At 40.1% G+C, this 72,089-nt stretch overlaps 2 protein-coding genes across 4 annotated transcripts; both read left to right on the forward strand.

Annotated features, from left to right (window-relative positions):
• The first annotated feature begins 7,172 nt into the window (after positions 1-7,172).
• Positions 7,173-44,551, forward strand: mctp1b (multiple C2 domains, transmembrane 1b). Of its 3 annotated transcripts, none has more exons than XM_080873703.1 (20): positions 7,173-7,826; positions 23,365-23,479; positions 23,573-23,715; positions 23,819-23,898; positions 25,727-25,850; positions 32,697-32,735; positions 34,106-34,273; positions 34,367-34,497; positions 36,080-36,266; positions 36,356-36,449; positions 36,562-36,664; positions 38,694-38,796; positions 40,207-40,308; positions 40,869-40,943; positions 42,098-42,217; positions 42,309-42,419; positions 42,502-42,555; positions 43,126-43,235; positions 43,383-43,492; positions 44,181-44,551. In XM_080873703.1, exons 1-20 carry the CDS (start codon positions 7,332-7,334, stop codon positions 44,312-44,314), a joined length of 2,598 nt encoding a protein of 865 aa, XP_080729829.1. In that variant the 5' UTR covers positions 7,173-7,331; the 3' UTR covers positions 44,315-44,551. The 3 variants fall into 3 exon arrangements, with proteins under 3 accessions (XP_080729829.1, XP_080729830.1, XP_080729831.1); XM_080873704.1 differs by having other exon boundaries at positions 34,109-34,273; XM_080873705.1 differs by lacking the exon at positions 32,697-32,735.
• A 5,187-nt stretch (positions 44,552-49,738) lies between these two features.
• On the forward strand, positions 49,739-58,813 carry arrdc3b (arrestin domain containing 3b). Its single transcript, XM_080874183.1, has 8 exons — positions 49,739-51,207; positions 54,119-54,200; positions 55,689-55,836; positions 56,157-56,259; positions 56,373-56,629; positions 57,108-57,261; positions 57,348-57,502; positions 58,002-58,813. Exons 1-8 carry the CDS (start codon positions 50,928-50,930, stop codon positions 58,077-58,079), a joined length of 1,257 nt encoding a protein of 418 aa, XP_080730309.1. The 5' UTR covers positions 49,739-50,927; the 3' UTR covers positions 58,080-58,813.
• Positions 58,814-72,089: the final 13,276 nt, after the last annotated feature.

Below are 72,089 nucleotides of genomic sequence, written 5' to 3' on the forward strand. Positions count from 1 at the left end.
TCAAATGAAGTTATTATCAGATAACAATCCTGTTAGTAAAGGCTTTAACACTTTGTGCTTCCATTGCAGACAGAAGAACGAGTTAGCTCATTTTCCTGTCTTGCTGACAAAAAAATCCAGTGTTACTGTGATGGATGACTGCGAAACAAATGGAAGCCGGCAGCCTGTTGTTCTCATCCCTCATGTTTATGTGTCCTGTTACAGTAAGATGAATGCAGATAAGCGTGTGGAGAGCCCCAACCCGATTCTGCCACTGTCTACACCAGATATTGAGGCTGAGAAGCTTATCAAGACGAAAGATGAAGAAGTGAGTGTCAAAAACACGACTCTGTGACTCTGTGATATACCTCAGATGCTCAATAATACATTACAGTGGGTGTTATATAAGCAAGACACTGATGTGAATTGATGACCCATATGTGTTATTATGTAAGCTGTCTTTCATGCTCCTCTTGCTCCCCTGTCTCTGTCTTGTGTTTATCTGGTGTGTCTGTAGCTGAGGAGGATGCAGCAGATGCTTCAGAAGATGCAGCAGCAGATGCATGAACAGGAACTGTGACTCCGCTCTCCCACAGCATCTCTGTCCCTTTATATCTTTATTTAGATGGCAGTGATCCCTCACCGATGCCATGTTTTTAGGGGTTGAGATGAAAAATTCTTCAGTGTCAATATTTCACCTAATTCTTTAAACTCTGGTCACAAAAAATATAGTAGATGAATGACAGCATGATGTTTTTGCCGTTTGATAAAGTACAGTCATTAGCCAAGTGAGTCATGTTAAACAATAGGGAGTAGCTTGCACTTTGTTATTTTTAGACCACAGGCTTAGGGATGGTTAGTTTACTTGAAATGCTCCATGTATGCCCTCAATGAATTAAGTAGTTTATTCACTGATTGTTTGTACTGTACTTGTGGACTGACAAACAGCTGGAACAGCTGCTGGTAATATAATAACAATACTAATAATACTTATTCTGAATGTGGGGTTTTCCTACAATGGTCAGATGATACAGTGAGTGGAACTGAAATGCTGACTGGAGAAACACACTGCTCTTTGAGGTTTAATATCTGCTTAATCAGGCTTAATATAATCAGTGTCCTGATCAGGACTCAGGATCAGGAGTAGTCTAATAACTTATTTCCCATAATACTGAAATTATAATATAAAGTACTTTGTATTTGAGTGGACATGCTGATGTTTTTAAATGGGTTTCTATTAAACCCAGAGATGGTTGGGTGGGGTATTACACATCAAGACTCTTCTGCATTGGCTGAACTTTTCTAACCTGGTGGTGCATCCATATTTTATATAATGTACAGTTAATAAGCACATTACAGTCTCCTACACATCTGTCTGCAGTTGTCTTGCATTGTGAATAATCTAGGCATTTATGAGTAGGAAGAGTAACGTGCAACCTAAAAAGATATCAATCCTAAAAAGTCAAAGGGAACCTATTTTGTTTCAGTGCTGTTATAGTGTTCGATGTTCACACAACTGATTTTATTTATTTAAACATGGCCAGAGGCTCACATGAGCTCTGGTTTTGGCTCTGCATGATGTCAGTGAGAGTGGGTCTTCATAATGTGGTCATCTGGCGCACACAGACGTGAGTACAGAACCACCTCCTACCTGGCCTAGCTGTAGAAAAATAAAAGTAAAGCTGGAAATGAGCAAAATAGGCTCTCTTTAAGGGTTGCCTGGTAAACAAGATAATGCCAAAATGCTTTTTAAATCCATGTATTTAAAGGGGGCATAACTTTTTATGTTGTTATTTTTTTTAAGAATATTTGGTATTTCTACAAACTCACACAAAGAAAAATAAAACCATCTTCATGACATTCACAATGAATGATCAGCGTTGGTCTGCAGCATCAAAACAGGTGAAGCAGTTCCACTGTTTGGCAAAAAGATATACCTGAATGAGCCAACAGAGCCACAAGCAGAGCATGCTGTTCATGCAGTCCTCGTAGTTTGTTGTATGTAACAAATGTTACAATTAGTTTAATCAAATACCAAGTGGCCACTACTATAGAGGGGTAGTCATAAATTGACTTTAAGACCAACTTGAATCCAGTAAGACAAAATCACTTGTGGGTTACCAGGTGTAGGGCTGCTCAATTAATCGAATTTTAATCACGATTACGATCTGGGCTTTCAACGATCATTAAAAATGACTGAGCCGATTATTAGCCCCTCCCTCATTTATCCGCGACACCTTAAAGGCCGGTGTTGTGCCAAAAAGTGATTGTCTGCCAAAAACTGATTTCCGGTATTTGCCAAAAAGCGATTGCTCATATTTAAAGTGCTATAAGTAACTTGTTGGGCTATAATATGTTAAACATATGTCAAATGCATCCCTTATGGATGACATAAAGTCATCTTGAGCCACAAACAACATTCGTGTAGCAAGATACAAGCCGCAATCAGTTTTTGGCAGCGACTTTTATATAACCTTTATTTATGCAGTAAAAAAAATCTCATTAACATTAAAAATGTATTTTGTAAGAGTAAGTTGCCCAACAGGACAGCAGAAATGGCAGCAAATATTACAATAGTTCTGTAAAAATATTTTAAGTGGGGATAAAGGACCGGATTGGTTATAATGTAAGTACAAGTTGTAAAGATACTTAAAAAACAGATAATTTTTTAATTCTTTATGTAACCCCTTTGTATCCCCTGTTCACCGAAGTCTATTTACGAACATACGTAAAGATATTACACATAAAAAATACACAGAAACACTGGAAATCACTTTTTGGCAGACAATCACTTTTTGGCACAACACCGGTCCGTGAAAATATTGTCGGGCATAAACCGGTCCGTGGCGCAAAAAAGGTTGGAGACCGCTGATTAAGAGGACCCGAGGGAAGCTCAGAAAGCTAAGCAGAAGTTATTTGGAGAGTGACTGCCGTTGGTTGAAAAGAGTTAAAAAAAAAAAAAAAACTTCAGTGGTGTTGCACACTATTTTATATTATTTTTTTAAAGTCATTGTTAACCCTTTAAAGCCGGTCAGAGCAGCACGCTCCGTTTTGCGTAACTATTTTTAAATCCCTGTAGAACCTGAACCGTGTAAGCTAGCACAATAATTTGTTTTGCATATGAAACCGGAGGAGTTGTACTTACATCTGATGCCATCAGCTTGTCCTCGGTCACGGTTTCGTTCCACATATAGCTTTGCAAAAACTGCATAAAAAGCGGTTGCAGGAACAAAAACATAATATTCCAGAAACACGCTTTGCCGTTCCTATCAGCTGTTCGTAACACTTCCCACAGTGAAATGATGCACATGCTGTTTTCTTTGCAAATTTGCATCATAGGATTGTTTTTTGTTTTTCCTGCAGTATATAAAAATTGCTGTATCTCCAAAATAAAACTATGAAGACACTCAAAATAAATTTCCTGTGGTGGGAAACTATTTTTTGCAACTTTATTGTATTTAAAGTTTTGAGGGATAAACCTCTTAAATTTCTCCAAGTAGAAATATATGTAAACAAAACAAAAGCGATTTTCAATTTTTTTTGTAGTTTATTGCACTTTTTTGCAATTTATGTAATTACTATGCACTTAATGCATACATATTATTAAAATATGGGCTATAACAGTTGTATTGATGTATAGCAACTTGAAATGCTCCCACAAATGGCACTACAGCATGTAAAAAAAATAAATAAAAATAATATAAGCTCTGGTGGACTTGGTTCTATAGTAGGTCTTAAAGGGTTAAATAAATATCGTCAAATAATCGTGATCTCAATTTCAGTGAAAATAATCGTGATTATCATTTTTGCCATAATCGAGCAGCCCTAACCAGGTGTATATTTCATGTTGCCTTTTTGCATTTCAGTGCAAGATAGTTTCTGTTTTATATACAACAGGACTGTTGCAATATCAGATTTCTATTTCATGATTGCTGTGGTAACAAAAAAGTTGCAATATCTATCATAATAATAACAGTAATGGTAATAATAATTACAGCAATAATACTATCAGTCAGATTCATCTGGAACTTTGTTTTATGTATGCATTTAAAGTCAAAATAAATATACATCGAGCTGATGAGACTTTTACTGAAACTGTACAAAAACAATAAAAAGCCATCATATCAGAGCTCTACACTCTTTTTGCAACATGTTCATCAGAGATTTTACATTATAAGGAAGATATATGGAACGAAAGTTTGGAATACTGAAATCTCCACACAAGATTAAAAATCAGCTTGTATATATTACCATAAATCATTAACATGTAACTCTAATTTATGACAGATGAACACTGTTTCAGTGTGTTTGGCTGTGTAAAAAGATGAAAACAATATGGGAAAAGGGTCAAAGAAATCCCAACAGAATCAACGCTTTGTTTCTCACCAACAGAATATAGTTATAATAAAAACATATATGTTGGTAAACATCAGTCTTTTCAATCCAAAAAGCTATTGTCGTTATTTAAAAAAATCACAGATCAAATGTTACCTGCAGGATAAGACAAGTGATGGCGAACCTTCCAGTGCGAGGAATAATATAAACATTAAAGGAAGAAGGCTCAGTCAGAGTACTTCTTTAAACCAAGCGTCTTTGGCTATAAGTCCTCAACTGAGGATTTAATTTTATGCAAATTGTTTTGGATTTAGAGGAACGCTGTGTTGTTTGGCTTTTTGTGTCTGTTGTTCATCAGTTACTTTTTCTGTTTATATGGATCTTTTGACAACTATTTACTACAACTATGATATTGTCATATGTGCAACAATGACACAGTATTTTAGTTTTAATTTCATGGTTAAATGGCGACATCCTCACTGTGTAAGAAACATTGATGCTTACCATATTACGGATGTTATTTTATGGACTGTCATGTCAGAGGTTTTGAAAATGCTTTAGAGAATATTTCCTGAATTAAAATTGTTCTACATCCCATATTTGTAACATACTAGCTTTATTATGTGGTGATGATACAGTTTTCTTTATAACATAGCCCTTTTCAGGAACAGCGTAACATAGTGATTTGCAGTATAACAAGGCCATAATAGGTACAAATAAAACAATTCTTTTGTGTAAAATTCTTTTGTGTCCGTCTTCTTATTTTACCATGTGTCTGTTATTGCAGACACATGAACTAACTGGCATGCAGTCTGTTTCTGTTTCTGTTGCTCTTTCTCCATACTTTAAACTTTTTCAGCTCAACCAACATCTGGACCCCCTTCGGTTCACTTACCAGCAGTGCTCTGGAGTTAAGGAAACCATCATCTACCTGCTCAATCATGTCTACCTCCATCTAGACCAGCTGGCAAGCACTGTGAGGGTTGTGTTTTTTTACTTTTCCAGTGCATTCAGTACCATCAGGCCTGAAAGCGATGGAGGTACATGCCTCTCACATGTCCTGGATTGTTGATTACCTGACAGGAAAATCACAACATGTGCGCTTTCAGCATTGTGTGTCTCACAAGGTGATCAGCAACATTGGGCGACCACAAGGGACTGTCCTCTCCCCTTTATTATTCTCCCTCTACACCGAGGACTACAGTCGCTGAACAGAGCCCTTCAATCTTCAGAAGTTTTCTGATGACTCTACAGTGGTTGGATGCATTGGTGACGGTGATGAGACAGAGTACTGGACTGTGGTTTACTGCTTTGTTACATGGTGCGAGCAGAATCATCTGCAGCGTGACAAAGACCAAGGAATCTATTGTGGACATTCGGAGGACCAGGAAACCTGTCACCCTGTTTCAATCCAGGTGGTCGATTTGGGCATTGTGGAGGACTATAACTACCTCGGAGTACACACTGATAATAACCTGGACTGAATTTAAAAAACCCTGGACACTGCAGGAAAGGCCAGAGTCCTCTCTATTTTGTGAAGCAGCTGAGGTCTTTTAACATCTGTCAGACAATGTTCAGGATTTTCTATGAGTCTGTTGTGGCCAGAGCCATCCTGCATGCTGTTGCATGCTGGGGAAGCCGGTTGAGGGTCGCAGATGCCAACAGATTCAATAAACTGACCTGCAAGGCCAGTAATGTTATGGGGACGGAGCTGGACTTCCTTACGGTGGTATCGGGGAGGTGAATGCTGTCCAAGATAAGGACAATGCTGGACAATACCTCACAACCAATTCCTGATGTGCTGGCCAGTCACAGGAGCATGCTCAGTGAGAGACTAAGATTAGTGCACCACTGGACGACATAGGAACCTATTTTGACAAATTGCTGCCCCTCCCTGAGCCTGGTTCTGCCAGAGGTTGGTTCCAGTTTAAATTGAGTTTTCCTTTCCCACTGTTGCCAAAGTGCTTGTCTGAGGGTCATTTGATTGTTTGGGTTTCTCTGTATTATTGTAGGGTCTCCTTACAGTATTAAGTGGCTTTAGGTAACTGTTGTTTGTGATCTGGTGATATATAAAAGGAAGTGAATTGAACTGAAATTGAAATCCATCAAACAAATTTAGATCCTGAAGATGTTTCTTTGCCATTTAAACTTTCATAACGACATGCACTAAAGTCAGGGTTCATGGATGCTTTTTCATCATTTGTTGCTTCATTGCCAACTTTCTTTTGGCACAAGACGAATGTCCCTTTTATCCAGCTGCTTTAGCAGCTTGTGTCTGGTGCTCATCCTGAGGACACCCACTGAGTAATACCCTGTCCATTTGGATTCAGGCTTAAGTTAGTCACTGATCTTGTCGTCTTATCCAAAAAGAGTAATAGGCGTCGTAAACCAGGCTGGTTATTATTTATACTATTACACTGACCCACTGTTTCTAAGGTCCCGTAAAATGAATTTTAATAATTTGATTTCTTTTAAAATAATGCAAATAATGTTCAAAGAAAAAGTTTAAGTTACTCCCAGACTGTGTACAAAGGTTTTTTTCAGTGCAGGAGAGTAAATAATGTAATTTCACTGTATAAAAAGCAAAGAGACTAAATAAAAATATATATTTCTGCTGGGGTTATATATTTTGAGGGTTACGTGTGAGAATATTGTAGCTCATCTCTTTGTTGATGAGGTCTAAACATTTATTTTTCATATACAGTTATATACTTTGTCAATGAAAGACTGGTGTGCAGTTAAACTTTCGTACTACAAATTATCTAAAGTTTAATGGTAAACTGATCTTATTGGTAGACTGTTTGATGGTGCAGGGTAAGGGGCACTACGTCATTAGTTTCAGGTCTTCAGATGAGCTACGCACAGCCCTGTTGGCTGGAGGAAGTATTTCCGTGCTTTTGGGTACAGGTTTCGGCGCGTTTGCAGCCGTCTGATGCGGCGAAATAGTACAAACGGGGTATTTCAGTGGTCCTGTCCACCGATGTGACAGCCTGCCGGAGCTCCGAGTAGAGGCGGGAATGGAGCGGAGCGAGGCGGACGAGAATGAGAGCAGTTCATCCCAACAAAACACGATGTGGAAACAGCTTCAAGCCAAAGCCAAGCCGCTGCTCAGCCCCAAGCTGGGCGCCAGAGAGCCAGAAGACAAGAAGGAGCGAGGCATGTGGATGTTCAAGAAGATGAAGCGGAAGGAAAATGTCGTCCTGGACCGGGTAATCTCCTCCTCGCAGCCCGACCTGCTCTTCTCCTCTCCGGATGATGTGGACATTAAGGAGGCACAGCTCTGCGGCAAAGCAGTCGGCCGGGACAAGCTGCAGTTTTCGATCAAGCACAAGTCCACCAGCCCAAACAAACCCACGGTGTCTCAGCTGGTGCAGTCCCACCACAAGAGCTCCTCTCTGGGGTCTGCGTGCCTGGAGAGGCTGGCCGAGCCTCCGGACGGCGATGGCGGGGGCGACGCAGCAACAGCTGCCGCAGCGGAGAAGACACATCTGGAGAGCAGTGAGGATCAGCTGGTGAGCTCCTGCCTCGATGATTTGGGTTTTCAAATGAATATATGTCTGAGAGAGCCAGTTCTGTAACTATTAGATTAGCCCTCATTCATACTGGCAGGTTAACTATCACAAGTTTTGAGTGTGTGAGCGGAAACAAGCAAGTACATGACAAGATTTGTAACGCGATAAGTGTCAAATGGCATATGCGTCAAAATCTGATAGGTTAACAGATAATGACAAAATAAAAAACTGTTCCGTGATCTCCATTTTACATCACATTACTGTGTTTTAAGTAGTTAAGAGTAGTCATTGTATAAAGTATTTAATTATTGTGTGGTATTCTTATCAGAGAGAGCCCTACCCAGCCAACGTGTGTATATGGGCCCCACCTGGTTTTTGCTTGGGCTGGATGGGTACCATGTGGGCATGGGCTCAAACTGGGCTTTTTGTATGGGGCCTACTTGGGTTTTTCACATTAAACCCATATGGGCAATCCCAAGTGGGCACTTTTAGTAGGTCCTAGCTGGGTCAAACATGGGAAACACTTAACTTGGTCCAAAATGGGAAACACACGTAGGACCCACTTGGGTTTTCCACCTGGGATAGACATGGGCAAACACAGTAATTTAAGGATAGGCTGTTGTTATGTGCCCCAGGTTGGGCAAAGTGAGGTAATCAATATATTTTTTAGCACTGATGACACAGGTGGGGCCCACCTAATCAAACTATATGGTTGTGGATGTGGATGGTTATAACCATCAGAGTACGAAGAAGCACCAAGCAATCACAGGGTACAAGAACTCCCCTTTAACAGGAAGAGATCTCAGGAGATTTAGTTGGTTGAGGGTGAGGGAAAAGACAGGAACAAAGATGAGTGTAGCAATCAATGTTGGTCAAGTTACTTGAAAAAAGTAATCAGTAACTAATTACTGATTACTTCCCCCAAAAGCAATCCCTGTCATGAACCGAAGTTCCGAGCGCAGGCAGGACCCAGTAGCAGAACACACACACTAGGGTAGGAGCGAATAAAGAAAGTAATTTTTATTGCAACTAAAGGTGTCCTGTGAGGGTAGCCTGAAAAACAACGTATGGAACCAGAAGAAACCGAGGGACCGCGCAGGGAACGCCGAGAGCGGGGCTGTGAGAGGCTGTAAAACAAAAAGAGAGACAGATTACTGGGGTGCGGAAAAAAGGCAGCATACGAGGGAAGGTGGAGTGTGCGTCTCACGGTGATAGCCGGGCCGAGTGAACCAGAGGGGGGTGGAGCTCCAAAAGGGGTCAAGACGGCGAAGCTGATGGTGAACCAAATCTCAGGCGGACAGGTGGACAGGCAGGTGGCTCGTAAACAAAAACACGCCGAGTTGTGATCGCTGAGAGGCGACTACGGACTGGCGTGGAGCAGCAGGTAGGGCAGGATTAAATAGTCCACCTGATGATCGCCTGGGATGGGATGCAGGTGTGGGGTTAGCAGCCACGCTCGTGGGCGTGGACATCCCAGCAGCACCCCGGACGCCGGGCCGCGGACCATGACAATCCCGTTACTTTACTGATTACTTATTGTCAAAAGTAATTAATTACTTAGATTTACAACCTGAATAGGTGATAAAGCGATAGATCTTTCAGCCCAATTCTACTTTTTCTGCATAATCCATCATACAAAATGTAATCAAATGGAAAAGTCTCTTTTTAAAACTTGTTTTATTAGTTTTAATCTTTTAAAAAAATTAATTATATGCAACATTCTCTGACTGGGAGAAATTTGTTTAACATTTAAACCTATTTTCTGCACATTCCAGCACATAAAATAAAATATTTTTTTGTGTTTACACTCACTCTTTAAAATAGATGCAAGTAAAACACAGCAGAAAATAAATAAAATCAAAGACTCAGCGATCCTGTTGCTCTATTTTCACCTGTAAAGCAGGAGTGGGGTAGGCGGAGGTTTGCCCTGGTGCAGGTGTGCCGCAGCCGCTTCGCTGACTGACATTGGAGGTATATAAAATGCAGCATGGGCTACTGATGCATAAATAACTTTAAAAAAAAAAAGACTCATGATGCAACATTTAGTTAGAATAAAGTGGGACCTCCTTTGTGCTTTTATTAAATAGTTAGACCTGTAAATATACATTGTCCACAGACAGTTAAATAGAATAGAATTAGCTTATATTAGTCTCCGCTTGTGGAAGTTAGCATTATTCGTCTTCTGTTGTGCATTTTTGTTGTGCAGATTTAAAAAATAAAATTATTTACATTGTAATAAATAAGTTAAAATATTTGAAAATAATATTAAATAATAGCCATAACCCATAAACTGTGATAATACTCCCAATAAGGGGCTCTGTTTTCATGTAGACTTCTTGTATTTTGAAGGCCTATGAGAGAAATAGATTTCTAGGTCACTTGACAAATACCCACCCATCAGCACGCCATAAGTGAGTGGCATCACTTTAGACTGAATTTACAAAAGTAATATCACATCTCTCATTTAGATCTCTCTCAAATCCTTGCTGGGATCCAGACAACTTTGGCTTCTCTGGGAAAATGATCCCTGTCTTCCCTCCTCTATGAGCTCTATAAACACACGGAAATGATGTTGAGTTTCATTTTGGTCCCTAATAAAGTGAAAAATATAAATAAAGCAGAACATCTTTAGGACTGACCTGCTTCTCATATTTCTGTCACCTTTTTGCTTCTCATACCTGATTTCAAAAACCAAGATGGCAAATCAGTCAGCTAATTGGAGATAAAGTATCTGAAATTCAGGAGCGGGGCCACGCCTCCAAACACGCTCCTTCCGGTTCTCATCTGTATATGTTCCCCCAGTTCTACAAGCTGTTTGTTCTCGTTTACGTGCCCCACCGTCCCTCCCTCCCCGTTTTACTTCTTTAACTTCTTCACTTCTCTAGCCGGACAGGGCCCACCCAGTCCCCTTTGAGGCCTTCCCTAAACCGCAGCTCAATTCATGTCCAAGTCATTCACCTTTATCTACTAAAACGCTATCAAACCTCAAATGAGGACGTGGGCCTAGCAAGTGAAATGCTTTAAATTGGGACGTCACTGTGGTCACATCACACTTTTAAATGAACTGACACTATCACACTAACATCTGCTAAGAACGCTGCTGTTATTTTTGAGAAAACATTTCATTTTGAATTTCACATTTCAAAGCTCACCCAGTTTGTTTCTTTCATGTCAGAAGCATTGCAAAATTTCTGTCTATAATTGTTCTGGTAATGTGTGTCTGCTGTAATGAATATAAGGGCATGTGTTTGACTCTGTGTTTTTATGTTTGAATGTGTGATTCAACAGTGAAGCACTTTGTAACTGTGTATTTTTAAAAAGTGCTATACAAATAATATTATTGCTATTGTTGTATGTGATGACTTGGGAGTGAGAATGGATTGGCTAGAGAGAGGTGCGCCTGGCAGCCTGGTAGCTAGTCAATAGTAACATGTCTAAGTGGACTAAATCAGTAACTCAATGAACCCCAATAAACACATTTGTGTGTCCTCCAAAGTCACACACAAATCATTTTAACATTTGTAAATCTTAGTTTACCATTTGGATCATATTACCCTGCCTACTGTGGTCTGTGTGGTTCCTTGTGCAAGATAGACTCCAAAGTCTCATTTACTTATCCATGTATGTTGAAATTAATATAGTCATTGCAGATAAGAAAAGATTATTGGTAAATCAGATGCTAATGGTTTTCCTTCCCTTTATATATACACTGTTCCACGGACAGATGCTCATTGGTCAAAGGTCAGAGCATGCACAGTTAATCCTTGTGAGCCAAAAGCTCAGGTTTCAAACTGTATTTTTTCTAATCTCATGATTAGTGGATGAATATCACACACACAAGCTCTACCACCTTCTGTTTGCAAGGGGGAGAAATTTTTCTCACGAGAAAGGTGTTCTTAAAGGGCAAGGAGCTAAAACAGGAGGGTTCCTTACTAGGAACTCAGAAATTCTTACTTCAAATGAAACTCACTATTAGTACAAGATTAATAATTAATAAAGCGCTGGATGGACCGAATCAAGGATGATATGAAGGCTGTGAATGTTACACCAGAAGACGCCCTCGATAGGAAGAAGTGGAGGAAGGCATGCAAGATAGCGGACCCTGCGTCGGGTGATATAAACCGCTAGGAAGAAGAAGAAGAGTACAAGATTAATAATTGCTTATTTTAAAATCTGAATTATGCAAATCTCCATTACTACAGTGCAAGAATTAAAAAAAGGGGGCCTGGTTAGATTTTGTGGAGCTGTGTGGGTGTATGTGTGTGTGGTGCTGCTCTCTCGAGGACCCTGCTGCCACTCCTTTTCTCCACCTGGGGTCACTCAACAAAAAGCCCTCCGACATTATAAAGGCGAGATGAGGTCCACGTGCGAGGGTTGTTGCTGGGTGTCTGTCCTGCTCCGTTCACACAGAGTTTTGTTTTTGGAGCACTGTGGATTCCTTTTGTGGATACATGTGAATAGTGTGATCCTGTGGGCAACAGAAGTGCCACTTACTGAGTTTGAGCTGTTTGAGCAACAACACTTGCATTAAGGTGCGTTATGTTGTTGTAAGGTACAAAGAGCAGCCGACTAAGGGAAACCAATCCCCTCAGTAAATGTACCAGCTTCTCAGAACAAGACTAGCTTATGTTGACTCTCCTGTGTGTGCAAGTGAACTGAAGCATGAGAGGACAAGAGTGAAACCGGACTGGCTCTCTATCAGCTAATGTGATACTCATTCTTGTCACACTGTTAGCAGAGGGACTTCAGGGTATTTGTTCAGTTGCTACTGTGCTACGATATATGTATCATTTATATCTGCCCTGGCTCAAGCTAAAAAAAGATCATAATGTCACTTTAGATTAAGGTTGGTCGATTTGATTAAAGGGTGAATACTGCAGGATATCTCTCTCACTGAGGAATTGTTTCTAGTTGAAAACCTTTCATTAATAACAAGTATGATTAGAATTGAATCATACTTTATTAATCTTATCTGTTATTAACCTCTGTCTCTGTTCCACAGCATGTTTTTTTTTCCTGTCTTCCTTCTCTCACTCCAGCTGGTTGTGGCAGATGGCCCCGCCCCTCCGAGAGCCTGGTTCTGTCAGAGGTTTCTTCCTGTTAAAAGGGAGTTTTTCCTTCCTACTGTTGCCAAAGTGCTTGCTCATAGGGGGTCATATGATTGTTGGGTTTCTCTCTGTATGTTTTATTGTAGGGTAATCTTACAATATAAAGCGTCTTAAGGCGACTGTTGTTGTGATTTCACGCTGTATAAATAAAATTGAATTGAATTAAATAAGACATAACAGCATCTGTTAGCAGAGTTCATAAATGTAGGATATATTTAACCTGTTGCAGCTGTGTGTTTGCAGGCTACAGACTGGTATTTTGTCAGTATTCGGTTCAAAGTATTCAACGTGCATGTTTTTACATGAGCATGTCTCCACCATGATTTCAGGGTAAATGCTGGTGCTTTCACTAAAGTTTTAAGGCTTAATTTTTGGCCTTGTCTTTTTAAATCCAGCACTATTGGAATTGACATTCAATATTATTACCAGCCTATTTGTGTAGTTTTATCTCTGAATAATGTTTGAGTGCTTGGCTGTGAGACTTTTTAGTCTTACGTATATTAGTTTAGAGCTGTGCTTTGTGGCCTTAATTTGGTCTGTGACCTTAAGACACCTCTTGTGGTGTTTTCCCTTAGTGTACCTCTTAGTACAGCCATCAGTCAGGCTTATCCACCAGGGAAGGATTACAGGCAAGCCAACCAGGATGATTCTTCACCTTGCTCCCTCCCACTCATGCACTGCTGCTTCTTTCATTCAGCCTCCTCACCTCCTCTACTGCACCTGCTCCTTTTCAGCTGCCACACTTTTCATGGGAGAAACATTTTTGGTTTTTGAAGTTTGTGCATCTGCCAGGGTAGAATTGCTTCAGAAGTATCCTCAGAGTCCCGGCCTTTGGAGCTTCTCTGTCAGAGTTGCCCTCCCCTCACTCCACCTTTTACCTCCTTTCCTGTATAATCTTCCCGTGACTGCTCGACCCTGGATCGCTTTCTTTGTGAGGCCTCAGTGGCAGAATCCCGTCTAGCGATCCTGGGGTTACTCCGCTGTGCCTCTAGGGATGACTTTTTCCCCCTCATCTCCTCATGTGGACGGCTGCTGTCGGTGAGCTGTTTGAATATGTGCTTCAGTATGTGCGCCATTGTGGATTCTAGTGATGGGATTTCCGGCTCTTTTTAGAGATCCGGCTCTTTCGGTTCGGCTCACTAAAAAGAGCCGGCTCTTTCGGCTCCGAACCAGCTCTTCGGGTTGTTTTTTTGCTTTAATTAATTTATTATTAACAATAATATAAAATTATGCACAAAAGGAATTACTAACGTAAAAAAAAAGTTGGTTTTATTTATATATGTGCGGTGGCCCCTAGAGACAAAACACGTACAAACTCCAAAACACATTTCTAGCATGAACTGAACTTCCAAAGCAGAGCTACTAGATCACTTAAATTACACAATTGAAAGCATGTGTGTATTGTTTGTGTATTTATACACAGGCACTCATATATATTCAAATAATTTAAAAAAAAGTTCATTTACCTGTTACTACCACACACCAAATCCGGTCGTTGGTACTTGCTGGCTTGTGTAGCCACTAGGTAACAAAAGCTCAACACTGCGCCCAGCATCCTGGAGCACTTCTGTTGTCTTTTGTACGTGTTTTGAGTTTTTATGTGCTTCAGAGTTCGTACGTGATTTGAAGTTTGTATGTGCTTTGTCTGTAGGGGCCACCGTAAATATACTTTTATTTATTCACTCCACATAAAATTTAATAAATAAATCATATAATACAAAAATCAACTATTCACATTTCAACTTTTAACTATTTAATTTTTCAGCTTTTTCCTTTTACAAATTTAAAGTGAAACAACACAAAACACTGCAAACCACAACACAATTAAACATAAATTAAAATATGAAAACAAAAAGAAGATGCACATTCTCTGTCAAATGGGCCTGCATGAATAAACTTTCAGAATCCTTTATCATCCGCAACTAAAAATAGTTGTGGATGATTACTATACCTTTCTAATGTGACGTTGTTGTCCCTGGCTCTTTCTCTCTCTCTCCCTCTGGCTCTGTTCCTGTGCTACTGAGTGTAACTACCGCCCCTCCCCCCTCTTCCCAGCGTAAAGCACAAGGCTCCGTGCAGAGTGAAGCGGAAAAAAGTGCGAGAGAGAGGCTGAGAGAAAGAAAGCAAAAACCCACGTGACGACTCGCGATAAGGAGCCGGCTCGGGTCGTTCACATCAAAGACCCGGCTCTAAGAGCCATTTCGTTCACGAACGACCCATCACTAGTGGATTCCAGCATTAATACCATCACTTGTTTTTATCCACCTTTCTTTCAGCTCTGTGATTGTGTTTTTTTCTGTGTTTTTGTGGGAATATTAATATTAGTAATAATTCTGACTAGCATTCATTATGTCAATTATTGACTATTTGGGGCAATTGACTTTGAAAAATGAAACAAATAAGGAGAAAGAAACTGGTTCTGAATAATATGATGAGATGAGCTGTGACTCAGGCAGAGACCCAGGCAGTTAGTATTAAGTAATTGTTGGAGAAGCTCGATAGGAACGATACCAGCCACCTGACCAGTGTTACAGACCACTCACCTAAAGAGAGCTCCCTGACAGCTGCAGTCGCTTAAAGCAGACATGAAGGGACTAGAAATACAACCAAACATTTGTCCTGGTCTCATACTCCCCAGATCCCAGTCAGGGCCAAGGATAAACACTGAGGCAACACAGGACAATCCCAGAAGTCCGGCGTCTATGCCCTGGTGTGAGAGATGCTTGATGATGGTTTTAATCTTGTGGGTAACTGGTTTACGCTCCACTAGATATGTCATTTCTCAAAAACAGGAGATAGTAATAATAGTAAGAATTCTGGCTAGCATTTTTAAACTTGAGATTAGCTGCACATTTTCTTGCGTTTAGATTTGCTTGACTGTGTTCCTGGGCATTCAGGTTATTGCAGCATTTATACTGCTGCAAATAGCACAACATTTGGTGGTTCTGCTACCCAGGAAGCAGCCTCATAATTCACAAATCTGCTGTGTGTGTTAGGGGTTACTGAGCGTACGTGAGAAACTGCGTTTGTATGCATTTCTGTGCACACACTCACAGGTGCAACCATTTACTTGGTCACTTTAACCACACAGCGTTGACAACCACGCGATGATGTTAGAGCTCACATATTGAACGCGGCTATAACTTTACTGAATATGAAAGAGTACAACTCACACATTTTCACACGTTTCCTCAGTCCAGCTACTTTGTAGGCGCCGTGAAAAAAAAGTGTAAAGTGAACTCCTTTAGCTCATCTGTGTTCTCTTTGTTGAATCGGGTTTGTTCTCAGCCTTTTAGTTACTGTATTGATCACACAGTCTGTATAAGCAGGGATATTTATGTTATCGGGGACATTAGGTTAAGCCAACATGTTATGGAGGGCTCTGCTGTGGACATGAAGGAGATATAGTGCTGAAGATATTTCCTACCTTGAGTTTTCTGTTGTTTTATTGGATTCATTTTCAGCTTCATGTGACGGTACCTGTAAGCACCATTTAAAAGGTGTCCTATAAACTTACAGTACACACAAAGATTAGATTATTAGCAGTGCCGGGGCATTACAAAGAAGTGTTATACTGTAATTCCATTATATTTTTCTGTAACTCTATGATGTGAAACGTTATTATTAGTAAAAAAAATTCATTAATCACATTACAGTTATTAAACAGTTGAACAGTAATAAGTTGTTCAATTATTTATATAATCCGCAGAGAGAGAAAAAAAATTAAATTAGCCTTTTGACAAACAAAACTGCGCAACAATGAAACTGTTATGGGGAAACAAAATTAGGAGGGCACCCTAGGGTAGACCCAGAACTTATTGGCTTTAACCCTATAACGCCCTTCGTTTCATATTTGATACATGAGTTTCAGAGACCTCTATCTCCTCAACATGATCAATACTTGTCATCATTTCAAAATGTTATGGACAAAACTCTTTCTTTTTTTAATCTAAAATTACCATTGTTGCTAACAAAAACTTGCCAAAAACCAATCCATCCATCCATCCATTCGCTTCCGCTTATCCTTTTCAGGGTCGCCGGGGGTGCTGGAGCCTAGACCAGCTGTCATAGGGCGAGAGGCGGGGTACACCCTGGACAGGTCCCCAGTCTGTCGCAGGGCTAACAAACAGAGACAGACAACCATTCGCGTTCACATTCACTCCTATGGGCAATTTAGACTAATCAATTAACCTATCCCCACAAACTGCATGTCTTTGGACACTATGATCGGACATGTCTTTGCCGATCATACACAACATGATATAGCAAAAAAAAATGTGGATTTTGTTTTAAGGGTTAATAAACATCTTAGCTCCAAAATAAATCCGAATTTTCTGGCTATTTTTTGATGGGTTGAGTTTTAAAGGGTTAAAATGACCTGGGGGCCTCCAGGGAGAAATTGGAAAATGTTGCTGTATTTTCCCATTTTCTTCGCATAAGTGCAAGAAGGTGAATGGGTGCATTGACGACGCCTCACAGGTTTATTAGTAGGACGATATTGCTGATCATAGCTGTTTGCCCGACAGACTGTATTAACATTCATAACAGTTGATAAATAAAAATGAAAAAGTAAAGAAACAATGTTAAAGAGTGTTTCTTTGACGTTGCATAGTTTGTCCACCAAAGGGCACTCCCTGTTGCCAATATGTTTGTAATGCTACAAACACAACAACCAGCTGAGCACAATTGGGTAAACAGAGCGTAAACAAGGACATAACTGCACACATCAAATGGTAGGGAACTTTGTTTATGGTTTTTGTGTCTGAAAGAAAAAAATTTAGATTTTTAAATGATCAGATATTTGTATTAATGTCAAAATATTGCCTATAGTGGTTGGGTTCTATATGGCAGTCGTTACCATATAACTTTACTGATGACAATCCAGAGTTTTGTCGAACAAACCTTCTTTTTTACACATTACAGATCAAACTCTTGTCTGCTTGACAATCAGTAACTGAAAGACTTTCAGATTCATTCAGAGTGAAAATGATGACGGATGTGGTCAGAACCAAAGTGTTATTAAGAACAAAGACAAGCAGTGCTGTTATTGTTATCTATGCGATGTTAATTCATTCTAATAGAAATATTACACGAGGTTCCTCCTGAGGTAGTTAGTTTAAATTTGGGGTGAAATCTCCTAAAACCAAGAAGTAGCCATTCTACTACTTTCAGTTAAAGTGAGTATACTCATGTCATCAGAGATGCATTACTACAGACCTTCATACTTGATTATAAAATTAAAATTAATTAGTGAGCTTATAAGTGTATAACAGTAGTGATATAGTAATATAATAGCAATTGTCATGATAGGCTTACTTTACACTAACATCTGCATTACTTTAGATAAAATACTGTATTACAAAAATATGATATCTGTCTGTAGATGTGATGTAGAGGTGAGTGTTTAAACATGGACGTCCAGTCCTAAAATAGGCATGTATCGGTGTAGCTGGGGGTGTTCCCAGCTTGGCGCTTTGCTTCCTGATTTAGTACCACAGGACATTTAAGCCTTTCTTAAGCTGCTTGTTAATTCTGGCAGAACGTGTTAGTCATATAATGTAAACATCCTGATTCAGCCTCGGACTGGGTTTGTGCACTTTTTGGCCTCCATACTCATCTGTTTTGTCTTTCATACCGGCCAAAGTGATAGGCTGCAGGGTGTGCAAAGACGTTTTAATGCTGGGTCACAATGAAGCAGTAAAACCTGTGAGCTGTTGCAATGAAAGCCAAAGTAACACCGCAATAGATGGTTGCTGTTGACTGCCAAGATGAGAGATAACAAACAGCTTCACACAAGAGATGTGACTGGTGCATTTTCTAAGAGTCTTCATACCACAGATTTTCTCCAGTCACGCTTTAAAAGCAAAAGTACAATCACCAATGCCACCAAGTGTAAAACTGGCATGAATTCTCACAACTCAAAGGAACAGACATTGGGAATACACTTAATTATTGTTTGTTTGTCTGGGTGTTTAGTAAGTAGCTGAGGCTAGAATCCACTTAGCTTAGCATAATAGTTGAAACAGGGGAAACTGTTGAGGCTTGCGAAAAGATTTCCATATCATTGCATATTCAGTACTGGTGTGGGCTTTGAGCTATGAGTGTGCTTGTTGCCAAATGCAGCGGTATGATTGGTCAGATCTGTTTATCTGAAAAATCAAGCATGACTCCAAAAAAATAAATGCTGCAAATTAATTCTGCAAGAGTTCATGGCCGGTGTAAATGGCTACATTTTATAATAACTACAATAACTGAGAAAAAATTTTATTACACAAAATATTTGCATGAGTTTCAAGTGTTTGGTGTGTAAAGGTCATTAGCTCTTCTGATGCCCAAGGTTTTAAAAGATGATAATAACATGCAAAAGGCTACATTACCAGTGATCCAGTACTTTGATCTGGATCACAGAAAGAATAAAAAATGGACATTTCAGTTTCTGGATCTGAACCCAAAGCCAACGTGGAAGTGCATTAAAGCTGGATTCTGGAAGACATACTGTCTTCCTGTATATTCCTCTAGGCTGTAAACAGACATCTGGTCCTACAGAAGTCAGTGGGAAAACGGCCCTTGGATTTAACCTCTCCAAACACTTTCCCGATGAGTTTATGTGCTCAGTGACTCATTTTGGGGCACACAGTCAATCACTTCCAGCATTGTGAGGTAATTTTAGAGAAAGCCAGGTGATAATAACCCAGAGCTACCTCTGTAGATTACATTTTACACAAGACTGTCCTTTGTACATGACCTGCACATGCTTGTGTTAACCCACACAAATAGTGGGCTCTCATAATGAGTTAAAAAAGAGGCACTCATTCCTAATGTAAACAGGACATGAAACATGGAGCCAAATCCAGACAAGAAAGGCTTAGTATGCAATGTAACCTTATCATGAACGCAACCACTGACAAATGAGCAAAAGGAGGTCTGCATTTCATTCGCTATTCAAAATATATACATAGAAAAACACATACAGTTTATAAGGTAACATAGACTTTGTTTTCTTCTTTGGATGTTCGCTGCCTTTTGGTCGATTCTCTGACAAAATGAACCCACACTGATCTGGGAATAGTTAGAAGGTCAGAGTTAAGTGGTTTGACAAACAACAAGAAAAAGCGATGTCCTGCGAAACTGGACTGAAAGCGAGTGAAAGAGCAGCCAGTGTCTAAAGAAAGACTTTGAAAGACGTTCAGAAAGCTCATGTAAAGATATGAGGAGTGGCTCAAGACTCAGGCACAGTAATTTTACAGTACGTAAAATTGACACAGGAAACTTTATACTCAGACGAGTTGCCTGCTGGTTGGATTTTATCTCTTCATATGTCTTACCCTACTTGTTACATGCAGCTATGGGTGGAGACTAGGCTACATAAGACTTTAACAGCCCTCCTCCAACAATCCAGCCTCCACACAGACAGCTTGACACACTCAGCCTCCTCATGTTACACAGGATAGTCTCACTCACTTTATTATCATGTTTTCTGTTTCCGCCAGTGGAATTTCCACAGCTTGCCAGAGCAGAACTTGGCACACTTCAGAAGTTTCACCCTCAGAAAGCAAGCCTGTGTTTCATAATTTGTCTACCGGATTTATAGCTGGGCAGGAAAGCTGTAAGACTTGATGCTGTAAAGCTTTAAAAGTGGTTTATAATTTATGTTGTTACATCACTGCATCAATATAAAATCACACTTTTACCACAGTTTTTTTTGTAAATGTATATTTACATAGTCTTGACTTAAGGTCTTAACTCAGTCACCTTATTTCACCCTCGCTAAAACACAATATGCGAAACCTTCCACCATTAAAAAACCCCCAAAAAACTCTAACCACAAAATCCTAATTTCAAACTATAGTCACAAAATCTCTGACTTATTTGACAAAATTCTTTCTATTCACAGTTTGCTGCAAAATTCAAAGCTGTATCTTACAGCTTTGAAACTCTGAAGCTGTGTGCTACTTCATAATTATGTTTGACAAGACTTCGACTAGCCAAACTAATAAAAAAAACTGATGGTTTGATTTTATTGTACTTTTACTGAATTTATTTTATCCCTTTGCTCTGTGTTAGAGATTTATCTTTAAAGAACAGAAACTCACTCAATCAAATTAAGTGGTCAAACGAGCTGATTGGTGAACCACAGCTCAACCTAGCATCCCTGTACAGCGCTGAGTTGCAGCGCTCTGCTGGTTCAGGTTTTTTTGATGACTCACTCTCTTTGCATAGTGATTTTCAGTTTCTTCCTCTTCTTTCTGGTCCCAAAGTGTAGAACAATAAGGTGTTGGCTTGATGTTCTCTTGTGGCCGCTGGGCTGCTCCCATGGTGGCCCTCTGTGGCCTGGACATCTCCCTTATCGGGGGGGAGGGCTCTGCCGGGTGGTCTGGGACCCTGGGACCCTGTTTTCAACTCGTATTAGAGGGGTGGTTTTGTCTCTAACAGGTACTGGAGTTGGCGATACATTGTGCATTTCTATTTGTTTCTATCTCCCCGTATCTCTCCTCTACCGCACCACCACCTCCTCTTTTTGCTCTCTTGCCTATAAATGTGATAACTGAAGTAACACAAATAGAAATAAATAAATATTGAAGATTCACAAAAGAAAGAGGAGGCTATAGAGATTCTATATAGCTGTTCTTGCAAAAGCAACATTTGTTTGGTACCACAATACATTCAGATCACAATTCTGATTACAAAAGCTGCCAGACTTGACAGGATATTTAAAAAAAAAGAAATCTAGCACCTGTTTACTGAATTAAATAAAACAGACAATTAGAAAACTTAGATCACAAACTTGTCTGTAGCCAATTTTCTTTCTGCAGTGTGCAGTTTTTTTCCATTTTATATCATAAATGTAGATATTTTGGTATTTTACAGTGTTTTTCACAGTGTTGTCAAACTGAACCATTAATGAAGACAAATCAAGAAGTTACTCAAAAATCAAAATTAGTTTCAGCTGTCACTACATTATTCAATATATTGCAATGCAAAAATTTATTGTAAGTAGTCTGTGAATATGTGTACAGTACAGTACACATGCTCAGTTTGTTTTCCAGTGAGTCCACTGTAAGGAGCTCATATATAATATCATATTGTAGAAATATTGATCAGAGCATCTCTCTGAGTGGAAGTGCTTGTGTTGACAGGATGCTGCTCTCCCAGCAGAGTAGTTGTGTTACATTTGCAGTGATGGATGCAGATTGATGTTTCATTGTCAGTGATTGCTTACATACATGTTTTCAATGAAGTGTCTTAGCTTTAATATTGCATGGAAATAATTCCAGCAATTAAAAATAAGATGAGTTATACCACCTGTATGGTGTTTTAAGAACACCTAAGAATTAAATGACTCACTGCACATTACATTACATTATCTAATGCGTAAAGTTTTACTGACAGTGGTGAACCCATGGTTGTATTGTGTGTCTCTGTAGTTGTTTTGTGCCTTTCAGTTGTGGATTAGTGACTGAACTCAATAAGCGAATCGTTGCAGGCAGATGCAAACTGGTGGAAGACACAAACATGAGACTGGGTCAGTCTTTAGCATCATTTTAATCATTTATCAGTGCAGGAGCTGGAAAGATGAGGCTTTCTGATGCTGAGAAACTCTTTAATCTTTTACTTCCTGTTTTGATCTTTTCAATGGCTTTACCAGCATTAAGGAAGGGTTTTGTTTTAGTGATGCATAGTGATACCATAACAAAACTGCAGCATGTCACGACACACAGCCAATGCAGGGACCACAAATGAGGTTTATATATCTGTCATTTAGTGTCTCTTTGTATGTAAGTTTTTATAGTCATTTATTGTCTCTAGTTGTGTCGTTCTTATATTAATCTCCCTGATCACAGACTCTGAAACATGTCCCACTGACCCATGGACTGAGCTCCATCTGTGGTCTTTGTAAATATCCATGTATAGTTGATTTTGGCGTGGCAGAGTGCAGATGTCTGTGACAGTTCCACTTTCAATATGTGTAGAAATGTTCAATGAAGTTAAACGGTCCTGTCTCGCAGAAACTGTATAACAGGTATTAAAGCAGCGTTAGGCCACTCGTGCCCATGCTGTTACTTATATTCTGTTTCTGCATTGCCACAGAGGTGATCATATTGCAACCGCAATGAAAGTTTTAGGAAATGGAAAAAAATTTGCACCTCAGCACTGTGATCAGATAGGAGGAAGGTTCTTTCATGTAATTTCCTGTTAGTAATCACCCCTGGGACAAGATACCAAGCTGAATTAGACACTTTGGTCAGAGGAAGTGTGTAAGCTTAGATGTAGATAGCTACCATGAGTTAGTGAAACTACACTTCAGTGACAGGCTGGAAGAGACTTCTCATAAAAAATGTTGGTGAGTTTAAAGTCAGGATGTGGCTGAGAGGGCTTTTGTAGAGAAGCAGTTTATTGCATGTATTTAATGCATTCATTTGTGCTAACAGGGAATGGGTACTTCATGTCCTTCGGGGTTTTCTTCTGACCAAGCTCGGTCGGGGATGTACAAGCTGGAGATCGAGCTGAAAAGAGGACACAACCTGGCTGTCCGAGACAGAGGAGGTGCAGTGACATCTGTAGTTAATTGCATTTTTCAGCTCTTGCTTTTATGCATGTGTGATAGCTTTATTTGTCTATTTTTATTCGTCGATGTAGGAACAAGTGATCCATATGTCAAGTTCAAGCTTGCTGGCAAAGAGGTTTTTAGGAGCAAAATCATCCATAAAAACCTCAACCCAGTGTGGGATGAGAAGACGACCTTAATCATTGACAGTCTGAATGAACCTCTGTATGTCAAGGTAAAGACTTAGAACTAACACACACACACACACATACACAGCTTTTCCATATAAATTCTTAATGAACATTGGTCAGTGGAGATTGTTTATTTCTCTTCTGCAGGTGTTTGACTATGACTTCGGCCTTCAGGATGACTTCATGGGTTCTGCTTTTCTTTACCTGGAGTCTCTAGAGCAGCAGAGGTATGTCAGATATTAGTGCCAACATTGTGTTCTGAAAAACAAGAACAAAATAATAAAGAAATATTTTAATAATTCTTTGCATGTTTCACGAAATGAAAAAAGACACAGAATAAACACAGATAAAATGTTGTTGTATGTATGTTTTTATTGGTGTGAAAAAATTTTTCTCCCTTCCTGATTTCCTTTTTTTGTATGTTTTCCACACTTAAATGTTTCAGATCATTGAAGAAATATTAGACAAAGATAGCAGAAGTAAACAAAAAATGCAGTTTCTAAATGGAGGTGCTTAATATTAAGGTGGAAAAAAGTACAAACGTACATGGCCCAGAGTGAAAAAGTGATTAACCCCTAAACCTAATAACTGGTTGTGCAGAGTTGTTGTGATTCAGCCACAGGGTTTTCAAGCATGAACCGCCTTTTTAAGGTCATGCTACAGCATCTCAACTGGATTCAGGTCAGTACTTTGATTAGGCCACCCAAAAATCTTCATTTTGTTTTTCTTAAGCGATTCAGACGTGGACTTGCTGATCTGTTTTAGATCATTGTCCTTCTGCAGAACCCAAGTGTGCTTCAGCTTGAGGTCACAAACAGATGGCCGGGTTCAAACTGTGGTCATAAATATTTTGTACTTGTAAATCAGACTGCGTAGTTGTGAACTGAGTTATATAACCTTGTAAACCAAAATATCTGAAAATGTTATGTTTGTGCATTCATAGATAACATTTTTTTTGTCTGTTTGTAAAAAATATTTACAGAAGTTACACATTTTTTTCAAGGTCTGGTTACAGATACAAAGCAAAAAACTACATATTTTGGTGACAACAATTTGAGCCCATGTGGATATTTTTCTTCAGGATGTTTTGGTAGACAGCAGACTTCGTGGTTCCATTTATCATGTACCATGCAAGTCTTCCAGGTTCTGAGGCAGGAAAGCGGCCCCAGACCATCACACTACCACCACCATATTTTACTGTTGGTACGATGTTCCTTTTCTGAAATGCTGTTACTTTTTACAATAGATGTAATGGGACACACACCTTCCAAAAAGTTCAGCTTTTATCTCGTCAGTCCACAGAGTATTTGTACAAAGGTCTTGGGGATCAAGGCTTTTGAAGATCTTTTTTTAGGCTTTGTCAGGCAGGTCCTATTCGAGCTGAACTTTCCAAAAGATGTGATACATCACAGTTAATTTATGTTATAATAGGAAGGGGCAATGACTTTTTCATGAAGGGGCATGTAGGATTGTTTTTCTTCCCTCTTAATAATAAACACCTTGATTTACAAACTGCATTTTGTGTTTGCTTGTGTTATCTTTGTCTAATATTTTAATTTGTTTGACGATCTAAAACATTTATGTGTCTTTTTTCCCCCTGAATTTATAAACAGGAAATTAGAGGTCATCCAGGTCTTTATGTCTTTACGCCATTCAAACAGTTTAACTAACCGGTGTGTGTTATCTGGCCTTAATGGAAAGATAAGGTTGGGTGTCATCTGCATAGCAATGAAAAAGTATGCCTTCTGATGATGCTGCGCAAGTGAAGCATGTATAATGTAAACAGAATTGGTCCTAGCACTGAACCCTGTGGAACTCCATAATTAACCTTGGTGTGTGTGAAGAGGACTCTCCATTTACATGAACAATTTGGAGTCTATTTGATAGGTATGATTTGTAGTTACATAGACAGGTACGTTTAATACCGAATGAATTAGGTTGCACCTAATTACTGAACCTAATCATCGTGTAGTGACACTGGCCTTATAAAAAAAAAGCATGCCAGAAAGCAGAGCAGAAAACACACCTGCACATATTCATGACTGTGTGTTCCAGGACGATACCTGTGACTTTAGTGCTGAAGGACCCTCAGTATCCTGATCAGGACCTCGGTACTCTGGAGCTGGCCGTCAACCTGACACCTAAAGACAGTCCCATCGAGGAACGCCGAGACTCAACAGTATGTATGAAGATTATGTCAGCTGATATTTCTCTCACTTGATCTTTTTTTTTAAATCTTATTTTAATTTGACCTGCTTTAGTTAAATAAATGTCAAAAACACCACAACTGATACACTGACATGAGTTAATGCAGTCAGAACTTAGGGGCAGGTTGAAAGGAAATCATTTTTACATGTCAGCTGTGAAATTTGGTTGACATGGTAAAGAGCTTAAACACTCCCGCGTGCACACAGACACACACACACATACACACACACACACACACACACACACACACACACACACACACAGAAAATGTTCTGTTAGAGGAAGTCTGTTAGTGTGAAAAAGTATTAAATGAAAAGTGTTTTATGTAGAAAAACATTCCACTGTTTCTCCTTCTTTCTTGCACTGATGGATAAGCTGAATTGTTGAGGTAGAGCAATTTTTTTTTATATAAAGCTGCATCTAATCATGATGTTATATGAAGATCAATTTAACTAATATTCTTCTAATATCTTTGGCTTATGAATGGCCTAAAGTAACATCCTTGTATTTCTTGTTTTTCAGTTATTCCATTTTCCCATTATGATATCAAATTGTATCACTTGCCTGCAACCCTGATTTTATTTTACTTGTATTGTTGATTTTGCATTCTTAGTTTATTTTTTAAAGTTAGTTTTAGTAAATTTTTAGTAAACATACCATTCTGTGGCATGTGCAGATGCTCTTCGGCTGTTGCTGCATCTTGCACAGAGGAAAACTTCTTATGCAAAAGACCAACTTTCAGAGCGTAGCATATGCTGCTTCCTATGCATGGAATTTCCAACTATGCATCCAACTACTTATCCCACCAACAGTAACTGTCTGTAATCACCTCACAGATGTAACATTATCTAGAGCTACTTTAAGTACCACTGATATTTATTTAGTCTTTTTCTCCATTTGGTCTTTCTCATTTAACTTAAGTAATTACTTCCTCCAAACCATCTAAGTGTCTTTTAGACCCCATTCCTACAAGACTGTTCAAAGAAGTCCCACAGTTAATTAATGCTTCAATCTTAAATATGATCAACTTATCTCTAATAATTGGCTATGTACCACAGGCCTTCAAGCTGGCAGTTGTTAAACCTTTACTTTAAAAGCCATCTCTAGACCCAGCAGTCTTAGCTTATTATAGGCCAGCCTTCATCTCCAACCTTCCTTTCATTTCAAAAATTCTTGAAAGAGTAGTTGTAAAACAGTTATCAGATCATCTGCAGAGGAATGGCTTATTTGAAGAGTATCAGTCAGTTTTCAGAGCTCATCACAGCACAGAAACAGCTTTAGTGAAGGTTATAAATGATCTTCTTATGGCGTCTGACAGTGAACTCATCTCTGTGCTTGTCCTGCTAGACCTTAGTGTTCTATACAGTTGGCCATAATATTTTATTATTTTATTAGCCCTGCAGTGGTTTGTATCATATCTGTCTAATAGACTCCAATTTGTTCATCTCCTTGGTGAGTCCACTTCACACACTAAGGTTATGGAGTTCCACAGGGTTCCATGTTAGGACCAGTTCTGTTTACATTTTACATGCTTCCCTTAGGCAGTATAATCAGAAGGCATAGCATACATTTTCATTGCTATGCAATGACACCCAACTTTATCTATCTATGAAGCCAGATAACGCACACCAATTTGAAACTGCAGGAATGTCTTAAAGACATAAAGACCTGGAAGCAAGATTGAAGTAGAAAATTAGAGGTCTAATTTCCAGCTTCTAAATTCAGATAAAACTGAGGTCATTGTACTCGGCTCTGAAAATCTTAGAAATATGGTATCTAACCAGATTCTTACTCTGGTTGGCATCACCTTGACCTCCAGTAACGCTGTGAGGAACCTTGAAGTTATTATTGACCAGAATATGTCCTTCAATGCACATATTAAACAAATATGTAGAACTGCTTTCTGCCATTTGCACAATCTCTAAAATTAGAAATATGCTGTCTCAGAGTAACGCTTTCTTTCACAGCAAGTCTTTTGTCCTGTCTTCCTTCTCTCACCCCAACTGTTTGCGGCAAATGGTCGCCCCTCACTGAGCCTGGTTCTGCTGGAGATCTCTTCCTGTTAAAAGGGAGTTCTTCCTTCCCACTGTTGCCAAAGTGCTTGCTCATAGGAGGCCATATGATTGTTGGGTTTTTCTCTGTATGTTGTTGTAGGGTCTACCTTACAATATAAGCACCTTTAGGCGACTGTTATTGTGATTTTGCATTGTATAAATAAAATTGAATTGAAAAATTGGCATACAGTAGCTTACTAATAATTATGTTATTATTAATAAACCCAAAACATTTAGTTACTTTCCAGGTTTGCACATGTATAGGAAAAAAATCAACTTTGAAGTTGATTTTAGTTTTGTTGTCCTTCAGTAAAGATGGGTCTCTATGTTTCCTGCTGCAGATGGAGGTTAAGAAGTATGGACTAAAACATTATGTGCATAAAGTAAGTGTAGTGGTGATCAGGCTCTTAGTGCTTTTCCATAGTTTCACCTTGATTGACCCTTTCCTAGGTCACCTCTAGTTGAGTAGCTGCTTTGAGTCACGATAGAGAGCACAAGGCAGTAGAGTCATCTGTCAGACTTGTATAGGCTAGTAATAACTTTTGTGCAGTCAGTTTGTCTTTGTAGCTTTCGATGTTTACTTTCAGGTTTCTCAAAGCATTTTCTCAATTTTTTTATCTTCATCTTTTGGCTTCATGTTTTCTCAGCACCCCTTATGAATAAAATAAAATCAGCATGAATTATAAACACTGTTACTATATTTTCCTGCAGCAGTGATCAAAAGGCTAAGATGAAATTCTTCCTGGGTCTTTACATAAACGTTATTTTGAAGCAAACTTTTAATCTCAAATTGCAAACGGGTAGCATCTTTTCTGATATATCTGCTGGCTGTTAAATTTCAACATTTTTAACACCACAAACATATGGTTGTTTCACTTGGGATTATAGAGAACAAATATCTTAGTTCCTAATCCGACTTTATGGATGAGTCTTTGCAGGCTGATTGGCTCTCGCAATAATCAGAAAACTGACTATAGTAAGGCAAATATGTGGAGCCTCATCAAAGTAGGCTTGATTTTCTGACATATAAATACTGTCACAGTTGTTGTTTCGATGAGACACCAAAAACTCCACTGAAAGACAAAAACTCTCGAAATGAATGAAACACCACTGAAACACAATTTTTTGTGTTTTTTCTAGTCATATGGAGTTCTGTGATTTATTTCCACATAATCACTCAATATTTACAGTGCTCTGATTTTAGAGCCTACCAATCCCTGAGGGCGATAATGATCTCCTTAGCTACATGCTGCTCCACTACTTTTTTTGGACTGCAGACACTTTCTACATACAGTCAGGAAAAAAAGATTAAAACCTCAAATAGCCATACCTTTGAATGGTAGGTTTATTTGAACAGTGAGAGACAAAACAATATATATTAAAAAAAATCCAGAAAAATGCATTTCAAAAAAGTTATAAATTAATTAGCATTTTCATGAAGGAAATAAGTATTTGATCCCTTTGCAAATTTCTGCTTTAAAGCTTTAGTACTTGGTGGCAAAACCTTTGATGGCAATCACAGATGTCAGACATATCTTGTAGGTCAAGTTTTGCACACATTTTGTCCCATTCCTCTTTGCAGATCCTCTCCAAGTCATTAATGTTTCATGGCTGATGTTTGGCAACTCAAACCTTCAGCTCTCTCCACAGATTTTCTATGGGATTAAGGCCTGGAGACTGACTAGGCCACTCCAAGACCTTAATATGCTTCTTCTTGAGCCAATCCATGTTGGCTTGCCCATGTGTTTTGGATCATTGTCATGCTGGAATACCCACCCATGACACATTTTTAATACCCTGGCTGAGGGAAGAAGGTTGTCACCCAACATGTGACGGAACATGGGCCCATCCATACTCCCTTTGATGCAGTGCACTTGTCCTCTCCCCTTGGCAGAAAAACTCCCGAAGCATGATGTTTTCAACTTCATGTTTGACGGTGACGACGGTGTTCTTGGAGTCGTAGGCAGCAATTCATCCTCCTTCAAACACGGCAAGTTGAGCTGATGCTAAATAGCTCAATTTTGGTCTCATCTGACCACAACACTTTCACGGGTGGCTGTAGCTCAGGTGGCAGAGCAGGTCAGCCACTAATCACTGGATTACTGGATGTAGTGTAAAGCGCTTTGGGGTCCTTAGGGATTGAGTAAAGTGCTATACAAATGCAGGCCATTTACCATTTACCCAGTCCTCCTCTGAATCATTGAGATGTTCAGTAGCAGCTTCAAATGGTGCCCTTGCGGGCTGTGCAGGATTTCAGTCCTTCACAGCATACTGTGTTACCAACTGTTGGTAACTATGGTCCCAGCTGCTTTGAGATCATTGACAAGTTCCTCCTGAGTAGTTCTGGGCTGGTTCCACACCGTTCTCATTATCATTGAAACTCCAGACCGAGGGAGATTGGCAGTTATTTTATGATTCTTCCATTTGTGAATAATCACACCAATTGTTTTCACCTTCTCACCCAGCTGCTTGGCGATGGTCTTGTAGCCCATTCCAGCCTTGTGTAGGTCCACTATCTTGACCCTAACATCCTTGGAAAACTCTTTGGTCTTGGCCGTGGTGCAGAGTTTGGAATCTGGATAGATTGATTGCTTCTATGGACAGCTGTCTTTTATACAGGTAACAAGTTGAGGCTCCCAATATCAGCTCATTACCTCTATAAAATACACCTGGGAGCCAGAAATCTTGCTGATTGATAGGGAGGCCTTAAATACTTATTTCCTTCATGAAAATGCAAATTAATTTATAACTTTTTGGAAATGAATTTTTCTGGATTTTTTTGTTATTGTTCTGTCTCTCACTGTTCAAATAAACCTACCATTGAAATTATAGACTGACCTTTCATTGTTAGTGGGGAAACATATTAGATTAAAATTAATACTAATAATTAAGAAATAAGAATAAGAATAATATTAAGAAAATGTATTTTATTAATAAAATTAATAAAATAAAATAAAAGCACAGCATAAACTCTGAGGCAGCTTTCTTCAGAAAGGAGCCTTCAGAAAGCCATAGTTTTCCAGGCTTCTTGAAGGACATTTAAGGCGTTTCTTTTTTATATATTTCTGCCTTTTCTTCTGTTTTCTATATGGATCATTCCATACTACTTCAATACTGCTTAGGTTCAGACTCTGGGGAGACCAGTGCATGAGTAATAGTGTACCACTGTGTGTCTTTTTTTCCCCATCCAGGTAAACTCTCACTGTGTTGGCAGTGTGTTTTAGTTAATTACTGTGCTGAAAAAAAAAGTGTTGCTGATTAGATGCTTTCCAGGTAGTATTGTGTCTGATGGATCAAAATTCATCAATATTTACAAGATCCCCAAAATCTGGGTGAAGTTCAACCCCAAACCCCAACATCTAGCATTTCCATAGATTCAATTAAAGAACAAAGAAGAAAGTTTGTGAAAATGTAGCCAAAATCAGTGAAAAACTTTGAAAGACCTCCAGAAAGCTGTAGAACAGAGATCATTGCAAACAAAATGTAACAAATTAAAGGGAGGTATTTTTGCACAGTTCGGTTGCTAGAGTTACATATCAGCATCCCCATCTAGGCTTGTCTTTCCGCTCAGCAGCCAGCTCAGTTTTTATTCATGAAAATTCCCTAAATGTTTCAAAAATGTGGTGACATTACCCCTCAATGTTTCACAATGAATGGATTCCGTATTATGTAAAAAGCAAAAGTTTAACTTTGTGAAACGTTGTCCACAGCACTAGTTGACTCTTGCTGCAATCGGGTCGGCCGTGTGAGATGCGAGTGCCCATTTCTGTATTACATTAGGTGGAGCTGTCTTGACATTCATCTTTATATATTACTTGTGTTTCAGAAAAGCAGTGTATAATATGATTATAACACGATAATAACATATTGTTTTCTCTTTCTGTACTGACTTCCTAACATTGCTATACTGTCCAACTCTGCAAACAAAACCTTGCCCTATAATACTTGATATGAAATGAATCAAGTTGCTCAACTTGACAGGGCTAACCTTTAACATAATCCAATACAAAGAAGTGTAGTAGGATGGTTTTGGAGAGAACTCTTTAAACAGCTGCATACAGCAGACATAGACTGCACTGTATTGAATAAACTCAGTAATTCTATTTATTTTGGTCTGCTTAGCTGTGATTATAGTTTCTGCTCAGTTAAATGGAGCTGCATGAAGAGATGGTTTCCAACTGTATCCTCAGCTCTGAGATATTAAAAACAGCACATCTTGTTCATGTTTAATTCAACACATAAATTCATAATAGGCCAAGTCTGAATTTGTTCTCCAGCTGCAGCCAGAGATACAGATACAGAGAAACAGCAGTAAAAAGAGAGTTGGAGGGAGACGGAGAGAAAGGAAGACAACAAACAACAACAGACAGAAAACCATGACACTCAAATCAAAGCTTGGACAGATCAAAGTCTCATTGGCTCTAATTGGCACACTGCTGAGGCTGAGATAATGAATGCTCAGTTCTGGTGAAGATCTTTTTTTTGGTAGACTCTTTTTTTGGTGCCTTATTTATAAAGCTTAATTGAAGCAGGACACCTCCCCTTAGTTTTATTTCCCATTTAGTTAACAGAACCCCATCCTACAGCTTCCCCTAGTGGCTTAAACACAATGGTACCCTATTTAAATGAAAGAGGTTTTGGCTGTTTTCATATTATTTAATAAAAATGCAGACACACTTTGCAGCCCTTTAGTTACAGCTATCCATTCAACTTTTCCACCCTGCATAAGTCAGTAGAAATAATCCATTTTTATGTATATTCAGACTATGCTGCTCAGGAGGTCCTGGAAACGATCCACTAAGGTAAATAATCACCATGCCCATCATCATCATCATCATCATCATCATCTGTGCATGCAGTAACAGCTTTCCTTAAACTGTCCTTACAGCTTTATGCTTATCACTCTGCTCTTCACTTTATTGTGTCTTTACCTTGACAGCCTTGTTACCATCTTGTGTCAGAGATTTTTTTTCCCTACTGAGTTCATATTTTTATCACGAGAGATATTTTGCTCTTGCTGCTGTCATTTCCACCCACTATCTGCCACCAGGGCTCTGTTCTTCATCCATGTTAACATGGTGTTATCAGGCCAAGCTAATTCTCTTCCTTACTTCTTCAAATAAAAGTTGGATGATTTACTAATCTTTAATCATGTCCCCAATAAATGCTCTGTCTCCTGTTTGAATAAACTTTACTAATCAAAGATGCCCATAAAAGGAGCAAACAAAGAAAAGTTGAAGAATGTGAAGAGACTTGTGAGCAGGAAGAGTGGAAAGGCAGTTTGTACAGATGGCATACCGGCGTAGGCAATGTCTAGACATTGTACAGTAACTGCCTCCTATGAGGTTTATGAGAGGAATCGAATAACTTTCAGTTCAAATGATCGTATTATTTTACATTATTTAGCCATATTTCTATATTATATATAGAAATAAGGTGGACAATATTATTTTCCCAAGATCAAGGAAATGCAAACCCCTTTGGCATCATCTACCATTTAAAAGGTTGGTGGATTTTGTGTGAAAGCAATACAAAGTGCTTATGTAGATAAAAGGCCTGTATGAATGTGTGTTCTTGATTGGTGGAATGGGATTTGTAATAGAAAGTGCTTTAACTGCTCAAATTCAGTAGAAAGGTGTTACTAGAAGTACCTGACATGAGTATGTCCAGCAGTTTGTCCTCCTGACATAAACAAAAGGATCTGCTCAGAGAAAACATTTCTGCATTTCTCTATTGGGTTTGAACTCAGCTGAGTAAACTTGTGTAGTAAAGACATAAAAAGCACATGTGCTGAACACAAAATTTTATTTTGCTACTCCAGCACTAAAATATTCTAATTGTGCAATAAAATGTTCATAAAGTGAATTAAAAAACAGAGTCAGTTTTCAAGAAATTCACTTTATGGATCCTTTATGTATGGCCTGATAACATACAAAAATCTTAAATAAATATCTATTTTTCTCCAATCCCAAGGCTGTTGGACTTTATCGACTTATCTACTTTACCTCTATTCTGGCAGTTTTTTTAATTTTTGCATTTACCTTAGAGCAACATGATTCGAGGTTTGATTGATCATCATCTTTTAGAGCAGGAACAACAGAGCCCTGCATTGTGTTCTTGTTGTTACTATGTGGCAAATAAAGTTGTGTATGTGTGTGTGTGTGTGGCCCAGCAGCAGCAGTCTATACGTCTGTCAGAGCTACATCGAAAAGCCCAGCTCTGGCGAGGGATAGTCAGCATCGCACTAATCGAGGGTCGAAACCTCATGCCCATGGATCCCAACGGTCTGAGTGACCCATATGTCAAGTTCAGACTCGGGCCCCAGAAATACAAGAGCAAGGTACAGCATGTGCAACTAAGGTCATACTTTCATGTTTGAAGCCCAGCTCTTTCAAATGAGGAGATGTGTCAGTATTTGTGTGTGTGTGTCTAGACAGTGCCAAAGACCCTGAGCCCACAGTGGAGGGAGCAGTTTGACCTGCATCTGTATGAAGAGACAGGTGGGGTGCTAGAGATCACGGTGTGGGACAAAGACACTGGAAGAAGGGACGATTTCATTGGGCGGTCAGTCTCTACTTATGTTTGGGTGATTTCTGTGTGAATTCAACTTTATTTATATAGCGTTATCAAAGTAAATACCCTATATTATTGCAGACAGAAACCTAACAAGCCAACAGTCCCCTAGGAGAAAACAGATGGCAAAAGTGATGGAGAAAAAACTGTCTTTTAATAGGTGTTAGTGAGGTGGCATTAGTTAGGTGGTGTTTAATGTTCTGTCTGTGTTCTCATTCTTGGACACAAGCTTCAGAAATGTGTGCTATTATTTTATTGGGAGAAAGGATTTTGATTTCTAATTCATGTTGAACAGTTGACATTTCACAAATGCTAGTGTTTAAGTGTAATGTAATTTCTCTCAGTTTGAAAGTGGATTTTATTTTACCCATGTGTCAGTGCTTAACACATGGATCCTGGAATGCCTAGAACTATTCAAGATCAACAGGACCCTAAGAGCATTCAATGAGGATGTGGTGAACAATACTAGAGTTCAACTTCAAACCAAACCAAGTCACCATCAAGTGTGGGATTTACCAAGAAGATGCTCTGTCCCCACTGCTGTTCTGCATAGGCCTAAACCCTCTCAGCCAGAACATCAGCAAGCCTAACTATGGATACTGCTACAGAAAAGAGGAGTCATTAGTCACCTCCTCTACATGGATGACATCAAGCTGTATCACAGGAACGAACGAGATACTGATACTGGAAGCTCAAAGGCAAATGGGAACCATGAAGAGACTGCTAGGAAAAACTCAACCACCAAACACCTCCAGAGAGTAAGGCAAGTCCTGAGGAGTCAGCTGAATCGGTAGGACAAGATCCAGACAATCAGCACTTACGCCCGCCAGTCATCAGATACCCTGCTGGGTTAATAAGGCCGCCAAAGGAGGAGAGGGAAACCACTGACATCAAGACAAGGAAGCTCCTTACCATGCATGAAGGGTTTCACCCCAAGTCCAGCAGATAAAACAGCAAAAATCCATGAATACATCAGGATGATGGCCACAAATGATCATGTGCTTAGTGAATACCTCAGGTATCAGAAACCTGAGAAAGAACAGGAAAAGAGAAAGAACCATCATGAAAGGATAGGCCCCTGCCTGCATGTACCACTGACAGACAGAAGAAGAGGCTGATATCAAGAAATCCTACCAGAGGTCAAAGCAGGACACGCCTCCTAGGGTGGTTGAGAATGTCCGAGCTTTCAGATGCAGATGGTGATGGCTAACCAACTGGACATGTTTGTGGTGGAGAATCAGATAAGGAAGATACATGTAACTATACCAAGTGAGAGCAACATCAGGCATAGGAACATTACAATGTTGAGAAATACCAAGGGGTGAAGGAAGTGGTCAGTGACAGTGGTACCTGTGCTGATCGGAGCACTCGGGGGCAATGCCCCCCAATCTGTCTGTTTGTCTGTCTGTGTGTTGATAGATAGATAGATAGATAGATAGATAGATAGATAGATAGATAGATAGATAGATAGATAGATAGATAGATAGATAGCAACAGTTTTTGGTTCAAACTTCATTTTTACTTAAATGTTCAGCTCATTAGCTCGGTGTGTTTTGTTTTGAATGTGGTTCAGCTGCCAGTTGGACCTCTCCACTCTTGCTAAGGAGCAGACGCATCACCTGGAGCTGCCACTAGAGGAGTCTCAAGGCTTTGTTGTGCTGCTGGTCACACTAACCGCTTCGGCTGCTGTCTCTATCGCCGACCTCTCTGTGACCCCGCTAGATGACCCACAGGAGCGTAGAGAGATACTCCAACGATATGTAAGCAGCACGCTGAGGGCAACTCAGATGAAATAACTACACCATCTTAACACACATATTACACTGTTGTGCTCAATTTTCTTGTGCAGGGTGTGACGAAGTCATTCTTTAACTTAAAAGATGTGGGCATAGTACAGGTGAAGGTGATGAGAGCAGAAGGTCTCATGGTTGCAGATGTAACCGGTAAATGAAAAAATGACTCTGATTTCTTGCCTTTGCTTGCTCATAATACTTTGCATTATTCTTCATTCTTACTGTGATTCATCCATTATCATTATCTTGATTGGTCGCTCAGGTAAAAGTGACCCTTTCTGTGTGCTGGAGCTGAACAATGACAGGCTGCAGACACACACCGTTTACAAGAACCTCAATCCAGAGTGGAACAAAGTCTTCACCTTGTGAGTTGACATTTATCAGTGAAAACCAGGAAAAAAGCAAACCATTTCCTTTGTTTCAACTCCTTGTATTAAAAATATATATGCATGAAAATTGCCACTTTGCTGTATTTTATTGGTTATGGTTTTCTAGTAACTGTTCTGTGTGTTGCTACTAAATTAGGTAGTAGAAGAACCTGGACCTTTAGCTGTTACTGAAGCCTTAGTGACTTCACGGCAATTTTGTGACTTCATGAATCTTTGCTCAGTGCAGATAAGCTGTTAACAAATCAAGCTCATTAAAAAGCAGGTGACACAGATGATGATTATTGAGTTGGATGCTTTTTGTGATACATATATAGCCTTCTTGGCTGTCAGAGGAAAAAGTTTATGGATGAGTAGAATGAGGAGGGGTGGGTTTAAAAAATCGACTCAAATCGATTTTAATTTGAAGAATGTGATTTTTAAATATGAATGTAATTTTGCCAGTAAAGCCAGAATCTCAGGTTAAAGCTCAGGAAATCATTTCAACAACCACCAAACAGCTAAAACAGCAAATGATTAAAGAGCCAGTAAGCAGATTCAGCACAAAGATGGAAACACAAAGTGTGAATCCCCATGTTAATATGGTGGCACGTACACAGACACACCATAGCGTGCTGAAAGAGGCATCTCACAGATTCTGATGCTGCAGGTTTCGTCACTCCCACCCAATTCACTGAACCAGCAGCAAAAGAAGGTCAAAACTGCGCTTCACAAAAAAACATTGTCGTGAATTTACCAGTTTACCATAAAAAATCTCTATTTTCTGCATTATTCGCTTGTTTATTACGCACCAGTTTCCCGTTGTGTTCAGTGCTGTCGGCCCCTGTTTTGTTTTTTTCCCTTTTTTAAAAAAATGACCTCCAATAAGAAAGCCTAATTTCTGCTGTTTAATACCAAAGAAATGTAAACTTTTACAAATCATGCCAAACTACAAAATGCTAGGCTGTGTCTCTAATAAAACCTCTGTAACTTGTAACCAGCATCAGGTAATGCTCATATATTGATTCATGGTTTTTCTCTGTTTTTGATCTACTGCAGAATATTTTTAACGGGGTTATCTGCTATAACAAGCCAGGCCAGGAAAATCTCCTTTATGTTTTTGTGTTTTATCCTCAGTTACTTCGACACAAAGGCATCTACTGTGATGCTTACGCCTCTGTGGAAGTCTCATAAGTGTCAGCTTTGTTTTTATACATAGATATAAAATATGGATATGTGCTGATAAATAATCAAATTATAATATTTTTGACTGTCTGAGTCAAAACTGAATCTAACTGAATTGAATCGCATTGGCCATCAGTTATAGAAATCAGAGCCGATACCCAGCCCTAAGAATGAGTATCTCTGTATGAGCTTCTCCACGAGCGATGTATGAAGTAGAGCCAAACCGACTGGTGATTTCTGAGGTGGATGCCAATAGAAGTGGAACTAGCGCTGCTTTTGAAAGCCTCCTGTAGCCAATCAGAAACAAAACAAAATCTGATTTTCAGTCAGACACATCAATCAACAGGACGTCAGCCATTTCCTCTGGCCTTGTTGTCTTTCATTCTGACAGAGCTCTTAGATAACTTTTTGTTTTAGCGTACTCACAGTTGACATCAGGATCAAAGCTGTGGTACACAGCATTATATTAAGGGTGAAGGATGGGTTTATTAATTTCAAGAAAAGTTATAGTGTTCATAGATAGTTTTTCTTAAGCTGCAGGGGATGCCACTTCCCAAATATTGAATACATTTCCACATATGAACTGTTCCGTCTTTCTCTTCCCCATCTACATGCCAAATATCCTTGGGCAAGATACTAACCCCAAGATGCTGTCTGATGCATCTGTCTCTATATGAATGTGTGTGAATGTTAGATAGAAAGCACTTACATAGTAAGAGCATAGAAAAAAGTGCGTGTATGAATGGGTGAATGAGCCAAGTTGTATAAAGGGCTTTGAGTGCTGAGTAGAAAAGCACTATATAAGAACCAGTCCATTTACCATACTTTTCCCCTTTTTCCTCAGTAATGTCAAAGACATTCACTCTGTGTTGGAGGTGACAGTGTTTGATGAAGACAGAGACAGGAGTGCAGACTTCCTGGGAAAAGTGGCAATTCCATTATTGAATGTGAGTGTAATAAAAGTATATGAAAGACACACGATGTGTATGTGTGTAAAGTGCTAACATGTTTGGTTGTTGAGTTGCATCCAGCTGTATGGGTGTAATGAACAGACACTAGGCAAATTGTGCAAACGATTCAGACAAAGAAAATATTGGAATTGTCAAGGCTCGGCTGTGTGGCAGGCAGGAGGAGGACCCAAAATGCAAAACTCACACACACGGGGGTGAACTCAAAAAGCAGCTTTATTGCTGACCAAAGATAATAGGAGATACAAAACTAAACTGGGAAAAACTAACATAAAGCTCACCAGGAAACACGGGGGAATCACACACAGCATGAGGGACGACATCACGCTGAACAGAGGGAGACGCAGACAGAAATACACAGAGGGTTAACGAGGAAAGTGGGAACACACGGGGAACACAGGTGACACTGATAATCATAACGAGACAGGGCAGGGTGAACTGAACATGACATGTACGGGCGTGAGAGTCACAAAGTAAACAGGAAGTGCACAGAGGTTCAGACAGGAGGAGAGAGAGAGCACGGGGAAAACACAGACATAACGGGCTGGGAAAACATGGAATAAAACATAAGGAGAGATGAGGGCTCACAGATACACAGAGGGGCACACAGGGGGTAAAAGCCATGAAGGGAAAACACTTAGGGAACAACACAACAGGGCAACTCAGAAAACATGGCCTAAGCAAGGAACAAAATACAAACATACAAGGAAACTAAGAACACTGGGCCAACATGGCCCAGGACCATGACAGGAATTTCTCCAAATCTATAGCACACAGTTCTTAGAGTGGTAGCACCACATAGCAAGCCATATTATGTGTTTGATCATTTCATTAAAGGGGTTAAGAAGCCATCAACACAGAAACTCTGAGACTTAGAGAACAGCAATAAGCTACAGCTGGCTGAGTTGGCACAAGTACCAACGTTACGATGCTCCTATCTTTAAGATATAAAACAAACCCAGACAGGCTTTGAAAAGAAAAAGAGTTCATTCTTGTAGTAGCTATTTTGCGGATGTTTAGTATACTAAACTTATTCAGAAACTCAAATGATCAAAATGTCATGTGTGTAGCTGGACTGTTATTATTGCTTGTAGTACCTTGAATAGCAGCATGAAAACTGAAAGCTTACAAGGTGCTTAAAAAAACAGAGAATGCCCATTAGATTGGTCTTACATGCATCCACTGAGCATGTAAAAGTCTTTTTGAATCACAGAGAATCAGTTCAGTTTCAATTCACTTTTATTTATATAGCACCAAATCACAACAAAAGTCGCTTTAAGGCGCTTTGTATTGTAAGGTAAAGCGACTACATTAATACAGACAAACCCCCACAATCGATAACCAGTTAAAGTAACTAAAGCCAAACCCAATTATGTTTTTGTGTTTTAGGTTCGTAATGGCGAGCAGAAGGGATACCTGTTGAAAAATAAGGAGCTGACAGCACCGACCAAAGGGTGCATCTACCTAGAGATTGATGTCATCTACAACGCTGTGAGAGTCACGCTGTGCTGTGAATGCTCATTTTAGAACTAAGCAAAGCAAGACTTTAGGCTGGCTTTTGTTGTGGTTTTACAGGGCGATCGTGGCTCAAGAGTTGGGAGTTCGCCTTGTAATCGGAAGGTTACCGATTCGAACCCCAGCTTGGACAGTCTCGGTCGTTGTGTCCTTGGGCAAGACACTTCACCCGTTGCCTACTGGTGGTGGTCAGAGGGCCCGGTGGCGCCAGTGTCCGGCAGCCTCACCTCTGTCAGTGCGCCCCAGGGTGGCTGTGGTTACAACGTAGCTTGCCATCACCAGTGTGTGAATGGGTGGATGACTGATTGTGTAAAGCGCTTTGGGGTCCTTAGGGACTAGTAAAAGCGCTATACAAATACAGGCCATTTACCATTTACATAGTTCTTCAGGACATTTATGTCAACAAGGTTTTTGGCTTCTAAATGTAATCAATAAAAATGTAAAACCTCTACAATACGTACATCCACTTTTTACAAACTCCTGGACCAGATAGAAAATGTTATGCCAGACCGTATTGTGTGTTTCTCTTTTTTAAGGTTAAAGCTGCTTTGAGGACTGTGGTTCCTGCAGAACAGAAATATATTGAAGAAGAACCAAAAGTCTCCAAGCAAGTATGTATCAGTATTTCCTGCTGATGTTTTTTCAAACCGGTGACAAAACTTATCATTCTTCTATAACTTGAGACTAAAAAACAACCAGCCAGTACAATACAAATATGAGTAAAGGTTCTGAAAAGGGTCATAGATTTCAAGATTTCTGGTGTTAAGAGGAAAACTTTCCAAAGTGCCAAGGGATCTGTCATTTTCCCAATGTTTAGGTTAGTTTGGGTTGGGGGGGAAGGATGTAGAAATGAACAAGGTTCAAGAGATGTTGAGTGAGGAGGAGAGAGACTTTGTTGTGATCTTGTGTCTTTGTGATACTTTAGTGGGAGCCAGTCTAGATACAGGACTTCATATGTGAGTGTTTGTGAACCATGACTGCAGAGTCACTGGGACTGTCAGGACTTCCAGTAGAAAGGACAATGTGAAAGGAAAGTGAAGGCCAACTATGTGCTAAAAGTATATATTTGTATCTATATCAGAATCAGAATACTTTAATAATCCCTAAGGAAATTGTGTAATATATAATATATTTGTACATTTTTTTAATTATCCTAATCAGCTGCATATTTCTTTGAATCTGAATATGCTATTTTTAATAGCTGTACAGTATTTTTTTTATGTTGTAAATTTGCTCCGTACAGTCTCTTGTTTCTTGTTTTTTTTTTTAAATTAATCTTTGTGTGATTTTGCGTGCTCCGTCTGCCTGTCTCTTTGCTGAATTTCTGAATTTCCCCAATGAGGGACAATAACGCATATTTCTTTTCTATTCTATATTGTTATGTTGGTCACAAGAGCACTCCAGGATGATGCTCAGAGTGTGGACCATTGTTGGTAACCATAGACGTAGCCTTTAACTAGACGAACTAGAAGAGGTAAATCTAATTCTGAAGCATTGCCACAACCAGGAGCTCTATATTGTTGGTGTTTACATCCTAAGGACATTTAATAAGTGAAGAGGGATCAAGGGGGTTGCTAGGCAGAGCGTTTGGTAGTTATATAGAGCTGCTAATCGTCTGCACAGAAGAGGAAGTTAAGCCATGGTTGAGGATTATCTGTGACAGTATGTAAATGATGAACACGAGTGGTCCAAGCATACATCCTCGGGGGAACAGCTTAGGTCATGTAACAACTGAAATGTTTAGAAACATCTTTGTGTCTTTCAGTTGCTCCAGCAGAACTTCAACAGAGTCAAGCGCTGCATTATGGTGCTGATTAGCTGGGGAAGTTTCATCAACAGCTGCTTTGAATGGGAGTCTGCACAGAGAAGCATTGTCTCCTTTGTGGTATGAAAGGCACTAATGCACACACACACATCCCTGTACACATGACCGATGAATGATCTACTGAGTGTCATGTTGTTTTGCTTTCTATTAGCTGTTTGTGGTGGTGGTGTGGAATTTTGAGCTCTACATGCTGCCACTAGCCTTGCTGCTTCTACTTGTGTGGAACTACTTCTTCTGCTCCAGCAGGGATGGAGCTGATGTGGTGAGAAAACAAGTAAAACGCAGGCCTTCTATAAGCGCTCCTCTTTCAGACAACGTTATAATCGCTTCATTTTCTGTTGTAGTCCATGGATGGCATGTTTGAATGGGAAGTTGATGAAGATGATAAAGAGGAAAAGGTAATGATGTTTTAAAACTATAAACATTAATATGTAATATTAACCAAGAGACTTCTTAATAGAGGAACACAGGTGTTTGGCTTATCCCAGATTGCCTTTTAGGCCTTCAAAGATAAAAATGTGTTTCTGCCTATCTGCATGCTCAGTATTACATTATATAATATTAGTTTCCTAAAAAATATGAAGGCAAATATGCAAAAGTAGCATCTGGCATTCTTGTGACCATTAACCTCGTAATAATAATAATAGCTCTTTGTTAGAAATTTATGTAGTACAAGTGTTTCAAACATTTAAGAAAAAGTTTTTTTGTGTACAGTCTTACAAAGTTCAAGTCCTTAAAGAGTTTAAGGTCTTTAGGGCTTTTATTTTGAAGGTTTAGATGCTGCTGGCTGACATTTTAGAAAGAACAACTAGCTAGCTGTCTCAGGTTCCTCAAAACCAAGATAAGGCTTCCAAAGTCAAGATGTGTTTTCCTACACAAACACACGGAAAGATTACTTCACAATCACCATCTGGACAGTCATGCCTATGATGCCTATGTATTCATGATGTTTCTCCTGTCCCTGTCAGGACTCAGAGCCCAAAGGCTTTATGGATAAACTGTACGCCATTCAGGACGTGTTTATCAGTGTTCAGAATGCTCTGGATGAGGTGGCGTCCTTTGGAGAGAGAGTGAAGAAGTATGTTTTCTGGGTTAACAAGTTTCCTCTCTGATTCCTTTTTGCAGCTGTTTGTTGTGAAGCTGTTAGGTGTGACTTGTGATTTTTCACATACATCCAGTTGAATGTTTTTTTTTAATGAGCTCTTTTGTCCTTTTCTACCCGCAGCACTTTTAACTGGACCGTGCCTTTTCTAAGCTGGTTGGCAATCACTGCCTTGTGTTTGGCCACATTTCTTCTCTACCTCATACCTTTACGATACCTCGTGCTTGCATGGGGTGAGTCTTGATTTCACAACACACAGACGACTACACACACAGACAAAAAAATGTTACGCTATGTTGGTGTAGAGCTGGTGCACGAGAAAGGGAGTTTCAGTTACATTTTTGTGAGGCTCCAGATCGTTTACCTCAAAATTATGAAATATGGTCCTGGCTTTAGGGGGATGAGGTCTCTGCCCTTCTAGATGTTTAATGAAATACTTAGTGCTCATATTTTATTTTTATTTTTTAAGGTTGTGGGTAAACTTGTAACTAATCTAATGGGAATCCAATTAGATAAACATCCACCTGTTTCTATCTTCTGGGCTCTATGTTCTAAATGATTTATGCTCACCATGTTGGTTTTTGGACCATATTTGTGAGAGTAGAGTTAGCTTTTAAAGCAAGCAGTTTCCTGGAAGAGAAACCTGCTACTTATTGCCAGGTAACACAGTAATAGAATAAAAACTATATTAGTTATGGCATTCTTTAAAATACCAGGCTGCAACCATCTTAATTCATAGTGCAAATGAGCATTTTTACATGGGACTTTATCAAAGCAACTTGATTTGATGGTTACCAAAAAGATCTTGTAGATCTTGCCTTAGTGTTGTTGTATTTATATCATGTAATGAACCATGGTGACTCAGTCTCAGCTTGGACTGCTTGGTCTCTGCTAGTCCTCAAACAGTTGTTTTTTCTGCAGGTGTGAATAAGTTCACCAAGAAACTTCGTGATCCATACATGATCGACAACAACGAGCTTCTTGACTTCCTTTCCAGAGTCCCCTCTGATGTTCAAGTGGTGGGTAATTTTGTAATCCATGAAGAAAGCATGTAAATAGAGGTACATCGTATGTAGGAGAACTTCAGAACAGGATGTTTCACAAAACGAATCCTCAGGCTACAGCGGCTGTCATTCACGAGGCATTCACGCCTCAGTCCCTGAGTTCTCAGTCAGTGTACTGCATGGACACAGTTAATACTGGAAATGTTTCCTTTTCAACATATTGGAAGAACAGTATTTAAGTGAATCACACAGCTGTCATTTACTGTGTTTGCATTTTCATTAAAGTCATAGAAAAGCATTTTAAAGTCACATTTATATGATAGATGAAGCACATAGTCCTGTTTGCTGTCGACAGCTGCCTGAGCATTAGTGTTGTGTGTGGCTTTAATGTGTGGCTCTAGGTAGATTCTATACTGTATGAACCAGAGCTGGAGTCTGTCTGTTGTCACAGTATTATCTGTTTGTGTTGATGGACAGATGCAGTATCACGAGCTGAAAGTTGACCCCGGGCAGAGCCCCAGCAAACGCCGGAGGACAAACCTGAGCTAGCTGTAAACAATGTAAACTATCTTGTTTATATGTTTCTTGTAAATTTTAATTATTATGAGAAGTTGTAACTGTTAAGTGTTTTCTTTTTGTTACTGAGGAAGGACACTGATTTTCTAAATCTTTTAAAAGACAAGACAAAGCTGTTCATGTTTTTTAATCTCTCTCATTTCTCATAAGAACTCTGCACACAAACTAAGTAACTGTGGTAATAATAATGATTGTCATGAGTATACATGTATAGTGTGTCCCAGAGTCTGCATGTAATGAAGATGTGCTTCTGTTTGCATGTAAGCATTGCATCTCCAGCTTTTTGATTTCTCTCAACATGTTTGTGCCATTTCAAACGGGATGCCAGCGTCCCATGCTATGTTGAAGATAGAGCTGCATGCATTTATACACCTACAGTAAATAAAATCTCCTATTTGGAAATATTATCTTTTTCAGGAAACATTTCTTTCTAAAGATGAAATACTAACATCTCAGCTCAGTGGGGTTTTTTTTCTTTTTGTCTGCTTCTCACTTCTTCCAGTTTGCTTTCTCTGTTTCTTTTTGTTTTTTGCCTTTTTGGACCACATCTTAGTGTTACTCGACTTACTCGTCATCTGTTCTTTTTAATCACTCGTGTTTTCATGATGTGATCTGCATGTCTGCGTAAGCTGCTGGTTGTATGTGTTTTGCATGACTGAAATTATATGCAAGGTGCTGAATGTGTTTATCTCTGCAAACTGCACTGACCTGATACTGTTTACTCTTACCACCAGATCATTACGTCTGTCGTGCTGCACATTATCTCTCTCTGTTTCCTGTTGCACTGTCTGTAATTACTGTGGTTGGAATGAAGCCAAAAGTAGGACAGACTGTATCAAGTGTGTAGCATTCCTCTGGCAAAATATATTTCTACACAGACCCACATGGCTTTCTGTGTCTGATATGCAGTTTACAAAGTGAGCTTGAGCAGATCCCTTAGAAAGATTCATTATATTTCCAAAGGTGGTAAGTAGTGTCTACATAGAGGGACTCATGAATAGGGCTTAATGGGAACAGGCCTGGGGGAGCTGGATTCTCTCTGGTCAAATTAAAACAGCCTAAACCATGAAGCCGACAGATTTACACCCTTCCTGTTCACTTCTTGTGAAACAGTGACTGCCTGCAGTGTGTCAGTGATGATAATGTTTGACAGACTAAATAAATCCATTGAGTTCTTTTAACTTTAAGTAAATTAGCACAAGGGAAAAAAAGTGTTAATGAGAAAAGTGAATTTTAAATTCAGAGTAAAGTAGAAGATTTGAATTTCAAAGATTTGTGTTGCATGTAAAATTTTTGTTTTTAAGCTGTAGTCTTCTGACTTTTTATTGCAAATTTTTGCTTATGAAATTAATTCAGCGATTTCTTTTTATTAAGTAGTTCACTGTAGCACAAAGAAACACTGGGGTAGGATTGTAACTCAAACATCCAACTAAAAGATTACTTTCAAAATTTACTTTCACTGATAAATGGATGGCGGCAGTTAGCACTACCATCTCAATACTCCAGCAACAAGGTTCTGAGTTTTAACTCCCTTTGCCAGTAACGGCTTTGTATTTATCTACCAGCAGGGGGACCCCTTAAGTCATGGTGGATGGTAGAAGATGCCTTGGGGTCAATTTAACAAGAAGTATCAGTTGACTTCTAGTTGACTAAAACTGAACTAAATGTGCTAACATTTTAAATTCACTAGCATAACAAAAGCTACATTTTTAGAATAAAGTGGGAGCTAACTGAAACATCATTATATACTCTCAACTTCACCTGAAAGAAAATCAATGTATACAGGAAATGTTTTTAGTTCAGTTTGTCAGTCTGATCAAATCTTCTCACAGCCTGTCTGATGAGATTTTAGTGCAAAATTTGAGACATGGGATGTGAGCATGATTGCCTTCGCAAGGTGTTGTGTGCCTTGTGTTTAAAGTTTGAAAAGGAGGAAAAAAGGAGACTTGAAATGACTGAAAACTGCTGAAAGACTTAAAATGGCCAGGAATTTAATTATTTGGCCTTCACTTTGTGTGCCATGTCTGGAGAAAACCGTGGCACTGCACTTCTGAGAAAGCTGAAGGTCAGAGATTATTATATTTCAGTTTTACGTTTTTAAGAAAATCTTGTTGTTATAATTCAGGGTGTGAAATGTGAAAAAACAGTGGATTTAAGCTGTTTCAACAGAAGCCTGCACCATACCAATATGCAAGAAAGTTATGTGAATATCGCTTCCATGCAAACTAGTTTAGAAAGCATACAGACACATGCTGAATGAGGAAGTACCAAAACAGGCAAAACTGTGCAAAGCCAGATTTTAACTGATGTCTTTTCTTTGCTCTCTGCCCATCTATTTGAGCTCAGTTTTATATAGCACCAAAATATTGAATGTCAGGCCACTTTGAACTGTGAGATCAAGACTGGATTAGACAGAAACCCCAACAATCCCCTATGAGGATGGTGAGAAGAGAGAGGGAGACCGTGGTGAGAAGGAAATCTCTTTTCATGAACAGAAGATCCCAGAAGTGACCAGTTTGGGGGTGAGGAGGAAGAGAAAACAAACAGAGAATGGGATGTTTTTTATTTTTTTTATTTTTTATCTTACCATTATGAAAGAAGTAAAACTTTTATTTCTTGTGCTTTTGAATTGACAGACTTAGTTTTATCTTCATGTCAAGCATTTAGAAGACTTTTACATGGCAAGAAAGGCCCTGTGATGAATCTTTCCAGCGTGACAGATTGGGAGCGTCCTTTCATGTCTTTGACCCGCTATTGATCTTCTGATTAATCACATGAGTTAAGGTGTGAAAACAGGTGTGGGTCACTCGAAGAGGAGTGAAAGAAGCCATCTATGTAATAATGTAATAGTTGATATACTTCATATGAGTCCTTTGATACTCTTTTCAAAGTAATGTCTGAATTGGAGATATAAGAAGAAATCTTGATGAGGAACTTCACATCTGTCTGAGATGATTTTAGTATCGATAATATATAAAGTCTGTCTTTATTAGAAAGGCCACTGTGTGAACATCTGCAGTGGCCTGCCTAATAAAGACAGCTCTATGAGTTTCCTGTTTTCTGACTCCATCAAAGTATAACAGTTTTATGTGTGCTGATAAATAATAGTCTTTGGTAAGCCCATCCCTCCCTCATTGTGTCATACTGGAGAGCTTATAATTCACGCCAGGAAATTTACCTTTCCAAATAAATCTATTTATCACTTTGTCTCATTCTCTAAACTGGTAATCACGGATGTGGATAAGCAAAACTAGAACAAACAGAGCAGTCTGGGCAAGATATTAGTTTTTCCCACCATTATTCTGCTCAAGTTCTAATGGCAGGAGAGCCCATCTATCAAGAGCCTTGTTTCTCTTTTTATTGATATGTGCATAATTTTCAATAGAAATTTACTACATTCATAATCTTATACCCAAATAACATATAGAAGTAGCTCCCAAGGTCTCCTAGTATTTCATAGCTTGAGAGACTAGGGGAAGTTTAAACATTAATATTAAGAGTATACCCTGCATCTGCAACAAGTTAATTAATCTAGAAACTCCTCGTTCTGAATTCTGATCATGGTATTGTCTGCCTGAAGAAAAATGTTATACTCCGTTTCCCTTATTGTAATAACATTGAGCTCTAAATGCGGATTGATCCTCATCAATTAAAAAGGGCATCACTTCCTCCAATCTTTTTGTTAGAATGGTATATTTGTGTATATTTTTTTAAATCCTGGCTCGTTACACTGACTGGTCAATATGCGGCACACATCGGTATGCTATAGGATCCCTGCCAGTTGGTCCCACAGACTTTGGTCTGTGGGACCAACTGGCAGGGATCCTCACCAGGTTGTTCAACCTCTCCCTGACTCACGCCACCATTCCCACCTGTCTGAAGGCCTCCAGCATCACTCCCAACAACAAAAAGACTAGAATAGATAGCCTCAATGACTACACAACTATAGCCTCACAAACAGCTTCTTCTCCTGGGCCACTTGGACAGTTAACAAACATTAGCACCCCACACCCAAACCCTGCCTACAAATCTGGGCCATGGTCTGAATAACTCCCATCACTCAGGGTACTCACACACAGACTCTGTTTAGACCAGCTCTTGGGAATAACCAAAATGACTGCCTCACTCTGGGGGTATGGACTCTTTGTTTTGAAGTATAATTAAAAATCTTTTGCAATAATGGTACCAATTCTTCCCTCACTACTTATAACACTCTCCTGGGAATCTGTCATTCCCCGTCAATTAGAGTAAAAGAAGAAGACATAAGCCTGTTAATTCATGAGCTGCTCTTTCTTTTGTAAATTTATCATTGTGCAATCTCCCAGCGGAGGGCAGGTCTCGCTTAACAAGAAAGTGTTCTACTACTTACTTTCTTAAAAGTAATGGATTATGTTACTTAAGTACTCCCAGGAGAAAGTAATTCATTAATTCTTGTTACATTACTTTCTGGTTTCTCTGTAAAATGACCTGTTGTTGTGAAAAAGCAACTGTTGCTGTGACTTTGCACACTTAATTCAGCTGATTGTAGTGCATGTGCAAGTGGAATCAATAAGCAGGATAGATAGGCAGGCAGGCTAACACTTCCAACGAATAGAACTACTGGGAACTGGCTCTCTACAAGCACCGGTTCTTGATTCCCATCCCTAGATACATCTGAACAAACCACAAGATTTCTGGAATAACGAGACCAAAGTGGAGATGTTTGTCGAGAGTGCACAGCAGCACCTTTGGAGAAAACCAAAAAGCACAAACACCTCAGACCAACTGTCAGCTTGCTGGTGAAGGGATGATGATTTGGGCACCTTGCAGTCACTGAGTGGAGCATAAACTCCTCTGCATACAAAAGTGTTCTAGAGTCAAATGTGAGGCCATCTGTTTGACAGCTAAAGCCTGGATAAAACTGGGTCATCAACAGGACAATAGTTTATTTATTTAAAAGGGACAGTGGATAAATGTAAATATTCTAGAATTAGCTAAAAGTCTACTTTGCATCTGCAGTCCCTGGCAGGTCAGACAAACACAATAAATAAGGAATTTAGCACGCCATCAGGCAATGTACAACAATCTAATCCAGACAACAAATACATAAAATTACAACAAAGAATGTTATAATACAATGAAACAGAAAACAACAAATAAATAAAAACATACAACATTAAAGATAACACATATTAATATCAAGCTAGTGATCATGAATCTGATTCCTCTTTAGCCATCGTTTGAGATTAGTTTTAAATGTGTTGAAGGCAGCACATTCTCTTATTACAGCTCAAATATTGTTCCAAATCTCACTACCTTTCACTGATAACACCTGTTTACTGAATGTCGTTTGTCTAAAAGGTATTGCACAATCCCCTCTGGATACTCTTCCATTGATATTGCATTTAAACACAAACTCCACCTTATAAACAGAAAAAGCTAACTTAAATATTTTACAGTTTTTAACACTTTTTTTAGGTATTTTTTTAGATAAAGTAAAACTATAGCTTTTAAATCGCCATTTGATACCTCAGTAAATATGGCCTATGCCTGTTGCAGCAGTCACTTAATCGTCTAAGTAACAATACGTCACATTAATAAGGAACTGGGAGCATTAAAACAGTTTATTCAATTCTTTATTGCACACTGTGCCTGTGTGTTTCCACAAACCGTCTTATCGTTCCAAGATTATTTTTTAAAAACTCTCATTTTGTGACAAACCCTGTGGGGACAAGTTGGCAAACGTCTTGTCTGTAAGTCGTATTATGTCAGCGGCGGAGGCTGAGCCGTGCTCCTTTCTGTGTAAGCAGGCTGGCCAGTTCGTGCGCACATGCGCACGAACTGGCCAGCTTTAAGCTTTAAGAGCGCAGCGCTGGAAGCAGACGCCAGCAAAGATCGGTAGAGAAGCACAGGCGCACTCGGAGGAGGAGGGCGCAGATCTCCTGCGGACCATCAGCTACCAGATGAGCCATCACTGACAGCCGCAGACCCGGCTCTGCGCTGGGCACCCGGAGCGAGGCGCATGCATTTGTGCCACACGGCTCTACTCACAACTTGTTCTCCATAGACACTTTTCCTCATCCTGTTTACTTGTCCATTCGTTGTCATCATGGTACTGGGCAAAGTGAGGGCCTTGGCGATCTACTTTGACAGTCTGAATGAGAACAACCTGCCGGTGTTCTCCGGAGGAGACCTGGTGTCGGGGAGGGTTGTTGTGGAGGTCACTGGGGATGTGCGGGTCAAGAGCTTGGACATAACCGCGAGAGGAGTCGCCAAGGTCCGGTGGACAGAGTCGAGAAACGCCGGAGCAAACACGGCTTATACTCAGAACTACACAGAGGAGGTGGAATACCTGCATCATTACGACACCTTGATAGGAGAGGAGAGAGGTAAGGAGTTGCTCCTTTTTCTTCTGCTGTTTCGTGATCTGTGTGAAGTGGTGCGGCGCAACTGATCACTGCAAACTTTTGACAGAAGCTCGTCCCCAAACTTTCTTACCGCGGAGTGCGTAATCGTGTGCCAGAGCCACAGAACACCGGGACCCTCCGCGCAGTGGTACTGATGCAGCAGCTGTAGGCGCGATCCATCCTCACTTAAAACCAATTATTAAAGCAAACGTTTGATACGCGAAGGGATGAGGGAGTCTGCTTTTACATGCGGACTGTCTGGATGTTGACATCACAGGGAGGAGGGAAAAAGTTGAAATCTCCCAGTGAAACACTTGATGAAAAAGAGCAAAATCGAAAACATGGCGCTTCGTATTTTAGAGCAACATTTTGGTTGAACTAATGGCACAAGGACCTTTTTACTGATGACATCTTCAACTAGGCTAGCACAGGCAACTCCCTTTGTTAGAAGCGGTTCAAACCTGTTCAGAAACTGCCAGCGAGAGAGGGAGGGGGGAGGACCAGGCTGACGCTCAGCGCGTGTTGTAAAATCAGCTGCTGCTCCTAACACTTGTATACCTGTGTTGGAGGACCAGATGATTTGGGTAAGAGTAAAACATGTCACATCAAGGATTTAGGTCACACGTGAACTGTCTGTTCAGCAGGTTTTTTTGAATTATTAGAGGTTGGGAAGATGAATAATCTCAAAACTGAAACGATGCAGCCTGCAGGAGTCTGGTCTGTGGACAGAGCTTCTTTTCCCAGCAGTCTAGAGGCACAGCTTTTGCTCTTTGTTTACTCAACGATGGATGGTGGAAAGGTCAATAAGAAAAGACACAATTTCACAGGTCTTGCAGAGTATTTAGACTTAAACAAAGTGCTGCATCCACCTGGTGGCTGTCTCTGAAGACTTCCAAAAAATCTCATGAGCTTCCAGGAGATGCAGCTTGGCTCTTTGTTGTAAGTTGAAGACATCTTTACAACATCCTGGAGTTCCTTGCAGATCTCACTTTGACCAAATCACAGTACAATAATGTGACAACACAAAAAGTAACACATTTTCAAAAGTCCGAGCCTTGAAGTATCAGAAATTTGCAATTTTTTAAGTTTAACTGATTGACTTACCATTAATAGTCGTTGTATGTTTTTAAAGGTCTGTCAGTATTTTTGAACAAATGCAATTTTTTAATCAGTAGATAGAAAACTCAATTTAAGTGGCTTATTTGTCATTTCATTCATTAAAATAAAAATTCTTTTGGGCAGATGATGGAAGGGCAGAATATTCCACATATCTCCTGTTAAAAAATTCATCATTGTCATCCTTTGCTCAGTTGAATAATGACTGTTACAGTTTACATCAACCAAACCAGAACATATCCAGCGTCTAATGATGTAACCACTCGCATTTAAAAGGTGACTTTGGAGACATATCATCATTTTTGCTTGCTAAAAGTACTTTAAGTATTATTTCAGCTCAGCTGGTAAAATTAACTTGAAGGTCATGTTTGGACCCTTTCAAAAACCTCAACACTAAACTCTCACTCACTCTGCTTCTACGTGGGTCATATCTCTTTTCTCTAAGCACAGAAGTGCCTGTAAGAAAAGAAAGATGAAACTAGCTGGGTGTCTTCTGATAACAGGGCATGACTGTAGAAGAGGACGTTTTTCCTTCATCCGTTCAGTGGTTTCAGAGTTTGCGTGAGAGCGGCAGGTTACCTGGAGTTTGCTGTTACTGTGTCTATAACACCCTTCCTCTCTACCTCCCCCACCTTCTCCTCTTTCATGCCACACACCACATGGCTGGGCTAATTGTGGGCAGGGGCTTGCCGGGGCTGAACCAATCAGAGCGAGACTTGCAAATTCATGTCACGTTGTCCACCAATGGGAGGACGAGTTGTAATGCCTGCGTTGGAGTTTCCAGCTGAAGGAAGCTGCTCAGTCTGGTTCATACCGGTCTACTCCTGCTTGCTCCGTGTTGCCGGTGACTTGACAGGGCGCACGCTTATACGCGCACTGACATACACACACACACTGGCCGTTGATGACAGTTCTCATAGCAAACACAGACATACATAAACAGCAGAGACTGAGGACGAAGCAGAACTGAGGTGGAAAGAAGCTGAAGTTCAGCAGGAGCATTTAGACGCAATATCACACACAAACAATAAGAGATGAAATGAGGAAGTGCTGCTTCTCCCACAGGGTGTGTTGCTTTGGCAGCCCTCTGACACCGCAAACAAGCTGCTTTTTCGCATTCAGGCAAAACAACTGTTACTAGAGTTTCTCAAATGAATTTTGTGACAGTAGAGAGAAGACTGGATGTGAGTGCTTCCCAAAAAGTGTAAGATATAGCCAAAAACCCATTTTTTAGGGCATAACCTCATAAAATTCAGAAGGTCGCCAGGGTGGCATCTTTAATTCTTGTTGTGATTGACCAACAAAGCAAATATATTAAGTATAAAAGACCAATCCAATTTTATTTATCTAGAAGTACGGTTGGCTCATGGTGCTTTATATTGTAAATACCCTACAGGCACAGGTAAAGCAGGGCTTATTTGTTTCAGAGGCTGAAAACTGCTGATAGCAAAGTTTAATATGACAAAGAGCAGCATATCTGGAAGCTACAAATGGAGAATCTGCAGTTTTGCTTTAAAAAAAAAAATGTATTGCCATTTTTCCATCTCCAATTGTGCCATTTTTTTTTTTATCTCCAAACCTTTTTGTCCTCGTGATCAAATGCCTTTCTTTGTGTGTGTGTGTGTGTGTGTGTGTGTTTAATAATCCCTCTGAGGTGAATTGGAGTTCATTGTGTAATAAGGCTACCTGACATTGTGCATCCATAGCTTGTACCAAAATGTAGGAGGCTAGGTGCAGTGTGCAGGTGTACTCAGTCTCAGTGTTCTCTGTCTTTCAGATGAGGACTGTCCAGAGGAGGGCGTGACTGTCCTGCACCCAGGCTTACATGAGTTTGCTTTCAGCTTCAACCTGCCTCAGATGTGAGTACACGTACACCTACACGTACATGAGAATTTCATCATTAATTCTTCCCTTCACTGCATTTCTCTTTATTTTCATCAGAGCTGAGGTTTTACAATTTTACAGTCTTGAGAAGAAACATTTGAAGATTAAACCTAAGATTTAGAACTATTGTCCTGTTACAATAAAACAATCTTTTGTTGTTGCCTCATGTCAGTGAACTAGTTATTCCACACAGTTTTATTTAAAAGTCTAATCACCTGATTTTAGGTAATTTAATTACATAATTTGCATTAAAACTGTATTGAAAACTCACCAAATTGTTTTTATAATCAGAATTTAACAAAAGGATTAAAAAAAATTCTCAAAGATCAACAAGAAGAAATGTGATGTGAAAACATGTTCATGACATGGTTGCTGACATGACTGTGAAGAAATAAATGCATACATTAATAAAGAAAACTGAATGCTCTCTACTTCCTGTTTTGTTTTTTTTATATATTTTCTGCTGGAACTTAAATGTAACGCAGCACAGAGAAAAATGTGTTTGTGAGGAGCTGTTTTCTATTTTATTCCCACATTATCCAAAATTGACATTTAGTTTCTTCACTGGACATTTTTGCAAATGAGTGCTTCCACATCGTGGACCAGATTATGTATAATTAACATTTTTAAGCTAATATGTTCTTGTTGTAATACAAAAATATACAAAATATACATAAAACTAATCAGTCTTAATTCGGTACGATCTACACTAACCTAACTGCCGTCTCCACTCTTGATGTTGTCTCATTAAAAACATATCTTCCACAGATACTACCTTCTAATATTCACATAACCAAAGTAATTGAGAGATACATCAATCTTGTTGATGATGTAAAAAATCTGAAACTTGGATAACAAAACATTTGTAATCAGACAAATGTATCTGATGAAATACAAAATTAGGAAAATAAGGGGGTGGAGCGGGTATAGATAAATAAATAGTATCAGTATAGAGGCACAATAATGCGGTTACTGTTTACCTTGTAAAGAAAGATTTCGCTTACGACTATGAACCTGCTCCGTGACCTGTGTAACTGTAGCTGAGGCTTCATGTTTCAGATGTCTATAAGCAAATTTTACTAAAGTAACTGTTGCCGTCTGTATTTGTCACATGGTTTTGTTTATATAACTGTTTGAAGGCCCAGACAGGTACAGTTACCTAAATTTTTTTTTTTTTTGAAGATTAAACAAAGATTAGAGACAGATTTGTATACCAGGACCCTGAGTTTTACCTTGTGAACCTTTGGAGGTATTTGACCCCTAGGTTTTGATAGTATATTTAAAAATGAGGGACAGCAGTAAGAGACGCTGACCTTCAGTTATTTTTTTTCTGAGTACCAGGACTTGTTGTACTGGTTCTTGTTCTGAAGGAAAGGATGTTGAACTTGCACACAGAGCATAACCACAGACCACCCACACTTTTTAATCGTCCTCCCTTCCCGTCTTTTCTTTTTCTTTCTCAGGGCTCTGGCGACTTCCTTTGAAGGGAAGCATGGCAGTGTGAGGTACTGGGTGAAAGCTGAACTGCACCGTCCATGGCTGCTCCCCGTCAAAGTGAAGAAGGAGTTCATTGTGTTTGAACACATCGACATCAACACCCCCCTGCTGCTGGTAAGCCTGTTCACTTTACGAGGAAAGATCCGTATGACTCCCAGTGCACTGCAGCTGTGTAGCTTAGCTTAGCACTAAGACTGGAAACATTGCTAACACATCTACAAGTAACATGTTATTTATCCACACAAATAAAAAGATAGACAGCTTTTATTGTGGTGTTACTCTTAGTTCTTCTTCCATTGCTGCATTGTTCTCATGCTGAAAACAGTGGTTTTAAAAATGTCAAACTGCTCCTTTAAAGGGTCCAGGTTCTGAGTTGAATGCTGTTTCTTTAAAATCTTTTGCCAGCAGTTTAAAGAGATCATATGTGTTAACAGGCCCCTCAGGCTGGTACAAAGGAGAAAACGCTGTGCTGCTGGTTCTGTGCTTCAGGCCCCATCTCCCTCAGTGCCAAAATAGAGCGAAAGGGCTACACACCAGGTAAGCCACACCTCCTACAACTTCCCCCAGGTGTTCTCTTCTATTTTTGGGAATTCACTTATCTTGCTTCTCTCTCAGTCTGACAGACTGATTTCTTCTCCCCTCTTTCCAAGGTGAGTCAATCCAAATTTTTGCTGAGGTGGAGAACTGTTCATCACGCGTTGTGGTCCCTAAGGCCGCGCTTTACCAGACTCAGACCTTCTTCGCTAAGGGGAAGGGGAAGGAGATCCAGCAGCTGGTGTCCAATGTGCGAGGAGATCCTCTGCCACAAGGGAAGAGCCAGAGCTGGGAGGGAAAACTGCTCAAAATCCCTCCTGTGTCCCCCTCCATCCTGGACTGTCCCATCATCAAAGTAGAATACGCCCTTGTGGTGAGTTCACATGTTTTTTCATATGTTAAATGAAATATGATGCCAAGCTTCCCTTTGCTGATTTTATTCAGGGACACTGACAGGAGCATAAAACAAAGGATTCAGAATACAGGATATTTGCAAGGTTACATTTGTCTGATAAAACTGCATTCAAAGTCAACTTGATAAATACGTTGGACTATTTTAAATCCAATGAAAAATGCCTTCGAAAAATAAAAGAAAACAAAAGAAAAACAATTATTTGCTACTGACATCTGATTAACTGATTATATGAACTGATTATCTGATTAACTGACTAACCTTTTTATAATACCCTAGCACTATTTGGCTAATAAGCTGGTACAAAAACAAAAGACATATTACTTCCTTGTGATGTACAGATAGCCTTAAACAATAATAAACTCATCATAAACCTGCTTTTAAAACACTAAAACATTCATTCACTTGTCTCCTTTGCATGTTTGCTTCCTGCTTGCAGGTGTACGTGGACATTCCAGGTGGTTTGAATTTGTCACTCTCATTGCCGTTGGTGATAGGAACCATACCTCTTCATGCTTGCACCACCCGCACCTCCAGCATCAGCAGCAACTGCAGCACTTTGAGCTGGCTGGGCCTGCCAGAGAGACCTGAGGGTATGTACTGTAAATGCAGATGCTTGCATGCATGTTTATGTGCACAGGGTACAGAATGTCAACTTACGCCTGTTTGTTTATTGCAGCTCCACCAAGCTACAGTGAGCTGGCCATATCAGAGTCTCACAGGCAGGATTATCTGCAGGGATGTGATAGGTCTGACGCGGAGGATGAGGACCGCGGATCTCTGCTAACATACATCACAGAGTTCAGATATCTGCCTCCGCCACTGTATTCGGAGGTACTTTTATCACACACACACACACACACACACACACACACACACACACACACACACACACACACACACACACACACACACACACACACACACACACACACACACACACACACACATCGTCGCCTCACAGGAAAAGTGCCCAAACAACATAAACAGACCTAGAATGAAGTCCAGTCTTTGTACAAAAAATATCCAGACAAGACACAAAAACATCTAAAATAACATGTCATTCAGTGAGCCCAAATCACAAATAGAATTTGAACCACTTTTATGATTTTCAGACCTATCCAAAACAAAGTGAAATCACTGACAAACAGAATTAGGAAGCAGCACCTGTATGGGTACAAGATGTAGACGCAACTAATAAAGGCTAATGACACACAAAAATACATTTGCCTCACAAAAACAAACTTCACCTTTTTTCAGTGTTATAGTTATCACTTCACGAGGATCCTGTAGTCATAAAGCTGTGTTTTCCCCTTCCACCCCTTCCCTCTAGGTCGATCCTTATCCTGACCCCTTGGAGGTGCAAGGGACTGTGGAGGTCAGGAGACCTGACACCTGTCCCTCCCGCTGAGGAGAGTCCGGGATCGCTGAAGCCTGTGCACAAAAAGACAGAGCTGCTCTCAGCCACCTGGCCCACACAGCCAGCTTCTCACCAGATTATATATCACCGTAAATAAGGCTGGACTCTGCCTGACCCGGGGAAAATCAGCTGAGAGAGTATTTGGTGACCATTGAAGTGATGGACCAGGGATTTCATGCCGTGCTGGATCCGCCATATCGTGTGCTCAAGACATGGCAAAAAAAGACAGTTTTTTAACACCACTTTATGACTCTGACAAGGCAGAGAACAAAGACTACTCCAAGTGGTCAGAAGAAGCCTCCTCCTGCCTCACAGTGAATTTTGCACATGCCGTTATTACTGTTTTACTATCAGTGGTTTTCTATACTGCAGATTGCCGCAGGCCTATACGCTACAGTATATATATATGTATATGTATACATAGAATATTTCACTCTAAATGGGCACATTAGTGACAGGATAAGAGCTATCTGCAGTAGTTCAGATGGCTGAACTTGTGACTGTGGCCTGAAGCTGCCACTGTCCCCACTGTCCCCCCTGAACAAAGATGAAAATTCATTGAGATTCAAAAAAAAAAAAAAAAAAAAAAGACAGATGGCATCACTGATGCAGAAATGTGTCACATCAACGACCACCTCGAGCGTTTAGAGCTCACGTAGTGTGTGTGTGTGTGTGTGTGTGTGTGTGTGTGTGTGTGTGTGTGTGTGTGTGTGTGTGTGAGTGAGGGAAAGAAAGTTTAGAGACCAGGTGTAAACCCCAACTGGGTCCACAGAAAAAGCACAACTGCAACTAACTAAGATAAAATACCGCAAGTCGCCTGCTGGTTTCAGCTCTAAACTAGAGCTTCTCTTGCTGTAGATTTATCCAGAAGCTTTGTGCTTGCAAAAAAAAGAAAAAAGAAAAAGGCAAAGCATAAAAGGTAAATGTTTACAGTTGCATATATCAAATTGAGAATGTTGTCCAAACATGACTTCTTCCACGTAAAATTTCAGATTACCAAGTGCAATATATTTTTGTATTTGTGATTTTTCTTTTGCACTAGTTTTTCATATACTCTGTTGCTGTCTATTCCATTTGCGCATTATATTGTTGTCATGATCAACTTTTGATAAAATAAAAGATTTATTTTATAACATAAGACGGTGGATCTGAGTATTTGTTATCATTCTTATATGTTGCAATAACACCCAGGAAACTACTGCAGTGGGTCAGTGATTACAAACTGCAAAAATCAAGCTTAGCATCACGGGCAGGGAATTCTCCAGGAATTTAAAACATTAATCAAAAAGCAGTACAGTACAAAACATTTCCTAAATTTTAGCGTTATGTACGAGGAGGCATGTCTGCTCACCATTTAAGAAGTTCAAACAATAAAAATAAGAATAATATAACAAAAAATTATTATTTAAATTCAGACATGTAGACAACCAATAATGCCTAAATTCTGGTTTAATTGTAAATAATAAGTTTTCTTATCTTTTCTCGACACATGTAACTTACCGTTCTGGTTCTAGATGCTCAAGTCAAAGTGCAGCAATTTGATAATTCTGCCTGATCTCAGCCTGCTTTTGTTTGGAGACGTAACCTGCTTAAAGGTACATGTCACGACTTGGTTTCAGAACTTTTATTAAAGAAAAATAATGTGGCGTGTGGCTCTTCCATTGGAGGTAAAGCTCTCCAACTTGTGTTGATTTGACTTCTTTATCAAGTGGTAGTACAAATACTTACTGCTATCTTATTTATATATTTCAGGAGTTTAAAAGAACACTGCTAAGGAGAAGAGGCCTTCATCACTGAGTAATGGTGTAAAATGCAAAAATGTGTCACATTAATAGAAACAAAAAACAAAAAAGGGAGGTAGCACCACTGTGTAAAAATCTTTGTTACACCCTGTGATTTGTTACTGCAGCTGAAGATTCCTCTCCAGCAAGCAGCCTGCTGGAGATGTAGCAAAGCAGATGTAGGACAGAGCTCACATGAGCTGCTGACCTAGTTCCCCACTGCACACTGGCAAACAGCAAGGAGGGAAAAACAGAGTCAAGCTTTTGCTTAATGCTGTTTTCACTCGAGCTGTGGCATAGCTTCGCAGGGAAAAAGATGTAAATAGAAATGTTGGAGAATACTTTTCTGTTCCATTCTCTCAGAAACAGTCTTGTATGTATTATTGTAGGGTCAACCTTACAATATAAAGCGCCTTGAGGTGACTGTTGTTGTGATTTGGCGCTGTGTTACTAAATTGAATTGAATTGAAAAACTGGTCTTATGCTGGTTGTACACTCTTACTTACATGAAAAAATAGAGTGTTTGTGTGTAGAGGGTAAACACTCATTTATTCTGTGTGAAATAACTCATGGAATCCCCACAGAAACACCTCATAGCCTTTGGCTGACATTCTTTTGATGACTTTTGCTGCTGCATCACAGCCTGCAGTGATAAGATTGTCTGTCAGCTGCTGAAAACATGCAGAGCAGGATTTCAAATGATGAACTCAGTCAATTTTTAAGGTCAGAGCTGCACTTCTTAGAATGCCCACTTGACTTTGGCGACAGATAAGAAACCAATGCTAAGAAAGACAACTTGATAGCATTTAAAAGCATGCTAACAATGTAGTACAATCAAAGGGCCTGATCAGCTGTGTCTGGCCGACCTGTTACCAGTGTTGAGTGTAATGCAGGACATATGTCAAATCTAAAAATAGGTGTGAATTACAAAACATACCGAAGTAAAGCGATCTCCTTTGATCTCAGAGAGCACGCTCATAAAGCATCTTGCCTGTTTGCATCCATGTGCTGTAAAGACAGTACTGCCATCTTGTAGCTGCAGTCAGCAACAGCTAAAAAGAAGTAATTTGGGGGAACATAGTAGATATTTAACTGTAGGAGTAATAGTATTTTACAATTCTTCAGCCTTCAGCCTTTTAATCTAATCCAGTGTAGCTTGTTATAATGTTAAATACTAGAGAAAGGTGTGTGTGTTATGTTATGTTGAAACCAAGCACACCATTGTTTTTCTTGTGACATTACCAATAAGTTTGATGTGTCACATGGCCCTCTTCCTATTGAAAAAACAAAAGTTGTATCCAAGATGGCCGACTTCTAAATGGCCACCATGGTCACCACCCATCTTGAGGAGTTTGCCCCCTCACATATACTAATGTGCCACAAATAGGACTTTAATATCACCAACCATTCCCATTTTATTACGGTGTATCCATATAAATGGCCCACCCTGTACAATGAGCTGATTTCAGTTCCTGCACAGGGAGGAGAAACAGTGGGTCTACAGCTTTTGAGGAGTGTAGCTAAGGATATTACCTTGATTTTTATTGCACAAAAGACAAGAGTGTGATGCTGTAATGCAAGCTCTGTCCAGGACAGACACAGCTTCGTTGAAACTACTAACACCTATTCTTGTAGAGCAGTGGTTCTCAACCTGGGTTCGATCGAACCCTAGGGGTTTGGTGAGTCGGTCTCAGGGGTTCGGCAGAGCCTCCGCCGTGACATGCACGGCTCATTTTGTGCATCAGTAAAAAACATATCTATGTCTTGAATTTGAAAAAAATCATATTTTATTTTTCAGTAAAGAGGGCTTCAGTAAATGCGCATATGAAACTGGTGGGGTTCGGTACCTCCAACAAGGTTAAGAACCACTGTTGTAGAGTCTTTAAAGTCACTTTGGACTGGTTTAAGGTTTTCGTTTTTGCTTTTTGTTGTTTGTTTTGTTCTCATATGTTTGTGTCCTCATTAAGATAGGGATTTGTGTGTCAGTGTATAGTTAATATTATTCACTGGTATTTATGTAACAATGCGTTTTAATCTATATGTGTATGTAATGAGTAGTGCAAAAAGCAATTATGTAATTGCTGACTTATTTTAAGGAAAGTCACAAGTAATGTGGAATATATTACTTTTTTGAGTTGCAACACTCCCATCCAACACTTTCCACATCTGTGATTCAAAGCACAGGAAGGTCTTAGAACAGAGCCATGCAGCCACTGAAACACCTACATCAGTGACAGAGAAGGTTTATTGCACAACAAGAACTTTATCCATCCATCCATCCATCTTCATCCGCTTTGTCCGGGGCTGGGTCGCGGGGGCAGCAGCCTAAGCAAAGAGGCCCAGACCTCCCTCTCCCCAGCCACCTCCTCCAGCTTATCCGGGGGAATACCAAGGCGTTCCCAGGCCAGCCGAGAGATATAATCTCTCCAGCGTGTCCTGGGTCTTCCCCGGGGCCTCCTCCCGGTGGGACATGCCTGGAACACCTCACCCAGGAGGCGCCCAGGGGGCATCCTTGTCAGATGCCCGAACCACCACAGCTGGCTCCTTTCGATGTGGAGCAGCAGCTGCTCTACTCTGAGCCCCTCCCGGATGGCCGAACTTCTCACCCTATCTCTAAGGGAGAGGCCAGCCACCCTTCGGAGGAAGCTCATTTCTGCCGCTTGTATCCGCGATCTCGTTCTTTCGGTCACTACCAACTTTAATTCTGATAAAATATCACTCATATATCTAATTTCTAGCTCAAGGTCACAGGGTGATTGGAACCTATCCAAGCTGTGACTGGGAGACAAGCAGAGCACACCTTGGATAATAATATTTTACGACAATTCAACTTCATTCTGATCCAACTAGTTCTGACTTAGAATTAAAGATTTGCCAACCACCTTTTGGGAAGGAGTCTTCAGTCTTGAGCTCCTGCATGCTTAGAACAGGCTGTTCTTCCTCATCTACTGTGAAAAACAAACTGTGTATGAGGGCTGCACCTCTGTTCACTCAGTTTTACCTTGAATCTAACTACACAAGACTTTCACATAACAACACACACACACACACACACACACACACACACACACACACACACACACACACACACACACACACACACACACACACACACACACACGAAACAACCCCACCCACCCAGTACACAATGATGAGAGGTCACATGAATAGTGTTTTGGCTTCCGCTATACAGGCGGCTTCTGTCCGGCTGATAAACAGAAACTGGTTTGAACTGGATGAAGAAACACAGGCAGAGACAACGCAGGGCATGTGCCAAGAGACAGACATACAGATAGGCTTTACATTTTTAAAAGGACCTGATTGTGTTGCCATGAAAGATGAATCTTACTTTGTTATTTGACTTGAAATGTTGCCTTTTTCAGTGTCTGGCTGACTAAAACAGTATACTATATTGAAAGTACTGAAGATAATTCCAACTTTAGTCACATAGTAGTTAGCCTGGCAGGACTGCTTTAAAAGAAAACGGGTTTGTTTTAAGACCATTTTCAAACGCACAAACAGGTATAAGTGCAACATTACGATTCTGGCGCTGCAGTTTTAGTGTGTGGCAGCTCAGCACAGTTTAAGAGAACACAGGTAAAAACAAAGTACAAAGAAATGTGCATCAATCTAATAACACAAAATACTCCTAAATATGAGAAGCAAATAAAGAAACTCAAATCCTACAAATCTCTTACTGTGTAATTGGTCCCCCCCAAATTAAAAAAAACACACACACAACAAAGTCATGCAAGATGTAGCAAATACAGATATGTGAAAAAAATATCTTGTGGCTACACTGATCTCAGCACAGCTGATGGTTTCTCTCAACTAAGTGGAGGATCTCTTTGTTACCTTGTGTCCAATGCCTCTGAACAGACATCTTTCTAATATGAATAATTAAAGTGTAACTTTGGTTAAGCTGTCTGTTCATTGTGCAGCACACAAACATGAAGCCCTGTTTTCTGCTGTGTCTGCGTGTTTTAGCAAGTTGCGTATGTTGCAGACAGTGAAGTCCAGGCACTCGTGTACACATTCATGCAAAGTGCTTGACAGGAATCTGGGCTGTTGGCCAATTGGCAGGCTGTCCTTGATGACTTCTAAACACAGCTGAGGTTTGCTGGGTGAGATCTGTGTGTTTTAAACTGCTTCTGAACCTACCCAAAAAGGTTACCACATGGACTAACATACGTTTTAATCTTTGAGCTAATGTGCACAGTGGCTCATTTTATTTCCAATGAATTTATCTTACTTCAAGTATGAAACGTACTGGAACCTTTGACCTTTATTGTAGAATCCTGCTCACCTGCGGATGACCAACAAGCTAAGCCAGACTGCCAAAATGAGACAGAGTTCACACTGAAGCTGTGATGCAGAATTTATTCAGCCACACAAGCAGCAAACATGTCAAGCATTAATATGTAGTTATGTTGATGCAAAATTTACTGGCGTTGATCTGGGTCTATAAACAGTGGCATAAAATATGCTCATATTACCATATTACCGCTGCTGAAATCAGTGACTGGCTTATTGGAAAAGGTTTGGCCTGTTTAGAGGAACTGAACTGGGCCAAGGTACAATAACACATTGGCTGTTGTTAATGCAAGCATGTACTTTTTAAACAGTGCCTTAAATGTCATTGTTAATGGTGTATGCCTTACAGACATTGTTAGTATCATTGCTCATGATTGTTTTCCTGGAGGGCAGGAATCACTTGCTTAGAGTCAAGAGAATAGTGAAGCAAGGTACACTTTAGGGAATGGTAAATGGACTGGTTCTTATGTAGCACTCCTCTACTCTATCTGAGCACTCAAAGAGCTTTATACAACTAATTCATTCACCCAATCACACAAGCACTTTTTCTAAGGTGTTAGTGCCTATCTAACATACACATTCACACTCCAATGGATGTATCGGAGAGCAACATGGGGTTAGTATCTTGCCCAAGGATTTTTGGCATGCAGATTAGGGGGAAGCCAGGAATCGAACCACCAACCTTCCGATTAGTAGATGACCTGCTCTACCGCACGAGCTACGAGCTAAATGTAGGGACTGCATTTTGATTGAAGGAAGACATTAACTTATGATTTGCATTGCCCCCTGGTTTCTCAGTCAGATCCACGCCAACAAGGCTGTGGTGAAACTCAAGGCTCCATAACAGGACTTTACAAACCAGTGGATGATGTGTCTGCCTCTGCTTTTTATATGCAGTGTATGGGTATGTTAAATGATTTACTCAGGTGTCGTCTGTTTAGGTTTTTTTTTTTTGCCCTATGTTAGAGCTAATGGTACTTGTAATAATTGTAGCTTGTTCATTGCTTTGAAAACCAAGCTCTGTAAACTGGAGTCCTGGCTCCACACTGTTGAAAATAATCCATAAAACTAACTAGATCTTGGTGGTCAGTGTTGGCCAAAGTAGCTTAGCACTGGTTAGCTGTCCCTCAGCAGGCCCTCCCAAGTGACCGTGAGGAGGATGTGCAGTCTGAGTCTGTCTTGTCCTGTCTTCCTCCCCTCACCACTAACCAATTGCAACAGATGCCTGTCCTTGCTCAAAGTGGGTTGTTTGATCTTTGGGCTTAGGGTATTATTATATTGTTTTAGTGTTTATTTCTTCCAATTTCCCTAAATTTACAATAATTGACTACGCAAAAGTGGACAGTAAATTTGAATGAATGATCATTTGTTGATTGTCATTATACTAGTACAATCGCTTTATCTTAGGATAAAAGTAATGATAACAATAAATTTAAAAGAAATTACAAAATAAAAAGACTGAATAAAATAGGCAATTAATTAAACACAAAATAAACATAAATTTAAATGTAAAGAAAAATAAAATAAAAAATAGATAAAGTGTCCTCAGTTCCATAATGTGCATTGTGTGTATTGAGGTTTCTTTGCCATGTGGAAATTTGGGTTGGTGGAAGCCACCACTTCTCTGAGTGGTCTCAGAATCTCATCTCTGCTTTTCAAAGATGGAAACAGTTGAGGTGTTCTGGGCATGTCCCACTGGGATGAGGCCCTGGGGCAGACCCAGGACATGCTGGAGAGATATATCATGACTGGCCTGAGAATGCCTTGGACAAGCTGAGGAGGTGGCCAGGGAGAGGGAGGTCTGGGCTTCTCCTCTTAGGCTGCTGCCCCCATGACCCGGCCCAGGTTGTTCCTGTTGTCCTGGACCATTTGGGAGACATTGTTGTTGATACTGTGTGTCTTCTTCTTCATTCTGATGGCATAGATGGAGTCCATCCCAACGCTAGATCAGCGGTCCCCAACCTTTTTTGCGCCACGGACCGGTTTATGCTTGACAATATTTTCATGGACCGGCCTTTAGGGTGTTGCGGATAAATACAACAAAATAAAACTAGTACCGGTACCGAAAAAAAGAAGATTTATTCGTAACACACGTGAAAAGACCCAGGAAAATCGAGTTAACGATAAAAACGATAACAAAATAACGCTGAAAACCCTGAAAACCATACATTTCACACCTGAGCCTCAACTCTCGCCACCCAGTACCAAACGACTCACGGACCGATAGATAGTAGAATAATACTTTTCTTCTCTCCAGCCATTTCTTTGGATGTTTGGCCTGTTTCAACTTTCTGAGGAAGAAGAGTTTCTGTTGTGCCTTCTTGTCTAGCTGGGGAATGTTAGTGTCAGCTGCACAGAGAGAGTGACTCCCCAACAACTTCTAAGCTTCTCCCCATCAACCTCCTCCAGCTGATCCAGCAGAACACCAATCACTTTGCTTTTATGGGAAGTAGGGGTGCAATGATACTCGTATCGATATTGAACCGTTCATACAGTGCTTTCGGTTTGGTACGCATATGCATCAAACAATACAAATTTTTACATTTATTTTATCAACTTTTCTTCTGACGATGCTGTCTGTGTTGAGAGCTCAGTGGATCTGCGTTAGACTACTCCGCCTAGGCTGCACTGTCGAGCGCATATCCACTGAGCACAGCGCAAGCTAGCAAGACAGAAGCGAAGCTTGTTGCAACATGGCAAATTGAACCTCCCCACCCTCATTCAGATCTGGCGTTTGGAACTATTTTGGTCTTCATGTATGTCGGATGTGCCATGCAATGCTCAATTACATGGGTGGGAACTACTGCGTTAGTGCAGTTTGCTCGTTAACGTGTTGACACCGTCCAGTCCCACGCACGGGGCGATCCGCGGTAGCTCGTTAACGGAGATTTGCCGTGTGTGGCGTTAACGTCATTTCAAGTTAACGCTGACAGCACTAGTGGGAACACAATGACTATGACTGCACATTTACGCCGACATCATCCTAGTGCAAAGACAAGTGGAAGCAGACAAAAACAACAAGCACGCATGCTACAAACTTTAGCCGAGTCATTTAGACAGCCGTTAGCACATGATTCTCCTTATGGGGACCTGATATGTTTAATATGCTGCTGAGAATATAGCCCAGAAGAAGCGTATAGTATAGCTTTTATTTTGGAAAGAGCCATTTCGCTGTAATAAACTCTCTTTTCCAAAGATGAGTGATTGCTCAATCAGATAGATTTATTTTTTTATTACTTTGTTGTTTCAGCAACATTTAATTTAAAAACTGTACTTTTGAGTTAAAATATCTATTTATAATTTTAATAAATGACAAATTACAAAAGCATGAACATTTTTTTGTATCGAAAAAATATCGAACCGTGACACCAAAGTATCGAACCGAACCGTGAATTTTGTGTATCGTTGCACCCCTAATGGAAAGCTCTCTTCACAACAACAAACTGGGGCACAGCCCCAATTCACCAATTTAAAAATGTCCCATTAACCATTACTTCAACTTATTGTATTTTAAATGTTCTTATCTTTCATTACAAATGACTATCTGATAGATGTGGCTCATAAACTCTCATTAAATTTGTGTAGACCCAATCGAGCGCAATACTGTCTCTTGTAGGGAAAATATAAACAATATTTCTTATAATCACTGGAATTGGTAAAGATGACCTTGAGACTTGAAAAACATGTGCTAGTGGTATAAAAGTGGTTATGCAATTTGTCAACTAAAGTATTGTCTAGTACAGCGGTCCCCAACCCCCGGGCCTCGGACCGGTACCGGTCCGTGAGTCGTTTGGTACCGGGCCGCGAGAGTTGAGGCTCAGGTGTGAAATGTATGCTTTTCAGGGTTTTCAGCGTTGTTATCGTTTTTATCGTTAACCCAATTTTCCTGGGTCTTTTCACGTGTGTTATGAATAAATCTTCTTTTTTTCAGTAGCGGTACTAGTTTTATTTTGTTGTATTTATCCGCAACACCCTAAAGGCCGGTCCGTGAAAATATTGTCGGGCATAAACCGGTCCGTGGCGCAAAAAAGGTTGGAGACCGCTGATCTAGTAGTGATGATAAGAAAATATCAGTACCTGTAATAGAGTTGCAGATAACATAACTTTTCAGAGGTCATGCTGTACGAGTGCAATATGAGTGAAGGGTTAGTTTAGTGGTTCTTAACCTGGGTTCGATCGAACCCTAGGGGTTCGGTGAGTCGGTCTCAGAGGTTCGGCAGAGCCTCCACCGTGACATGCACGGCTCATTTTGTGCACGAATAAAAAACGTATCTATGTATTGAATTTGAAAAAAATCATATTTTATTTTTCACTAAAGAGGGGTTCAGTGAATGTGGGGGGGTTCGGTACCTCCAACAAGGTTAGGATGATGTCGGCGTAAATGTGCAGTCATATTCATTGTGTTCCCACTAGTGCTGTCAGCGTTAACTTGAAATGACGTTAACGCCACAACACAGCAAATCTCCAATAACGTGCTACCGCGGATCGCCCCGTGCGTGGGACTGGACGGTGTCAACAACACGTTAACAAGCTAACTGCGCTAACGCAGTAGTTCCCACCATGTAATTGGGCATTGTGTGGCACATCCGACATACTGTTTTACTTTTGTCCATGACGCGCTTACCTTCAGGGTCATACTTCACATGAAGACCAAAATAGTTCCAAACGCCAAATCTAAATGAGGGAGGTTCAATTTGCCATGTTGCAACGAGCTTCGCTTCTGTCTTGCTAGCTTGCTGCGCTCAGTGGATATGCGCTCGACAGTGCAGCCTAGGCGGAGTAGTCGAACGCAGATCCACTGAGCTCTCAACACAGACAGCATCGTCAGAAGAAAAGTTGATAAAATAAATGTAAAAATTTGTATTGTTTGATACATATGCGTACCAAACCGAAAGCACTGTATGAACGGTTCAATATCGATACGAGTATCGTTGCACCCCTACTTTCCATAAAAGCAAAGTGATTGGTGTTCTGCTGGATCAGCTGGAGGAGGTTGATGGGGAGAAGCTTAGAAGTTGTTGGGGAGTCACTCTCTCTGTGCAGCTGACACTAACATTCCCCAGCTAGACAAGAAGGCACAACAGAAACTCTTCTTCCTCAGAAAGTTGAAACAGGCCAAACATCCAAAGAAATGGCTGGAGAGAAGAAAAGTATTATTCTACTATCTATTGGTCCGTGAGTCGTTTGGTACCGGGCGGCGAGAGTTGAGGCTCAGGTGTGAAATGTATGGTTTTCAGGGTTTTCAGCGTTGTTATCGTTTTTATCGTTAACCCAATTTTCCTGGGTCTTTTCACGTGTGTTATGAATAAATCTTCTTTTTTTCGGTACCGTTACTAGTTTTATTTTGTTGTATTTATCCGCAACACCCTAAAGGCCGGTCTGTGAAAATATTGTCAAGCATAAACCGGTTTAGTGTTTACAGACAGAATACTTGAACCCCAGTGGATTTGTTGAAGGCGATCTTGTTTAAAAAGTTCAGTGCAGTTGAGAAATTATGCGAAATTATCTCCACAAAGGGCAGACAAGAGGTGTAGTGATGAGAGAGCGCAGAGGGTACACAGCTGCAGTAGCCAATCCAGTGGCAACCAGGCTATCACAAGAAGTGGCAGGATGAAGAGAGATGTTGGAGTGGCTTGTCGGGCAGCCATCCCCTCTTCAGTACTCAAACTGTAACCCCTGAGGCAGATGCATCAACCGCTTTAGAGCAGACACCTGACCAGAACTTAACTGGTTATTTGGGTGGTTGTGCACTGGAAAGCAGGGTACATCAACATTTTACAGTGGGTCAAACTTGTTGATTTGTTTCCCTAGTATGCTCCTTACTGTCCTTTACCAGGACCAGGCTCTGGGTTGCAGGGTGCAGAGCACAATTGGGACTTTGGCATATGTCATCGGCCAGAGCCAGGAGATATCTGAGATGACTGGATGTCCTCCAGAGGTGGCCAAACCGGACCAGAGTGTGGTGTTACAGTGAGCTGCGACTGAGCACTAAGTGGAGGGGCGGCTGTCGATGTTTCCACAGCAGGAGATGTGTAGAGACGGTAGGTGCTTCTCTTGTGTTAGCCACATATGAAAATCCCATGATAAGTTCCCACTTTGGTCACTGCATATCAGCTTGTAAAAGTGAGTATGTCAGCAGGCAAAGTTCACAGACAGCTATAGCTTGAGGGTAACAAACAGTTTGCAGACAGACCTCATAGACAGACATTAATGACCTTGTAGTATTGTATCACCACAATAGAGGACTGCTGGCTTACTTGTGGTGCCTAGGGTATTTCAAAGCAGAATTTTAGGCAGAGTCTTCTGTCATGGATCGGCAGAATCATAAACCCACTTGCTAAGTACTGGGAAAGATTAAACAGGTATATTTACAGGCAAGTGAATAAATGCAGAGTTAAAGCAATCTATGATTGCATTAGAGATCTGGGAGAAGTGGTGAAGGTACGCAGGCTTTTCTAATCTGCACACACACGCTGTCATATTAAGTTCAGTTGTATAAGGCCTCAGAGTACATGGAGAGATCAAATGTATACTTTTTAAGGATTCAAAGACTTTAAACACTTGATTAGTAACAAATGAAAAACACAATTAGTAAAACTGGCTTTTAAACCAAGAAATATCCACTGAAACTGGACTAATAAAGGGTGTAATTCCTAACAAATGAGAACCAATGTTTATAGTGCTGTCGGTCTTTTCTGCCCTCTGGTGGTTAGTCTGCTGAAACAAACAAGAAGATTTCTTTGTGCTGTATGGATTACTTGCAATTATCATATATTTATCCAGATATCCTCTACACACCCCCCCCAATTTTTGCACATGTCGAGGAGCGTGTCAGGCTACATTTCACTGTGTGTTATACTTGTATAACTATGCACGTGACAAATAAAGAATAAAGAAGAAGAAGAAAGATAAAGAAGATAAATACTAGTGAGTGAAAAAACAAAGGGAAGACTAACAACCTTATGATGAGTACATTTACTGCTTACCTCCTGAGCTACAGCTGTGAGACCAGCTCCTACACAGCAATTCTCCATTTCTCTGCGTGAGGGTTGAACAACATTCTTCATTCTCAGCACCGTCAATTCAATTCAAATTTTATTTATAAAGCACCAAATTATAAAAATACTCACCTCAAAGCACTTTATGCTGTAAGGTAAAGAGCCTGCAATAATAAAGGAAGGAATAGCAGTAAGAAACCTCTGGCAGGACCAGGCTCAGGGAGGGCCAGCCATCACCTGCAACCAGTTGTTGGTGAGAGGATGTCTAACACCTTGCTCCAATAGCTGTTAAACTCTGCTGTGATCTGATGAGCATGAATGGATTTGTTCATGGGAATCATCATCCAGAAAAAGATTACTGCCATTAGAACAAGAATCTGTTACAGTAGGATAAAGGTGGTCAGTAAGAACAACTTTGTACGGTGACTGACATGTGGTAATGTCCTAAGATACTGGAGCAGAGCAGGCTACAGCACAGATTGTGCTTCTAGTGTAAAATGAGTTCAATCCAGTCTTTGAGAATCACAAGAGAAGAGTCTTTATCTCCAAGAGACTTCCAACTGCCCTCCAAGGTGCTCAGGAACTTTTACTCGTGCACCATAGAGAGCATCCTGGCGGGAAACATCTTAACCTGGTTCGGGAACAGCACCATGCAGGACAGATGAGCTCTACAGAGGGTTGTGCGGTCAGCTGAGCGCACCATCCGCTCCGAGCTCCCTGACCTGCACTCAATCTACAGCAGGCGGTGCTGGACCAAGGCCAGGAAGATCGTGAAGGACCTCAGCCATCCCAACAACAGACTGTTCTCTCTGTTGAGGTCAGGAAAGCGATTCCGCTCCCTGAAGACCAACACAGAGAGACTGAGGAGGAGCTTCTTCCCGCAGGCGATACGGTCTCTCAATCACACC

This window comes from Rhamphochromis sp. 'chilingali' (assembly GCF_963969265.1).
Source record: "Rhamphochromis sp. 'chilingali' genome assembly, chromosome: 2".
In the NCBI taxonomy this organism is placed as follows: Eukaryota; Metazoa; Chordata; class Actinopteri; order Cichliformes; family Cichlidae; genus Rhamphochromis; species Rhamphochromis sp. 'chilingali'.

Bases quoted from the DNA above. Each gene is read 5' to 3' on its own strand.
- arrdc3b (XM_080874183.1), top strand. From the start codon at position 50,928: ATGGTACTGGGCAAAGTGAGGGCCTTGGCGATCTACTTTGACAGTCTG. The intron at 55,837-56,156 runs GTAAGCCTGTTC...ATGTGTTAACAG, and splicing joins TCAACACCCCCCTGCTGCTG to GCCCCTCAGGCTGGTACAAA. The intron at 57,503-58,001 runs GTACTTTTATCA...CCTTCCCTCTAG, and splicing joins CTCCGCCACTGTATTCGGAG to GTCGATCCTTATCCTGACCC.
- mctp1b (XM_080873703.1), top strand. From the start codon at position 7,332: ATGGAGCGGAGCGAGGCGGACGAGAATGAGAGCAGTTCATCCCAACAA. The intron at 23,899-25,726 runs GTATGTCAGATA...TGTGTGTTCCAG, and splicing joins GAGTCTCTAGAGCAGCAGAG to GACGATACCTGTGACTTTAG. The intron at 36,665-38,693 runs GTGAGTTGACAT...CTTTTTCCTCAG, and splicing joins TGGAACAAAGTCTTCACCTT to TAATGTCAAAGACATTCACT.